This window comes from Felis catus, chromosome B2 (assembly GCF_018350175.1).
Source record: "Felis catus isolate Fca126 chromosome B2, F.catus_Fca126_mat1.0, whole genome shotgun sequence".
Classification (NCBI taxonomy): domain Eukaryota; kingdom Metazoa; phylum Chordata; class Mammalia; order Carnivora; family Felidae; genus Felis; species Felis catus.
This window is the reverse complement of record NC_058372.1, coordinates 71,661,816-71,722,763: the sequence shown is the minus strand read 5'-3', so window position 1 is coordinate 71,722,763 and position 60,948 is coordinate 71,661,816. Positions and strand designations below refer to the sequence as shown.

At 37.9% G+C, this 60,948-nt stretch overlaps 1 protein-coding gene across 1 annotated transcript; it reads left to right on the top strand.

Moving 5' to 3' along the window:
- Window positions 1-9,764: 9,764 nt before the first annotated feature.
- ELOVL4 (ELOVL fatty acid elongase 4) lies at window positions 9,765-43,540 on the top strand. Its single transcript, XM_003986334.6, has 6 exons — window positions 9,765-10,157; window positions 34,121-34,308; window positions 35,476-35,556; window positions 36,917-37,088; window positions 38,103-38,230; window positions 41,474-43,540. The coding sequence occupies exons 1-6, from the start codon at window positions 10,058-10,060 to the stop codon at window positions 41,747-41,749; spliced, it is 945 nt and encodes a 314-aa protein (XP_003986383.1). The 5' UTR covers window positions 9,765-10,057; the 3' UTR covers window positions 41,750-43,540.
- The last annotated feature ends 17,408 nt before the right edge of the window (window positions 43,541-60,948 follow it).

The following is a 60,948-nucleotide window of genomic DNA, read 5'->3' as shown; positions in this document are numbered from 1 at the left end:
GATCATGACCTGAGCTGAAATCAAGAGTCAGATGCTCAACTGACTGAGCCAACCAGGTGCCCCTGAATTTTGGTAGTTTGTGTCTTTCAAGAAATTGGTCTGTTTCATCTAAGTTATCAAATTTGTGGACATAGATTTGTTCAGAGTCTTCATTTATTATCCTTTTAGTGTCCATGGAACCAGTAGTAATGACCACTTTTTCATTTCTGTCAATAATTTGTGTCTTCTTTCCTTTTTTCCTTAACGTTGGTTTGGCTACAGGTGTATGAAGTTTAGATCTTATTTGGCTTCACTAGGTCACTGGGCCTTTATCAATTACATTTTTGTTTTCAAAGATGTAGCTTTTGGTTTTATTGTTTTTTTTTCCTCTGTTTTCTTATTTTCAATTTCATTAATTTCTCCTCTAATTTTTCTTTTCTTCTGCTTGCTTTAAATTCACATTGATAATCTCCAGCTTCCTAAATTAAAAGCTTAATGATTTTAGATTTCTTTTTCTAATATATTCATTTAATGCAATAAAAACTCTCTAAGCACTATTTTTGCCACATTATACAAGTTTTAATGTTTTATTTTTATTTTAACTTAGTTAAGAGTATTTAAAAATTTTTCTTGAAACCTCTTCTTTGACCCATGTGTTATTTAGAAATATGCTGTTTAATCTCCAAATATTTGAGGTTTTTCAAGTTATTTTTCTGTTATTGATTTCTAGTTTGATTGTGTTATGGTCTGAGGACATATTGTATGACTTCTATGCTTTTTAACTTGTTAAAGTGTGTTTATGGCCTAGAATATAGTCTATCTTGGTGAATGTTCCATATAAGCTTGAGAAGAAGACATATACTGTTAGAGTATTTTATATCAGATCAGGTGATTGATAGTGTTGTTTAGGCCAACTATAGCCTTACTGATTTTCTGCCTGCTTCACCTATCAATTACTGAAAAGGGGTGTTGAAGTCTCCAACTATAATAATGGAGCTTTCAACTTCTCCTTGCAGTTCTATTAGTTTTTGCCTCATGTATTTTGACATGCTGTTATTTGGTGCATTAAAGATGTGTTATCCTCTTTATATTTTGCTGAATTTGTTTTGATAGATTTTAAAAGGATTTTTATATCTACGTTCATGAGGAATGTTACACTGTATTTTACATTTCTTGACAAGTCTTTTTTAGATTTTAGTATAAGAGTTACATTGACATCATAAAGTAAGTTGGGAAGAGTTATCTTCTTTGTATTCTAAAAAATGTGTAAGATTGGCATTATTCCTTCCTTAAATGTTTCATAGAATTTGGCAATGATGCTATCGGTCTGGAGCTTTTTGTTGGGACATTTTTAAATTACAAACTTAATTTCTTTCATGGTTTATGGCTATTCAGACTTCACATTTCTTCATTTCTTCTTGTTTTAGTTTTGATAAGCTACATTTTCTGAGGCACTAGTCTATTTTATCCAATTTATCAAACCTTCTAGCATAAAATGGCTCATAGTATTACATTATTATCATTTTTATGCCTGCAGGTTCTGTGATAATATCCTTCTTTCATTCTCCCTTTCTTTCTTTCTTTCTTTTTTTTTTTTTTTATTATCTTACCTCAGGGTTTATCAAGTTTCTTAACCTTTTCAAAGAGTCTACTGTTGGTTCTGCTGATTTTCTCAACAGGCTATTTTCTGTTTCCTTTTACTTCTGCTCTTATCTTTATTATTTTATTTCTTTTAATTACTTTGATTTTACTTTCTTCCCAGCTCTTTAAATTAGAAGCTTATAGCACTGATTGTAAATCTTTCTTCTTGTCAAATAAAAGTGTTTTAAGTAATTTTTTTTTTCTTCTCACAGCTGCTTTAGCTACATCCCACACATTTTAGTATGTTATGTTTTAATTATTATTCAGTTTGGAGCATTTTCTAGTTTTGTTTTTGAATTTTTTTGACCCATGTGTTATTTAAGACCATGTTGCTTAATATATAAGTGGTTAGCATTTTTTTAGTATTGTTATTGATTTTTTATTTAATTCCCTTGTGGTCAGAGAACATAGGGTATATTATTTCAATATTTTGAAATTTGTTGAGAATTATTTGATGGCCCAGAAAATTCTAGATCTTTGTGAATGTTCTGTGGGCACTAAAAAAGGATGTGTATTCTTTAGTAGTTGGATTTAGTATCCCATAAGCCTCAACGAGGTCAAATGATTTACATTGTAATATAAATCTATATTTTGTCCATTTATTCTATCAAATATAAGAGATGGTATTAAATTCCCTGACAATGATTTTGAATTTGTCTAGTTTTTTCCTTAGTCTGTAAAAATTACTTTATGTATTTTGAAGTTGTATAAAAGATGATTACCTTTTATTGATCTTTTTCTCTCTACTAGTTTTGGTCAGCCTACCTCTTGACTTCAAGTAAGTCATAGAAAAAAAAAAAAGCAGGGGCACCTGGGTGGCGCAGTGGGTTAAGCGTCCGACTTCAGCCAGCTGACGATCTCGCAGTCCGTGAGTTCGAGCCCCGCATCAGGCTCTGGGCTGATGGCTGAGAGCCTGGAGCCTGTTTCCGATTCTGTGTCTCCTTCTCTCTCTGTCCCTCCCCTGTTCATGCTCTGTCTCTCTCTGTCCCGAAAATAAATAAACATTGAAAAACAACAACAACACTTCTATCATGTTTCAGGCATGCCTTAAAAAAATTTTTTTTAATGTTTATTTATTTTTGAGAGAGAGAGAGAGAGAGACAGAGCACGAGAGGGAGAGGGGCAAAGAGAGAGGGAGACACAGAGTCCAAAGCAGGCTCCAGGCTCTGAGCTATCAGCACAGAGCCTGACACGGGGCTCAAACTCACAAACCATGAGATCATGACCTGAGCCAAAGTCAGACACTTAGCTGACTGAGCCACCCAGGCGCCCCATTTTAGGCACTCTTATTTTCAGTTTTTCTGTAATATATATCCATACCTAATACTAAATGACATAAGCAGTATGATAGAAAAGTACAAGATACCATGAAGGTGTATAAAACTTAGCCATGGAAATCAGGAAGAGCTCTCCATGGAGGTGATATATTAATAGTAAGGTGGAAGTTAGCTCTAATAGCAGGTTGTGAAAGGAACATTCGAAGAAACAGAAAACTGGTGTGCATAAGCCTTGAGGCAAGGAGGAGCTTGGATCTTTGAAGAAACTCAAAGAAGTCAAGAATAGCTCCATTGCTTCATTGTAGAGTGAAGGCAGAGGTGGCAGAGGAATAGTGGGCAGGGAGGCATATGTAGAGGCTTGAAGCTTCCTGAGAACAGTGGAAGTATTAAGAGGTTTTAAGGCAAGAAGCACCATGATCTGGTGTACAATTTTTAACAAGTACTTAAACTGTTGTGAGAACAAATTGCAGAAAGGAAGAAATGGATGCAGAGAGTTAAGAGGTGATTGAGGTGAGTAAGGTGCAGGAGACGAGGGAGGCTAGGGTTAAAGTGTATATAGGAGAGCTGAGGTAAGTGGAAGAAGTCAAAGATAAATTTTGCATCTAGAATGATAGTTGGTCATGGATTGGATGTTGGTGGTAAGAGAGAATGAAGTACCAGTGATGCTTTTTGGCATGTGTGGAAATAGAGAAATATGAAAGAACAGATGGGGGGGGCGGGGAATAGGTTCTAGTACACTGCAATTCAGATGTCTAAGGTACATTAAAGAGAAAGTATTACACAAGCTGTGAGATATATGAGCCTGAAGAAGGATTTAAGCTGGAGATATACATTTTGGGAGTTATAAACAGATGGCAACTAATGCCAAGAGAATGGGTCAAATAATTTAGACAGGAAGTATAATTACAAGAAAAAGAGAAGACTATAAAACAACCAGAAAGAACTCTTAACATTCAAAGGTCAGAAAGAAGGAGCTGATGAGAAAAAAGGAGAAAAGGGGGCCAGGTATATAAAGTGATCTTATAAAAGTCAATACTTTCCTTCTGGTGATGTCCTTTTGCTTTGTCTATGGATTCTTCAGAGTCAAGGCTGTTTCTCAAAGGTCTGAAGGAAGTTACTCATTTTTGTGTAATCATTAATTTTGTGTGCATGTGGGCCCAAAACATTGCAGCTAACTACTAGAAAATGTCTTTAAATTCATACACAGTCATTTTCCTTAAGGCATTCACAGAATATCAGAATGGCTCATGAAAGATGGCTTCTGGAATTAGCTAAACATTGGCCTGGAACCAAGGGTCAGATTTTTATACTAAGTCCTTGAAATACAGTTTCTTTCCTTTATAATGATTAATTAATTTCCTCTTAGGAACCCCTTGGTCTTTTCTTACAATGAAACCAGACTGACTGTTAGTAATGGCAAGACAAAAGCATGGTGAAGAGGAACTATCCTTAACACTTTCCATTTATTATCAGATTTCTTGGTCAAGGTTTATATCACTGGTGAAGATGGAGGTATTCTAGGATATAGTAAATGAAGGAACTGGGAACCCAGACAATATTCAAGTGAGAGTGACAGAACTTTTCTCAGTGTAATCAAGCCTGGAAGAGCTGGCAGAAATACCATGGTTTGGCAGATTTATCACTACATCCTTGAGTGCTGACTTGAAGTGTGGCTACATGGCTTTAACGGATGGCTGTGTGAAGGAAGATTGAATCAGTGGCATTAACCATAAAAAGGAAAGACTGGTTGTACATACTGGATGACCCAAAAATGATGATTATTCAGTGCAAGCTATTTATACTTGAGATTCTTGGGAAGGGAGCAGCATATGCTCCTAAAAGTGTGAATCAGAACTTCCAGGGGCTATACAGTTTGAAAATGATCACAAGACATTCTGTCACACAGTTCTTTGTTTTAAGTTTATTTATTTAAGTAATTTCTACACCTGGCATGGGGCTTGAACCCATGACCTCAAGATTAAGAGTCACATACTCTGGCAACTGAGCCAGACAGGCACCCCTCTGGTACATAATTCTGGGGGAGGTGGTGGTAGGTACGCCTAACTTATTTCCAGTCTCCAATATGCCCAGTTAAAAATTATTACAACAAATCTAGTAAAAGACAAATAAACTGGGAAAATATACTGGCGACATGTATAGCAGATAAACTTATTAATTTTGTTACATAAAATCTTATATATATCCATAAGAAAAATAGACACAACTAATAGACAAAAAATAGCCAGAGAATGCAAATAGATGGTTCTCAAAATAAGCTAAAATGACAATTAACATGATAAAACATTAAGCAACAATGAAATAATATTTGCTTATCAGATTGGTAATGATTGCAAGGCATAAATTCAGTGAGGAGAATAAATTCAGGCTTGATGGTTTCCACAGTTTTTTCTATAACAATGATGGCATCCTTAATTAACTTTCATGATGTAATCCTTCCTTACTTTCATCGTGCGTTAACAACCCTTTCCACAGAGTACCATGTGTAATGAGCCTTAAAGGTCCTTATGACCCCCTAATCTAGAGGCTGAATTAGAGACATTGTGTTTGGGGGCAAGTAGACCATTTTAACACTTTTGGTGTTGAAATCACGGGGTTCTGGGTGGCCAGAGGCATTGTCCAATATCAAAAGAACTTTAAAAGGCAATCCCCAAAGGCAAGATCCTTCCTGACTTCAGGGACAAACTATTGAGGGGACCAATCCAGAAAAAGTGTTCTTGTTGTCCAGGCTGTCTTGTTGTACAACCAAAAACCTGGCAGCTGGTGTTTATCTTTTCCCTTCAAGGCTAAGGGATTAGCAGCTTTATAGATAAGAGCAGTCCTGATCATAAACCTGACCGTATTTGCATAAAACAGTACAGGTGACTTTCCCTTCTTGCCTTCAACCTGGTGCTCACTTCTCTTTCTTTCTAATAAATGTCTTTTGTGGCATTTTATTCCAGAATAGGGCACTTCTATCTGCATTAAAAACCGGTTTAGGCAGATATCCTTTCTCCTCAATGATTTCTTAATGGTGTCTGGGAACTCATATGCTGCCTCTTGATTGGCAGAAGTTGCTTCTCCTGTTAACTTGACATTAGTAGCCAAACTTCTTTTTTAAAATTATCAAACCATCCTTCACTGGCATTAAATTCTCTAGCATCACACGCTTCACCTTCCTTTTGCTTTAAGTTGTCATATAATAACTTCACTTTCTTTTCAAATATTAGAGTCTATAATTATGCCTTTTTTATAGCAATCCAGAACCCACATAAAAGCTGCATTTTCAGTATGAGATAAAAAGGGAGTTTGCAAAAAGTTCAAGGTTTCTGCACCTGCTGGCAGAACTGTAGCAACAGCTTCATGACTTGTCCTTTTATTTTTTTTTTATTTTTTTTTTTTTGACAACGGTCCTTACACTAGATTCATTTGTCTTGAAACAGCAGGCATCTGCAGCTGCAGATCTCAATCTATGGTACATATCAAGCAATTCACCTTTTTCTTGTAATGTCATGACTTTTCTCTGCTTCTTGGGAGCACTCCCAGCATCACTAGTGACACTTTGTATGGGTCCCATTCAAGGCTTACAGTATTGCACTAAACATGATGAAAACTATGTGAGATCCAGGAGAGATCACTTATTACTGTGATTCCCAGTTTACTGGAGAGACATATTATTCATACAGAGAGGATCAGTATCATACAGTGTGTATTTAAAAAATTTTATTTGAGAGACAGAGAGAGAGAGAAGCAGAGGGGGAGAGGGAGAGAATCTTAAGCAGGCTCCATGCTTAGTCCTGATGCAGGGCTCTATCCCACAACCCTGGGATTATGACCTGAGCTGAAATCAAGGGTTGGATGTGCAACCGACTGAGCCACACAGGTGCCCCTCACACAGTGTTTTAAGTGGATACTGGCAACACTTGAGCTCACCACAATAACAGGAAGGGGCTATGAAATTATCACAACAGTACAGTATGTACTACAGTTAATTTCATGCAGTTATGACTTAGTATTGTATCTTTACACTTGTTTACATTTCTCTCAACTGTGAATCGTGCCTTCTATGGTCTAAAAATGTTTGTGTGGGTAAGTTTTGATAAGTTTTAACTTTTTATAATAGATTTGCTATATTTTATGATAGCAAATGATAAAATAGATTAGTATCTACATATATTGTACACATTCATGACACACCTAATTTTATTTTTTTGATATTTCTAGATCATGTGGTTCATCTGTGAGTTTTTCATATTGTTGCAAATCTCCAAAAGTTTTTCCTAGATTCTTATGAGAAAAAATCCATGTATAAGTAGACCCACATAGTTCAAACCTGTGTTGTTCAAGGGTCAACTTTATTACCAAGGATTTTCTCCATTTTCTGTAAGTATTATCTACAATTTACTTACGTAACATTTAAGGCCTTTCTACGATTCTTCATCAAACTACATGCTTTCATTCCTGATTCAACAGATTCTTAGGTTCACTTTTTTTTTTGAAAGCACACGTTGCTAATGATATTGACAATGTGGAAAGGCAGAAACACTAGGGAAAAAATGGACAGCTTGATTTATGTTGTTAACTCTGCATGGGCTGTAAGAAATGTTAAAATATTTTGCTATTTTATATAAAATCAATTTTTATGATAATCATATCCCCTCTCAATTTTTTGTAGATAACTATATCTTATTTGTATTCAATCCACAACAAATAACTCTAGGCCTCAAAATTTTGCAGATACTATGGATGCATATATTTGATTTTGTTCTGTCACGATGCCACCAACGTCTTGGTTAGATGGTTGTCACTCTAGGTGAATGAACATGCAGGTCTCCTTCCCTTTGCGAATTGAGTATGTACTGGACTATTAGTCTCTATACTGGGTAATGGAGCTCCAGAGTGGGTAAGTTCTAGGGTACTTTTCTTGCTGTATGATTAGACAGATCATAAATGCAAATAAACATACTACTCTTCTTGGTACTGTGAAGGAAGTGTAAGTGCCACTCCTGACTTTTTGTCATCACTTGTCTAGGATTTTCTTGTATGTGACAGGCGCCCCCTAGTGAATAGAGGGGCTTAAATTGGCCTCTACTACAGAGAGGCTAGAAAAATACTTGAAGCTGTTATAACAAGTTCACACTGCATTAAACAACTAAGATGCTGAATGAAGTTTTGTGTGTGTGAATGTGGGTGAGGATGGGGATCTGTTCTCCATAAAAAGTATCCAGGATTTCACTATATAGAAGTAGTAATCAATTTTCTAGGTGAAGGTCAAACTAATCTGAACTTCACTAGATCATCAAAGTACATAGAGTAGATCACTGATCTTTATCTACTCTTCAGGTATTACAGTTTGACTGTGTGTATATAGATATCTACTAAATTCTGTATGATACACATAACTTTGGGGTTGAGACTTGAGAAACCATAATTTCAATCCAAAAACTTTAATCTGGTAAATATATTTGATAAATTACATTTTATTTGGTTAATTTCAAGAATACAGCATTAAAGAAGACTGTGGTTGCTTGATATAATAAATCAATTACATTTAATTACCTCTTCTCTCCCTAAATCTCCTGCCACTTATAATAGTCTTTATGTTCTGAAATAAGTATGTTATAATGTTGACATCATCATAAATATTCATTAGTTATTATTTATAGCACTGGGTTAGGTCCTCAATGAGGAACTAAAAATAATTCTTATCCTCTAGGATGTTGCCAAGATAAAATAAAGTCAAAGAACATATAACCAAATCAACTGGAAAACAAATAAATTATCCAAATATGCTAAAAAACAGCATTCCTATTATTTTAACAGTGCCAAAGAGCAGAAGCAATCACACACTTGACTCAGTGGTTTAAATGGAGCATCCTAAACCAACTGGAGAAAAGGTTAAACAAAAAGTAGGTGACATGTTTAAGTAACAAGTAGGTGAGAAGTTTATTCTCAAAGGTCTTGTTGACATCAGAAACTATCAAATTAAGAACTGTATGTCGATTATACTTGCTACTTTTCAGGGGTATATTATACTGTTGGCTCCCACCTTACCATCTAAACAATTTTTAAAATAAAAAATTAATATTTTCTTCTTTCCCCTAGATTGTCCTTTGTCTCCTGAGCAATTATCCTTTTACATTCACCTCAACTTCTTCAGGTCCAAGAGGACTTCTCTAACAGTAAGGGCTCTCTCTGTCCTCCCTCTTGTCTGAAGCCATAATGACCTTATTTAAGACAATTATATTGCTTTGATTATTCCAGGTATAATAAAAGAGTCTACAAAACACATGCAAGCATTCATTCAAATTATTTGTAAATTGGTTAGTGAGTAGACCCCAAAGTCCAATCACAGTGTAGCTTGGAAGACAAATATCACTTCACTAACTTAGAGGGATAACTTGTGCATTTCTCTTGTCAGGACAGGCATGTGCTAGTAGGGGTGAAAACACCGAACCTAAAGGAAATAGAAGTGAATGACAGGTAAGGACCAAAGCACCTCGCCTACCTCATCCTTGCTCACAAAACGCCCATTCTTCCCTGTCTTGTTTCCTAAGATGGATCGGGGAGGAAGCGAGGTCACCCGTGGGAAGGCGGCGTACTCTCCTCCTGACGACCGAGACTGAGAAGGAGCCTTAGGGAGACTCGCGGGGTGGGCGGTGGGAAGACAGCTCAGAAGTGCCCAGGTGTCTTGCTCCCGCACGGCGAGAGGTGCGGGGCGGCGCGCGCCTGCGCGGACCTGGCTCTCGCCACCCCACGACCGCAGCATCCCTGCGCAAGAGTCCCAGCGGCGCGGGCGGGAGGAGGGGCGGCGGCCCCTCCGCCCCGCGCGCGCGGCCACGTGACTCGGGCCGAGGGGATTGGAGCGGCGGCGGCGCGAGGCGGCAGACTGGTGCAGCGCCTGGAGCTCACGGCGGGATCTCCTCCTCCTCTTTCTCCTGGGAGCCTGGACGGTACCTTCTCCTCCGCCCGGCTAGTCGGCGCAGCCGCCGCATCCCTACCTCCGCGGCGCCCCGAGGAGGAGGAGAAGACGCAGCTGGGCCGCCGCCGTTAGAGGGGTCCCCGGCTGCCTCTCACTCCGTCGGCGTCGCCTTCGGGGTCAACCCGCCCGCGGTGTCTCCGCTTTCTCCTCCCGCTGCCGCCGGCGCCCGCTTACAGCCGCGATGGGGCTCTTGGACTCGGAGCCGGGCAGTGTCCTCAACGTGGTGTCCACGGCGTTGAACGACACCGTGGAGTTCTACCGCTGGACCTGGTCCATCACAGGTAAAGCGGCTGGCTGCCCCGTCTTCGTCCGGCCCTGCAGTCCCTCGCTCCCTGCGGCTTTTGGGATGCTGCGGATCAGAGGAGATGCGGGGCGCGGGGACCGCGGTCTGGCACTGGTTAATCTGATCCGAACGTTAAGGCCTCCCCCTCCCCCCGCGACGCTCGCAGGGTTTTCCTCTGAGCTTCCATCTCTCGTCAGCTTCTCGGATGCTGGGGCTGACATATCAGATGGAGCCTGGGCTGCTAAGAGCTCGTCGCAGGAACCACTCCACCCTGTACTCCCACATCTCCCAGTCTCGTCTGACAGTTTTAACTTATGCACAGGATTGGTTTTAACATTTACTAATAATAGTCCTTTTGTAGAGATGGCTGGGGGAAGGAGGAGGGCTTCAGTGGTAGCTGTCTTTTTTTTGCGTCTCTTCGGCCTCCCGGTTGCATTGACACAATCTGCTAAACCTGCTAATGTTTAGTCTAACTCATCCATCTATACTATAATTTGGAACAAAAAGTAAAAAGCCATTGTTTGTCCTCTTGAACCTTGCAGGATGTTAGTTTCTGAGGCTTTTCCAGCAGCAAATATGTTTGAAGTGATTGTCTATAATGGCTTTGCGCAGTGCAGTGCAGTCAGGGGGTGGGGGAGGCTAAAATACCCGGAAAGAAATAAGTCTTTAGGAAGGGGGTCTCTCTACAGCAGCACCTAGAGGTCGTCCCAGCAGCCTGCATGTATACAATTTTCTTAAATTAGCAAACTTTTTCCCCTTAGCGGTTGTAGTTTGACAGGGATCGTCTATTGGTGGATTTATGCAGCTCTTCTAGTGGGAGCAGTTGGGCTATTATGTTATTTTTACATTTTGCCATTGATTTTCTTAATTTGCTTCAGTTGCTTTTGGTTTTAAAGCACTTAAAAGTTTTTGAAATTACAAAAAAATTAGCCTAACGGGATTTTAGAAATGATCTTATGATTTATAATTTTCTAGTCCTTTTGCAGTGTGGCACTGCATCTCCAGCAGTGGAGGAGAGTAACCTTACACATTATGACTCTGCCTCCTTTCCCTAGAAATGAAAATATATTCCTGTAGTTTTGTATTTGTTGTCAGAGTAAATGGAACTGTGGTTACAGCATGATTACAGTACAATATGTGGGATACATTTTGTAGAGAAAAATGTGTGCTGGAATTATTTCTGTGAGACAAAATGATTCTTCGACATTGTTGTGGCTTTAACTTCTTCAGCTAGGAATCTCATGTTTGGCACTGGTAAATAAGCTGTTTTAATTAGCCCTTGCAGTTGGAAATGGTTAAAAGGCAGTTTTTAATGGAGTCTTTCTTTAAATCTTCTATGTGCTGTTACACTGAGGTTACCCTGTACCTACGAGAGCTGGGAAAGATGTACCCTTCCCTTCATCTCTGATTTTGGTTATTTAAGCATTGCATCAGGGTTTCCCATTACACAATTGTGCAGAGCTGAACATCAGCTTTGGCAGATAATTGTACTTTGCATACTTTAGAGTACAGACATCGTCAAGGTCCTCCAATCTCAATTCAGCCAGAGCCACACCCAGAAGTTCTCATTCCTGTCTATTATTCCCTTCCTATCTCAGAGCTTTCTTACTTCTCGAGTCTCAGAAACAAAAACTGAGTGCAAAGGTAGAATACACTTTTCTGTGTTGGTTAATTCCTTCCTAATGATGCTGCTGTCAAAAAATATGAAAAAGATAGGAAATTTTGTGCAGTTGCCTCATGTGAAAACTTGCTACTAGCCTGTGAAGGGCATATAAGATAATATTGTAGACCAAGTCTGAGAAGTGAGAGTAGCCACTGGAACACAAGTGACCTCTCACTAGCAAGTTAGAGGGAAGGTATTCACCCATGCCCTGGCTATCCACTTACGAAACCTGAGACTGCTTCATTGCTTTCTGTAATGAGCTACCTGCTGTAAGTAGATGGTATTTCTTAAACCAACTTAGAGGCTTAGTGGGATATAGTTTGTTCTGCCTTTCTGCTGTGAGGCTGTGAGGAGAAATATTTTTTTAGATGCAGGCAGGACAGACCTGAACCCCATGGTGTCCCATTTCCTTTCACCCCCTATCCTATGCTCTCCATGCTACCTTTCTTTCACAACTTCACACTGCTCTCCACAAGGATCTCCTCTTGCTATAATTTCATGAAAATCTGAGTGAAGGAGTTTCAAAGTAGAAGAGTAGCTTATTAGATGAAGCTGAATAAAAGTTGATGAGTCAGATGTTTGGAAAGAGGGAGAAATAAAAATGGGTGGAGAGAAAAGATGGTCTTGAGAAATAGAGGTGAGTGATGAAAGGACACAGATTATTCAGAGAGCAAGATATGAACTAGGCTCTGTGCCCTTGAGTGCTTTCATTCCCAGACTGTAGTTACATGCTTCTATCTCCGTTTTATTAGTCCATTAAATATTTCTCTCCACTGAAGTTTCTACCTAAGTGCAAATGAGTGTATCTGCTTTGGACTGTCATAACAAGAATAGTTACAGATTTGTAGAGTATATTTGGTGATGCAAGAGATCTTTGCCCTAGGGCAAACGGTTTCTGGAAAAATATCATTTTGTGCTATTATATCAAATGGTACTATTTAATAAAACATACGGTGGTGCTCAAAGCAATGTATAAAAACTGGGCTTTTCAAAGGCACATGTCTAGCAAATACAGAATATGACCCATAGAGTATTAACACAGATAATGTTACTTTTACTATAATTGTTAGCACTGAAGATTTTTTTTAATGTTTGTTTATTTTTGAGAGAGACAGAGACAGAATGTGAGTGGGTTAGGGACAGAGAGGGAGCCCGATGCGGGGCTCAAACTCATGAGCTGTGAGATCATGACCTAAGCTGAAGTCTGATGCCCAACCAACTGAGCCACCCAAGAGCCCCAGCTGTTAACACTTTATACATTAGTATTGAAACTTTGAAAAAGCTGTACTTTAGGAAAAACAACAAAAATAATTCTCTACTTCCCTATATTATATTTTTAGAGATTTCGAACAATGAGTTAATCTCGGTGTATATTACACAGGAAAGTATAGACTGCTGTAGAACTTTATACTAGTTGGTGGCATGGGAGTAGGTATTCTGATGTTATTGAACTTTTTTTCTTCTGTTCTTTTACTTTATGAGTACATTAAAATTATTAGGACTGGGATACTAGGCTCAAAGTATATAAAATCAAAGTTGTATGTAAAATTTTAAACCTGGTGAATCTTAGTATTCTCCAACTTATAAATACCCCAATTATCTACAATATCTATTGTATTTGTTTATTAAAATAAATGCATTAGTAGCCTTTTGTGTAACTGAATTTAGCATAGAAATATCCTACAGAGTTAATAGCCAGCATCCCTGCAATAAGGCCAGCTGTCTCCTGAACTGCCATATTTCTTTTTGGCAGCATGTTTTTAAACAGCCATTGTTCATGGAGTACGTATTGGTAGTGGTGGGGAGGGGGGCGGGGAGTGGAGGTGGTTGGCATTGCTCTCTGTTTACAGATAATAGTAGCGCATATTTTGATGCAAAATTTGTGTTTACTTGGGAGTTAAACTTAGAGCATAAAGGGCCTGCTTGTTTTTGGAGGGGCAGAAGGGAGAGGAGGATGAGTGGTACAGGAGGAAGGAGGACTCTTGTAGGATGATGATGAAATTTGGAAGCAAGGCTTGTATAAGGATTTATTCTTTTCTCCTTACCATGTGTAGGCATAGTTCTGGGCTCTGGAGAAAGAATGAGGACACTTGGTCACTGCACCCATGCAGCTTATGAAGTCATGGCTGTTCCACCTTGGGAATCCAAAGGGTCCTTTGAAGGCATGATCTGTGGTTCTGTGATCTGTCAGAATTAGGCCTAGCTGGTGCCTAGGAAAGTCAGAAAAGTCCTTCTTCACTATTCTTATCTTTACTTCTTTTACCTGCAGTACGGTCTTGAGTTGTAAGAAGAATATACAAGCCCTATTTTTAGAATATTTCAGCTGTCACCATGTGGAGTTGATGTGAATATTGTCAGAGAGTATTTGTATAGGTAGACTAAGGAGAAGGGCTTCAAAGACTAAAAATTCATGGAACTGAGAATGTGTTTTAGGGTCAGTGAGTCATCCTGATTTGCTGAAACTGGGGGTGTGTGAGAGGGGACATTTAACTCAGCTCATATAAGCTGGGGTAAAAGGTCTGTCCCTGGGAGTGCTAGGCCCACATGCTAGCATGTGTTTTAAACATGTTACAATATATTTATATTAGTTTTATTATTTGTCACAGTTAATGTGTAGTCTTTAATCTTTGTTATTGTCTAAAGTATATTTTGTTTGTTTGTTTGGCCTAGCCTGGAAGCCTAGTTACCATTTTTGATGTTTCTTTGAGAAAAGACATTCTAAATTCCAGGCAGCTAATTAAAGATAAATATGTGGGACATCACCAGCTCCTAACATGAGATCTCCCTTAGCTAATGTTTTCAGTGAGGTCCTAGAGTTATCCTTCTCTCTCATAACCTCCCTGAAGCCTCTAAAAGGTCCATACCATTTAAGGATTTTTTTTGTTTTTGTTCTTGTTTTGGTGGTAGACTCTTAGACTTTAATGTCTGCTACTCTTGTCCATTCCCCAACAGCCTCATAGCAGAACATCCAATCACAGATGAAATTACAGGAGGGTAAAACAATGCAAATTCTAAAACTGGTGTCGGGATAGTTTTATACAGTTAGATTTTTTGGCTTAGATAGATGAGGTTTTACGAATTACATAGGTAATTATGTCAGACAGTGCTTTTGTGAGCCACAAAAAAGTTGGTTATCCTTTTAAAATTGAATTTGTTAGATTTTTTTTTCTCAAGTCGTATGATAATGTCATTAGTGAGTGATTTAATATTACTAACCTAAGTATTATTTCGGATTTATTGAGTCATTTATTATTTCAAATTAGACATATAAGCACATAGAGAAGGATTCTATAACAGAGCAGACTCTTTTCTCACTTTAGATGGCTCTTTTTTCCTTTTCATGATTTGGGCATTTTTCCTTTTAAAAATCAAGGCACTAGGGCACCTGGGTGGCTCAGTCAGTTAAGCTTTCGACTTCAACTCAGGTCACCATCTCGTGGTCTGTGAGTTGGAGCCCGCGTTGGGCTCTGCATTGATGGCTCGGAGCCTGGAGCCTGCTTCCGATTCTGTGTCTCCCTCTCTCTCTGCCCCTCCCCCGTTCATGCTCTGTCTCTCTCTGTCTCAAAATTAAATAAACGTTAAAAAAAAATTTTTTTTAAATAAAAAAATAAAAAAAATCAAGGTGCTATTGTTTTATTTTCCCTTAGAATGAGAATGAATTCTAATATATTTTTAAAACTCACCAGAGTTTTGACTTTTAGAAAAGAGAAGGGAGGAAATACAACGGACTTTCAAAATCAGATTTCCAAGTTTCCTTTTCATTCTTGTCAGCCTGTAGTATTTCCTTAGCCACAGACCTGTAGCTCTAGCCAACTTGGATAACTCCCTCTTGAGTAAATCATGCCCATGTCTGTCTTTGTTTCTCAGTACACTGTTCCCTTTGCCTTTGCTGCCCTTTCTCCTCTCTACCTCTCCAGGAGCACTGCAGTAGAACCCAGCTCAACTGCCCTCTTTCACAAAGCCTTTCTGGGCCTTGGTACCCTTGGAGCAGTTCATTCCTTCATCTGATCCCATTCCTGTTAGCAATTGCTCATGCATTTCCTTGAGCCATTCCTTCTGTAACTTTATTTTCTTGAACCATCTTAACCTTCATTATTATTTACCCTTTCACCTCTTTGTATTTTTCTCCCCAACACTAGGGAATATCCTTGTATTTGTTGATTTGATATGTGTCAAGAGATGGCCCCTTTAATCTAGCGTATTTTCAAATAGTGATATATTCTGTTGCTAATACTAATAATATTTGGTGCCACAGTAAATTATATAAAGTTTTTTTAATGACCTTTATCATAAATTAGCCATATTCAATTGATGTTGACTAAATTTAGTGAAGGAATCAAACCATTAAATCATTTATTAGCACAAAACCGTTACTTTTGAGAGATAAGAAATCAGATGTAATTCTTTCTTCCTATCTATGTGGAAGTATGATGAATGTGGAAGTGAGGAGGGCAGCGTGGACTGGACTGGGATTTAGATGACCAATGCTTTAGTTTCACTAATTAGTTGGGAGACTTTGGACAGGTCCCTCTTTCCAATCTCAACTTTTTTCATCGGTAAATTGAGAGAGTTGAATCAGGTCATCTCTAAGGTCTCACCCAGCTCTTAAATTCTGGATATATATGCAATTAAAAAAAATTCTTTAAATAGGTCAAGCAATTTCCTATAAACATACATTGATCGGTAATTTAAAAACCTCACTCTATGCAATAATTTTAATCTTTTCCAACAAACCTGTTATTAGTGTTGCTAAGATAGTAAAAATAACAATAGATTCATATTTAATCTTTTTTACTTTCTTATCTGCTCCATAAGAAGTAGGTAAAGGAATAGAAAAACAAAGGGATACAGATATTTAAGTACCTGCTTTGACATAGCACTGTTTGTTGCCATTATACTGTACCTATTTAATCATCTAGATATTTCTTGAATAATCAAGAGTTGCCTATATTGTCAAAGCTAATAGCAATAACATTAAATAATTAGTTGATTGTACATTATATACAATATATACAATTATGCATTACAATTATTATGTAATATATGACTTCTGAGGATGGCTTGTTATGTGGTTTGGGGCAAGTTCATGATTCTTTGTGTTTCATATTTCTACCTGTACCATGAGATGGTTGAAACAGTATCATCTCTTAAGGCCACTTTATTGAATTCTCATAATAGCTCCTAAAGTGATGGCTTAAATAGTCTAAACTTAATCTTACTTTACATTCTTTCCTACAGAAAATGCAAAATTTTATCATATGTCGTTACAAAAGATTTTCAGTTATAGGCACTTTATGAGCATTTCTTTTTTTTTTTTTTTTTTTTTTTTTTTTTTTTTTTTAATTTTTTTTTCAACGTTTATTTATTTTTGGGACAGAGAGAGACAGAGCATGAACGGGGGAGGGGCAGAGAGAGAGGGAGACACAGAATCGGAAACAGGCTCCAGGCTCTGAGCCATCAGCCCAGAGCCCGACGCGGGGCTCGAACTCACGGACCGCGAGATCGTGACCTGGCTGAAGTCGGACGCTCAACCGACTGCGCCACCCAGGCGCCCCTTTATGAGCATTTCTAAAATTTGAAAGTATGGCTTAAAATTTTTGTAAAATTGCTACAAATATGCAGGTCTTAGTATATGGGGTAAACAAAAAAATTAAATAATTTTGTTGTAAATATGTCCTTAACCAAATGTGAATTTTAAAAACTCTTAATTTTGTCATTTTTTTCCCATGGAATATTGTCATTTTTAAATACCTGTCAATATATTTTGATTACATTTAAATTAGACTACAAATCTTGGAATTTGAAAGGCAAATGCGTTAATCCACTGAAGGAATCAGTTACTCACTGTTTGGTGTAATCACAGATAGGCATTATGATTTTGAACTGGAGCATTCAAAGGAATAAGCTTTCTTTTCATTTTTATTTATTAAACAAAAACTAAGGCACAGATATGTATTGTTAAACAAGTTCATATAGTTTTGCACACCTATGTTCATGGCAGCATTATTCACAATAGCCAAGAGGTGGAAGATGTCCATTGGTGAATGAATGGATAAACAAAATGTAGTGTGTACATACAAGGGAATGTTATTTAGCCTTAAAAGAGAAGGAAATCCGATGTATGCTATAAAAGGGTGAGCTCTGAAGACATTATGCTAAGTGAAAAAAGCCAGTCACAAAAACAAATATTGATGATTCCACTTATATAAGCTCTCTGAAGTGGTCTAATTCATAGAAACAGAAAGTACAGTGTTGATTGCCATGGCCTAAGAGGAGGGAAAGATGGGGAGTTGTTTAATAGGTAGAGAGTTTCAGTTGCAAGATGAGAAAGTTCTGGAGGTTGCTTGTACAACACTGTGAATATACTTAATATCATTAAACTGTACACTTAAAAACAATTAAGTCAATTTTGTTATGTGTTTTCACCACAATTAAAAAAATTCATATATTATAAAAATTAATATAGCACCTGTAGAAATGATCTTTCTTCAGTGTTCAGTGGTACAACAGTTGATTCTGTGAAAATGTGTAAAGGAAAACCTCATTAAAAATGGAATTGGGAAGTCGTGAAGGGAGAACTCTCAGGCATGTACCATTTGTCACAACCTACTTTATATACTCCCACAGACCAGAAGAGGCTTACTTTAATACCCTAGCAGGAGGAAGATTTTCTCCTTGGCCAGCAGCAACCCAGCCAGTGAGAAGTTGCCACAGCCCTGAACTCTCACCCTCTTCCCATGGACCATTCTTAACAACCTCTGCCAACTTGTTTTTTTCCCCTCTATTAAAAGGATGCTCTCGGGGCGCCTGGCTGGCTCAGTCCGATTTCGGCTCAGGTCATGAGCTTGCAGTTTGTGAGTTCGAACCCACGTCGGGCTCTGTGCTGACAGCTTGGAGCCTGGAGCCTGCTTTGGATTCTGTGTCTCTCCAGCTCTTGGCCCCTCCCCTGCTCATGCTCTGTGTCTCTCTGTCTCTCAATAATAAATAAACGTTAGAAAAAACAAATTAAAAAAAAAAAAGGATGCTCTCCTCCTTTGTTCTTAGGACTTTCCTGTGGTTCACCATGGTTTGCATGTTCAAAATTGCAATTTCTCTGCTCTCCTCACATAAATTCATTTTGTTGTTAAACTAAATATCTATTTTATTCGGGGCACCTGGGTGGCTCAGTTGGTTGGGCGACCGACTTCGACTCAGGTCATGATCTCGCAGTCCGTGAGTTCGAGCCCCGCATCGGGCTCTGTGCTGACAGCTCAGAGCCTGGAGCCTGTTTCAGATTCTGTGTCTCCCTCTCTCTCTGACCCTCCCCCGTTCATGCTCTCTGTCTCAAAAATAAATAAACGTAAAAAAAAATTAAAAAAAAATAAATATCTATTTTATTCTTTAAGTTTTTATTGTTTTATTTTTTCAGCTTATAATAAAATGGCTTTATAAAGGGAATGCATAGGTGTTGCCTAAAGAGCAGTACCCAAATGGCTAGAAAGTAGCAAATAACGAGAAAGACAACCTTGCCTTTGTATTTTATTTTACAATTTTAGCAAGAACTTTACAACCTTGGAAGATGGGACTGGTAGGCATTATTATTTTCATATGTTTAGAAAGTCTCTGAGAGTCATAGAAGTTAAATCACTTGTGGATGAACGCTGTAGCGAAAATGGGTATTAATAGCATGTTTTGTTTCTTAGCCCAGTGCTCTTGTCTCCCATCACACTAGCCAAGCAGGAAAGCAATAATCAAACCTCTGACCTACTTTACTTGATCTTATACTGCTATCTATCTTATCTATGTACTGTCACTACTTAGAATACTAAATCTGAACAAAGTTGTAATACCGCCAGAGGCAATCTAAAACGTTTGAAATACTCAAAAGTACTGTAAGGCTGTTGTATGAGATTAAACTAAAAACTGATATTTATATAGATTTATATATTTAAATTGTATATATATGTAAAATATAAACAAAAGTATTTAGCCTGAGAAGATAAAGTTGACTTCTATATGGTGGAGTGGCTAGAACTATAAAAAAGTATATTCAGGGGCTTCTGGGTGGCTCAGTTGGTTGAGCATCCAACTCTTGGTTTCGGCTCAGCTTGTGATGTCATGGTGGGATGGCGGGGGTGGGGGGGCAGCCAGGAGGCAGGAGGCGGGTCCAGGCATGGAGCCTGCTTGGGATTCTCTCTTCCTCTACCACACGTGCTCTCTTTAAAAATAAAAAAAAATAGGGGCGCCTGGGTGGCGCAGTCGGTTAAGCATCCGACTTCAGCCAGGTCATGATCTCGCGGTCCGGGAGTTCGAGCCCCGCGTCAGGCTCTGGGCTGATGGCTCGGAGCCTGGAGCCTGCTTCCGATTCTGTGTCTCCCTCTCTCTCTGCCCCTCCCCCATTCATGCTCTGTCTCTCTCTGTCCCAAAAATAAATAAAAAACGTTGAAAAAAAAATTAAAAAAAAATAAAAATAAAAATAAAAAAATATATTCAAAGTGAATTATGAAAATGTTTGCTAAATTTCATAGTCTAAGTGTGAAACTATTGGTAATTAGTGAAAAGAAATAAATTCAGGACCATCAGTAAATTACCCATTGGATATTCAGCATATAGACATGTTAGCAAGAGAAGATTATGGTCACAGTTCCCATTAAAACATACACACACTTCAATGGTATTTTCACTGTTTTTGTTTGTTTTGTTTTGTTTTTTTGCTAAAAGGAAATACCATTTCAGTTTCCTTAAATCCTTAAGATCATTAGTGGCACTAAGGGGGATGTTTGGACTTTGAACTTCCAGATTAGCACAGGGAGGAAGTTTTATGACTGCTTTTCTGAGAAGTCAAGCAAAATGTGAAAATGCAGCAAGAAGGAAACCACTTAGCTGCATTTTATCTTGGCTTCCAGGATGTGAGGCGTCATTCTTTCATATCAAATACATATATATGAAGACATATTCATAAGAGCCAGTTTGTAGGGAAAGGGAAACAATGCCAAAAGGTGGGGGGATTTTAGGCAATTAAGAGGTCTGGGGGAAAAATACACAACTGACTTAAATAATTCAGGGGTTAAGAAATGCTGCCCCCTGCACAGTCAAAAATCCATGTATAACCTTTGATTCTCCAAAAACTTAACTTCTTATAGCCTACTATTGACCAGAAACCTCACCATAACATAAATAGTTGATTAATGTACTTTGTGTTATATGTATTATATATTGTATTCTTAATTATAAAGAAAGTTAGAGAAAAGAAATGTTATTAAGAAGGTCATAAAGAAAATACATTTACAGTTCTGTACTGTATTTATTGAAAATAACTTACGAATTGAAGTGGACTCATGTGGTTTAAACCTATGATGTTCGAGGGTCAAATATATACATAAGTATATGTAAATATGTGTGTGTATATATATATATATATACACATACATGTGTGTATATGTATTTATATATGTATATTTCAACCATGGATTTAGATGTCATCTGCACATAGTGAAACTTACTGCTATTTATTGAGCTTCTAGAATAAAACCCTTATGGACTTGTAAAATGCTGTAGTATGTGTTTTATACACCTTATTTAATGTTCATAGCATCCCTATAAGGTAGGTATTATTTAATCATTATATGATGAAGAAACAGACTTAAAACTACACAGCTTGGGGTCACCTGGGTGGCTCAGCAGTTGAACATATGACTTCGACTCAGGTCATGATCTTGTGGTTTGTGAGTTTGAGCCCCACATCGGGCTCACTGATGTCAGTGCAGAGCCCACTTCAATCCTCTGTCCTCCTCTCCCGCTTGTGCTCTCTCTCTCTTTCTCAAAACTCAATTAACATTTTTTTTGAAAAGCTAAATTCTTAAAACAACACCAGCAAAACAGCTGGAAAGTAATGGAGCTGGGACCTAATCAAGCTGGGACCTTTCACCTTCCTACACGAGCGACTTTTTCGTAAGGCAGTATAAGCTTCCTATTCATCCAACAAATACTGTTTTACTGTCTACTAATAATAGCAAACATTTATTGGATGCTTACTAAGTTCCAGGCAGTATGTCTAATGCTTTATATGTATTATCACATTTAATCCTCATATTCCTTTGGGCTGTATTTATTGAAAAGAATAAATTATTATTATTCCCTTTTCCCAAGTGAGTGAACTGACTTTCCTTGGATCTTCTCCTTCTAGTACTAATCCTTTGAAGTTAAACCTCAAAGGAATCAGTCTTCCAGGTTGCAACACACAATGATTCACTTACCTCATCTGTGTTATTGTCTTTTCTCCTTTGCAGTGTCTGAATCCCCCCCCATGTGCATCTGCTCTCTGTGGGAGATTTTATCATTTGTCTCACTTTCTACCTTTTTCATGATCTCTGCTCAGGCAGACTTAGAACCAAATTTCTTCTTTCCTTTTTTCTCTATTTTTTAACTCCTTTATCCATGCTTTCAGGCTCTTTGGTGACTGTTCTACAACTCAGTTACAGAAAACATTTTTGCCCTCCTGTTGTAACTACTTTCAGGCCATTTGCCCCCTCGTCCCCTCAGATGCTGCAGCTTACCCTTGCCTTGCTGGTGGAGACCTCCATTTCCTCCTGTCTGCCCATCACACGCCGACCTCTTCGTCGTTTTTTAGCCGAACCTCTGCCTGCACCACCTCTATATTCTGCAAGGTCTGCCCTTTCCTTACATTCATCCAGGCACTCTTCCTAACTCAAACCATCACCTTTTTTCCTGAGGATGTAAGGGGAGGCTAAAGCAGAAATTTTCCCTGCTCATCACTCTGACTCAATGGGAACGTACTACACTTTCCTTCATGCAGTGCCTTCAGAATCTGTGTTTTACTTCCAGAGTATATCTTGGATTGTTACCTGTCCATTGTATCCAGCTGTATAAACACCCTTTCTCCTCTAGTTCTGCCTTCTTCATCTCACTGATACCCAAAATCTTACTTGGCTTGGAGAATATATTAAGCATCACATGTTAGACTAGAATCCAGAAAAGACCTTATGCTGTTATTTGGTTTACCCCTATCATAGAGATAAAATCCTTCTCAAACTCTTCTTGACAACAGTTACCTACACTTTTCATTAAAAATTTTCTTTTTAACAAATGTTTGAGGGCGCTTGTATCCTAGGCATTGTTATATGGATACATCAAGGAATAAAGACTGTGGCCCTGGCCCTCATGACCTTTATAATTAATGGAGGAAGACATTGACTACCTCATTAAGAAAAAGTCTGCGGTTTCCCTCTGGGGTTCCTCTAGTGTACGGTGTGACATTGACTATTATTTTTGTGTAGTCAGTAAAGGCAAATGGATTTTTAACAATATTTCTTGTATATTAGTGGTTAGTATACAGGTGTAAAAAATGGTATTGATTCGCAGCTGTTGGTTCTAACTTATTAAAGAAGGATGATGGGGCGCCTGGGTGGCGCAGTCAGTGAAGCGTCCGACTTCAGCCAGGTCACGATCTCGCGGTCCGTGAGTTCGAGCCCCGCGTCGGGCTCTGGGCTGATGGCTCAGAGCCTGGAGCCTGTTTCCGATTCTGTGTCTCCCTCTCTCTCTGCCCCTCCCCCGTTCATGCTCTGTCTCTCTCTGTCCCAAAAATAAATAAATGTTGAAAAAAAATTAAAAAAAAAATAAAGAAGGATGAATAGTCTTGGAAAATATATAGTACATACTTCTCAATGTCTTGAATATACTCCCAAAGCTACTCAGTATCTCTAGTTGGTTGTTAGGCGTGTGTTTTTGTGTATGGCAGGTTAAATAGATGTAGATGTTGTTAAAAGGAAAATAAAGTGATTCAGGTAGACTCTAGGAACAAATAAATAAACCAAGCTTTTATGACTGGATTTTAATATAAAATAGGCCCACGTTTATGAGTAAACTAGAGCAGTTCTTCTTAGATTTTAATGTGTAAATCACCTGCGAATCTTATTAAAATACACATTCTGGTTTAGTAGTCCTGGAATGAGGCCTGAAATGCTGTATTTCTTTAAAATCTTGTTAAACATGTATTTATTTTCAAGAGACACAGAGAGACAGAGTGCAAGTGGGGGAGGGGCAGAGAGAGAGGGAGACACAGAATCCGAAGCAGGCTCCAGGCTCTGAACTGTCAGCACAGAGCCCGACACGGGGCTTGAACCCACCAACAGTGAGATCATGACCTGAGCTGAAGTCGGACACTTAACCTACTGAACCACTCAGGTGCCCCTGAAATGCTGCATTTCTATTAGCTCCCAGGAGATACTTTTCTGCTGGTGTACCACACTTGGAATAGCAAGGGAATGGAGGACTCTTAATTTCTTTGATAATCTGCTACTTTGTACTAATATTGAAAAAGAAGACTTACAAATGTTCCTAAGCGATTGCTTTAAAAATATATTTAAGAAAAACAAACAATGGCATGGATTTTTATAGAATATTTAGTTGTTTTTTTACCCCAGCAGGGACTTTGTATACCTTTTAGAACCATATTGATCAATAACTCTTGCTCATTTTAACTGAATCAAAAGGGCAGTTGAGAAATGTCTTGAATGTCTATTCTCACAATAGCAGTAGCTATAATAATAATATTTATTTTGCAGACACTTTGCGGCCTTCATCCAGTCCACTAGTCTTCAGCCATTTGCTGGGTACATCCACTGTTAACAAGCCTTTATGGCTATAGAAATAACAATACTGCCCCTGCCCAGTCTGTGTGGGATGTGCTTAAACAGACTAAACGGACAGTTGCATGGTATAATAGAGGTAATCACAGTGTACTTTAAAGGTTTCAAAAGAAATACATATTTAATACTTTTAAAATAAAAAATGAGTTAATGTTGGAGGGGCTTCTTACAGAGGGTTATCAATTTGAGCCTCAAAGCAACTCTGTGATTTGGGTAATTTTATTATTACCCCTCTTTTACATAAGAGGAAAGTGTGCTCCAACAGTTTCAGGTGTTCAGTCATGGGGCTAGCACATAGATAGACCTGGGATCCAGGTGTTCTTAACTCAAGTCCTGTCCCTTGTCCCTGTACCACACTCCCTCTGTTCCATGTGTGTTCCTAAGTCATCACCTGCCTAGAATTATTTCCTAGTCTTGTGCTCACTTTTGTTAATTCTAGAAATTTGTATGTCCTAAAAATTAAAAATTTTACTGCTTTTTATTTTGGAAGATGATAACTAGCTTAGACTACTTGGGAAATAAAGTTCATTTTGATTGGTAGAAACCTGAATTCTAAGAAGCTTTAAGAAAAATCAATTACAAGAATTAATTACAGTTGTTTGTGTATAAGTAGAGGTTTATAAAGGACTTGGATTACTTCAAAACTATTGGATTATGAATATTTTGTTATTTATGAAAATTAAATCCATATTATTATTTACATTTTGTTTTTTTTTCTTTCTTTCATTTTTAATATTTTTAACATTTATTCATTTTTGAGAGGCAAAGAGAGACAAAGTACGAGCGGGGGCGGGGCAGAGAGAGAGGGAGACACAGAACCCGAAGCAGGCTCCAGGCTCTGAGCTATAAGTACAGATCCTGATGCGGGGCTCCAGCCCATGAACTGTGAGATCATGACCTGAGCCGAAGTCAGAGGCTTAGCCAACTGAGCCACCCACGCACCTCTGGTTTACACTTTATTAAAAAAGAGGTTTTGTTCTTTTAAGTAGCCTCTAAATAATTCAAAATGCAAAGTTAGACTTGTTATGTATTTGTTCTCCTGAATAAATTATAGAATGTGCTGTCTTCTCAGTATATAAGTTATAAAAATGTTCTGTTTTCTCAGTTTAAACTCTTATACAATTTATTATTGATGGTATTTTCCCTTTCATTTGGTTAAGCCCTTCTCTTGGAAAAGAGGATTTAGTGGTTTAATTATTATCAATAATAATGACAGTGCCAACACTTATTGAACTCTTATTCTGTGTCAGGCACCATACATATAGCAATATCTTATTCCTGCCAACAACGCTGTTATCATCCATAAAGCCAGAGAGACTTAAGTGACTTGCTCAATGTATTTACCTAGTAAATTAGAGAGCTAGGATTCCAATGTTGGTAGGCTGACTTGAGAGTCAATATTTGCAATCTAGAGAACTTTAGAGCAGGAAGAAAAGGCATAGAAGACATCGCAGGACTTGACTTTAAAAAAAACCCTTTTTTTTTAATGTTTATTTTTGAGAGAGAGACAGAGTGCAGGTGTGGGAGGGGCAGAAAGAGAGGATGACACAGAATCCAATGCAGGCTCCAGGCTCTGAGCTGTCGGCACAGAGTCCGACGTGGGACTCAAACTCACAAACTGTGAGATCATGACCTGAACTGAAGTCAGAAACTTAACTGACTGAGCCACCCAGGCACCTCAGGACTTGACTTTTAATGGGAGGGACTCAGCTTATTCCTGAAATAAGACACACCTGTGTGAAGATGTGGCATGGATAGGGAATAGGATACAGCAGAAGGAACAACAATTGTATTCATGTGTGCTACAGCTTTTACATTTAATCATCACACATCAACCTGTGAAGTAGTTACTATTTCCTGATTGAAAAGAAAAGAACAGTTGATTCTCCATCTGTAAGTGTCTGTTGCTTACCCCATCCTTTTGGAAACATCTTACTCTCCTTTCCTTTTTCTCTGGTTGCTTCACTTCCATTTCTCCCACTCTTCCCTTAAGTGTTCCCCAGGCTTCATTACTTGTTCATTTTATTCTCTCATTCCACATGCTCTTTCCCTTGTGACCTCAAACTCGATGTGAGTGAGTCACATTGCCAGTGACTCTTCCATGTGTCTGTAACCCTGGTAGTTCTCTGCAGCCACAAGGCCTACTAGATACGTCCACCCAGGTACTTCAGACACACACAAGTACTTCAGACACAGGATGTTTAAAAAGTCACCTGGTCATTTCCTTCCAGATTCATTTCTCTTCCTTTATGCTCTGTCCTGGATCTCCTTCCAGATCTGTTCCTCTCCTTTTATGCTCTGGCCAGGATCATGGTTTCACCACTTCTGCCACCAGACATGCCAGAAATCTGGGAGTACTTTTGAATTTTCTTTCACCCTTAGCTCTTACATCTGCATCAGTCACCACGTCTGTAGAGATTACTTTCATGTCTGCCTATGTTCATCACCAGTGCAGCCCTCTTAATTCAGGTTTCCGTCATTTCTTGCATTATAGTGGTGTCCAAGTCTGACTGCCCACCAGAATCACCAGAGGAACTTTGAGATCACAGTCCTGGCCCTATCCATGGAGATTTTGATTCAGTAGATCTAGGGTGGGGCCCAACAATCTATACTTTTAACAAGCAGATGGTTCTTATGTGGGTGGCCTGGCAACAGAGATGTTTGAGAACCACTGATCCAACTGGTTTCCTTGCCTCTTGATGTATCCTCTTCCCCTTCAGTCCATCTCCCACTGCTTCTGCCATTATTTTTTATAAGCTAAACGTGATCCCCTATTTTTAACCAATTAAGCATCTCTCCATTATCTACCAGACAGATTCTAGCCTCTTCAGCATAGCTTGTAAGACTCTCCTAGGTCTGATCTGACCCATAAGTCTCCAGTCATTTCCTGCCATCTTCCTTTGTAAATATCCTCTACCTCAGGCCTGCTTAGTTTTCAGAATAAATTCTGAAATTATTTCTTGATTTGGGGCTTTTTATACATATGTTTCTGTCTGTAAGAAGGCCTTCGTTCTCTCTGTTTGGCAAATTCCTCTTCTTTCCTTCAAGAAACAATTCAGATGTCTATCCCTGCAGTCCATCTTGTCCCCTGTCCTACCACTGTTCTTAACTGTCTTCTCTTATATTGTGCTCATTGTCCTGCAAAGCAATAGATTTTTTATGTCTGTCTCCTTTTCTAGTAAATGAGTTTTGACAGGTCAGGAACTAGACTACCTGCCCCAAATCACTTAGCTCAGAAGGGGTGGAGAGTCTCACTTCAAAGTCTATTCTATGTATCCATCATGCTGTGTGATTTTAAGATACAGATCAGGTTAAGAATAAAAACCTGTTGGTGTAGCATGTTTGAAGGAAGCTCCACTTCAGATAGACCATTTTACCTCCCATTTGTAAAGGTATAATCTACACATAATAAAACTAACTCTTTTTATTTAACAGTGTGTGAGTTTTGACACATACAGTTCTGTAACTATTACATGACCTTTTAATACAAATAAAATTTTATGATTACTGACTGAACGAATGTTTGTAAATAAATCATTCTCGGGACGCCTGGATGGCGCAGTCGGTTAAGCGTCCGACTTCAGCCAGGTCACGATCTCGCGGTCCGGGAGTTCGAGCCCCGCGTCAGGCTCTGGGCTGATGGCTCAGAGCCTGGAGCCTGTTTCCGATTCTGTGTCTCCCTCTCTCTCTGCCCCTCCCCCGTTCAAGCTCTGTCTCTCTCTGTCCCAAAAATAAATAAACGTTAAAAAAAAATTTAAAATAAATAAATAAATAAATAAAAATAAATCATTCTCACTTGGTATGAGCTTTATGAAACAATCAAAATGTTTTAAATGGAAACTATTTCTTGAGGAAAAAAATTAACTCTTAAGGGTCTGGAAGAGTTAAGATAATGTATCTTTGTAATTCTTATTGTTAAAATAGTCTCTTGCTCCTGAACTTGATGTGCTACAATGTTTAGCTCTAGGTTTGCTTAAATTTAATTTAAAACTAGGATAAGGAACTCATTGCCAAAGAAGACAGCTCTTTCTTCTTACAAAAAGAAAGACCAAGTTCTTAGAAATTTTCTGAATTTAGGTGTAATTCAGCTTCCTAAAACTTCTTTTCATTGGTTCTAATTCTATGGAATTAGAGAATAAATCTGGGCTCTCTTTAGGTCTTTTAGTATTTGATGAGTCCTCTTTCTTTTCTCCAGGCTGGACATCCTTAGTTTTTTCCCCACCTTTCTTTGTGTTATGGCTTCCAAAGCATTCATGATCCTAGACCAGGTGTGTTAGATGTAGCACCTAAAAAAGTATGAAACTTAGTATGAGTATCTCTTGTCCTTCTTTCTACTAAGGGAACTTTTGTAGGTCTCTCTTATTTTCTTTCCCTTAAAGAAACATGATTGATAGTCACAATTCTATCTTAACATACCATTTGTACCCAAAATTTGGTATTGGTATCAAATTGATGGAAATCATCTCTCTTAAAATTAATGGACGTGAAAACTGAGTGGTATTCGAATACCTGCTAGGCCACATGAGGCTCTTGACTTCTCTGAATTTCATTTTTAATATAAAGAGATCATATCTAAATCTAAAATTGTACAGCCCTCCTTTAGGTAAAGGTTTACATGTAACACAAATGGCTTAAAATTGTTGATAAGCTCAAAATAAGAGCAAAATCACTAAGACATGGAGGCATAAACATGTTAATAAACTTAGATATAAAATATAAAAATAGGACAATTTGACAGGTCAACTAGAGTCAGTTTATATTTGTGCCATATTGATCCCCTCCCCCCAAACTGTACAAATAGAGAATTTCTAAGAATGTTATATAAAACCCATTTGAATCTTGGGTATTCCTTGATGACAGTTTGACTTCAGTGGTGGCAGGAGGAATAAGATTTCAGTTGAATTGTTTTCTCTCTTGTTTTTTTCCTAATAAATTCATGGTGTGAATTCCTGTCCACAACTGTGTAGAATTAGGATATTGACAGCATATTGGAAATATGTCATCATTTACTCTAATGTGTGTAATCTACATTTAGATTCAGTGTAACTCAAATGAATAGAAGATTTAATTTACCCTTAAAATATGCTGTTTATAACAAATAAATAAAACTCAGAAAAAGAGATCAGATTTGTCCTTACCAAGGGAAGGGGGAAGGGGGTGTTAGAAGAAGGTGGTCAAAAGGCACAAACTTCCAGTTATAAAATAAATAAGCACTAGGGGTGTAATGTACAACATGATGACTGTAGCAAACACTGCTGTATGATACACATGGAAGTTGTTGTGAGAGTAAATCCTAGGTGTTTTCATCACAAGGAAACCATTTTTTCCCTTTATTGTTTTCTTTCTGTTTTATCTATGAAAAGATAGATGTTAGCTGAACCTATTGTGGTAATCATTTAACAATACATGTAAATCAGACCATCATGCTGTATGCCTTATACTTACATAGTGAAGTATGTCAATTATGTCTCAATAGAACTGGAAAAAACAAAGAATCTAAGCAGATGTACACATCTTTCTTAGAAGAGAGGCAACATGTAAAAATGTTATTGAAACATTTGAGTTAATGACAGGCTGGATAATTCATTATTTTAAGATTATATAAAATAAATAAAAGCTTTAGTATTCATGATCTTCTTTTACTGTTCTAACTCTACATCTTTTTTCTTTCTTTTCTTTTTGTTTCTTTTTTTTTTTTTCTTGCTCAAGACTTGTGTGGGGGACCTGTTAGTAATCGTGAATTTTCATATTATTGTATGACACTATTGTGACTCACTTCATTCTTTTTAGCGGAAAAGGGAACAAGTAAAAGAAGTATTGGGTATACGCATCTTGTCAGAAGTACTAAAGGAAATATTTATGCAGATAAATTTAGAAAGACACAAGTAACTGCAGAGACATGGAGAGATATGCAAATATCACCATAGGATGGGGGTTGTGATGCTGTGTTCAGATTGCTGACAGTTACTACAACTTCCATAATGCTTATTGCAGGTGGAATTCTTGAGGGCTTTCTGACCCTGGTGAACTGGTGGGCTATTTTGAGAAAGATATGGTGTGAACTATGGACTTTTATAGTCTGAAGATGGTTTTGTTAAGTGGTTGCTAAATGAACACATGACTTGCAATGTTGGATATAGAAATGGGAGGCATTGCCTTTTTTCCCTGGAGAAAGCAATGAAGTAAAGACACTGAGGCAGAGAGAGAGAGCACACATTTACCCCTAAATACTGGGTTGAAGTGCTGACTTGGGTTCAAGTTATATGTCCCATAGAGGAGGATCTGGGAGGAGCTGTAGAAAGGGTTGCTGGGCACTGAAGAAACCTGGAATATCAGTAAATGCACTGTTGGATTTCATTTGAAGGTATCAAGAATAAAGGACTAAAATGGAAAAACAAATCAACCACTCATAATTTATGCATCAAATAAATGTTGTTTAGGCACCCTCATGAGCATTGCAGTACACGAATGAAAGACACAGCCCCTGCCTTCAGGGACATTGCATTTTAAAAGAAGGTACAGGACAGTGTGATGAGTGCCGCAGTGGAATAGAAATGTCGGGTACTCTGGCATGCAAAATGTGTTCCCTGACCAGTGAAAATTGCCCATTTTTTGGACCCAGTTTTCCTCACCTTAAGTTTCATTCTCCTTCCTAATTATCATTTTTTAAAAGTAACAACTTTCAGAAATTAAAATTAAAAAACCCTAAGAGATTATGTAGCTTCTTGCTACTCAGAGGATGGGCCATGGAATATTGACATAGCATCCATTGGAGCTTCCTAGAAAATGCAGAATCTTCCTAATAAGTGGACTATATCCAAGACCTACTGAGTCAGAACCTGCATTTAAGCTATGCTTTCCCTCCCCGTGATTGTTTTTCTCATTAAAGTTGGGGAAATACTAATCTAGTTCCCTTTCTCTCCAATAGGTTTTATAGATGAACAGGATGAAGACAGATGGTGCCCTTAAATGGTAGCAGAGCTGATATTAAAACTCAGCCTATCTGTTTGCTGATAGAGTCTCAAATGCCTTTTCTAGTATCTCTGTTATTTCTTACCTACTACACTCCACCTTTTTACTCTTATGTTGGCCTCTGTTGTTTCATATTGTCAGATCTCCAGCTTCTTACTTGTGTCCCTTCCTCTCGGTGTCTTTCTTAGTTCTCTCTTTAAACTTCTCTGTTGAATAAGAGAATGGTACAGGCTACCCACACTGTATATCAAAAAGAATGAACATTTTTATTCATTCTTGATTTGGGGAAAATTTTTGGACCTTTTTCTTTAATTGCTTTCTACTTGTTCAGAACTTAACTTTGAAATCAGCAGGAATTTGGTGTGTGATAAGAGTGTGATATAATCTGTGATGTTAGAAATAAGAATCTCCTTTCGGATGAATTTATCTTCCTTTCTTTGCTATGTGGATTATCTCATAACAGACACCTTTTGCTCTTTGTTTCAAACACTTGGAAAAACAATGTCTGCCCTCTAGTTTCTAGAAAGGAATGGGACACCACAAGCTACTAGGATTTAGGGATTTGTATTAAGTTTTTTTCCTATAGGAAATAAATATCTAAGTGGATAAATATGCCATGTTTTAAGGGGGGACTTTGGCATAGAAAGATATGGTCATAGCAGGATAATATGACAATATTAAAGAAAAGCAGACAATCAGTGATAAGAACATTGTGGCACGATGCCTTCAACAAAAGTCAGCCACTCATCTTTTAAGCCACCCTCTTTATAAGAGGACTATTTTCTCCTGTCTTGTGTTTTAGTTTATTTTTTTTTTTAATTTTTTCAACGTTTATTTATTTTTGGGACAGAGAGAGACAGAGCATGAATGGGGGAAGGGCAGAGAGAGAGGGAGACACAGAATCGGAAACAGGCTCCAGGCTCTGAGCCATCAGCCCAGAGCCTGACGCGGGGCTCGAACTCCCGGACCGCGAGATCGTGACCTGGCTGAAGTCGGACGCTTAACCGACTGCGCCACCCAGGCGCCCCAAGTTTTAGTTTATTTTTAACGCTGGAATATGTTTTGATTTGAGTGGCAGAACCATAATTTCCATTAGTAGATAGTAAGCCTCTCCTGTAAACTCTGAAATAAAGTCAGTTTTTGTTTTTTCTTGTTTTCATATGTGTTTTTCTTTCAAGTCACTAGCCCATCTTTCTAACAACTCTTATTTCGTAGAAACCATAGTTATTATGTCACTTCCTGACTTGGGAGACTATGTTATTAAACATTGTTCTACTTCCATTTCCTTCCTTTTATCTTATTTTGTATCAATAGTGTATAGAAACAGACTAATTTTAAGTAAGTTATTTTGAAACCTAATTATCTAATCCAGAACTCTTCTGCATATATAGTCTCAGTAAAACTGACATTTTAAATGGTGGGATATTGTAATGAGTAATTAAGTTAAATTTATTCAGGCTAGATTTTAGGAATGGATTGAAAGACAGGATTTTTTTGTTGTTGCTATTTTAAAAGTACATCCTGTTCTTCAGCATGGAACAAGGAAATGTTTTGCATTACCAAGCATAAACTAGACATTAGATTCACAACCTGTAAAATACTGGTTAGCCTTTAGAAATATAAATTTCACTATCTTTTTATAATTTATTAGAATATTAATCTTTGTTAGCCCTGTATTTCATTATCATGCTTCTCTTAGAAATGTTACTTGTGGCAGAGCTCTATTGTAAAATTGATTCAAGGTTTCATATCTGAATATTAAGGACAATTGACTCATTTTAAATGAAATACTTGCACATATGTGAAGTGAATGCTTATAGCTTTAGAGAAGAGCTCATAAGTTGGTTACATTCAATGTCTTGAATATAATGGAAATGTCTTGGATATGGTGATTTCCATTTAAATAAATTAGAGAACTGTAGTCCCCCCTAATTTAATCACACAAATATAACTATACTCTTGTCTTAGTGTCCAAAAATATGCCAGGCAATTGCTTGCATTGCTCCACCTCTTCAGTTTGCTATTTTTTCCTGCTTTGCTTTAGTTAGGGAGGGAGCAGCTTCCAAACTGCTCTGATAAATCTCATATGTTTGATATGAATGACAAGTTTCTCCTTAAAGTATTTATTTTCTGGGACGCCTGGGTGGCTCAGTCTGTTAGGCGTCTGACTTTAGCTCAGGTCATGATTCCAACGATTCGTGAGTTTGAGCCCCGCATCGTTGCTTTGTGCTGACAGCTCGGAGCCTGGAGCCTGCTTCAGAGTCTGTGTCTCCCTCTTTCTCTGTTCTTCCTCCACTCGCACTCTGTCTGTCTCTCAAAAATAATAAATAAACGTTTAAAAAAATTTATTTTCTGTCTATGAAGTCTTTCATTAACTTTTCACCCCCAGCTTGTTCTGTGTTTTTAGCAAGGTTGATTTCTTGTCTTTGTTCTCTAGGTTCTCTATAAAACTTAATGTGTGCCATAGGAGTGAAACATAATTTTCAAAAGCTACTCACAGGAATTGGTCTCATTTCTTTGGCTTTAATGCCATGTATTTTTGTTGTGACTCAGAGAAAAATGACTTGCATTTGGTCAAATTAGGAAAAAAGCTAAGTTGAAATATTATAATTCCTGAGAAATTCATTTCAAAAGAATGTATTGTTTAATGAATTTAATATCACTTTGTTCTTTCTGTAGATAAACGTGTGGAGAACTGGCCTCTGATGCAGTCTCCATGGCCTACACTTTGTATAAGTACTTTTTATCTCTTGTTCGTGTGGCTGGGTCCAAAATGGATGAAGGACCGAGAACCTTTCCAGATGCGCTTAGTACTCATTATCTATAATTTTGGGATGGTTTTGCTTAACCTTTTTATCTTCAGAGAGGTAGGTTTACTAAAGTCACCTTGTAATTCCCCAGGGTTATTGGAAATTAAGAAATTAGAATGTGTAAAACCATCATGTAATATTGTACCCCAAGATAACCGTTAGCTACTCTAAAAGGTAAATTTTGTAGTATTGACATTTTTCATGTTTGGATAACAAAAATATGAAATATACAGAAAGTATGGAACAGTTGTTTTAAAATGGAATTTTGAAGCAGACACACTAGATTCCAAGATAACCCTTAGTAACTGTTCTGACACTAAAAGTTATTTAACTTTTCTGAGACTCATTTTCTCCATCTGTAAAATGGGAATAATACCTGCCTTCTAGGTCAGAAATAAGTGAAATAATTTTTGATAGTGTTGGCACATATTAAATAGTCAGTAAATAGTTGCTGTTGTTTATTTATAATTCTTATTCAGCAGTTTCAGATTTGGTAACAGACTAAAATATGCAGGTGTAAAATACTGATTTCAAGTGAAATCCTATTACATTATGTCATTATATTTTGGGTTGCAACTAAAATGAGTTAACTGTTACACACTGCTAATCATCATGTACTTTTCTGGTCACCAGCAAATGCTCCCTGACATTCTGGAAAGAAATCCTAAAGGCTAGATCGACACAGGCATTTTTTTAAGTTGCAAGAGTGGAAGGATTTTGTTTCCAAAGAGACTCCTTATTAAAAGTCTGTATGAACCCAGAGAATGGGAGTGGTGAGGCTAGGAAAATAAACAGTACTCTCTTTTAAAGAAATCTTTGACAACTTAGCCTATAGAATCTCAACTTCATAACAATTTTTATTTAACTTAGTTAGATACTTTGACCTCATTTGTTAGATAAAAACCACTCTGGAGCAAGAAATCAGTGTCACGCTTAGATCTGAGTCATAGTTAATCAAAAATTCTCTTAATATTATAAAGTAGATAGATTTGAAGCCTCAGTCAATGAGTTACTGGTGATTTTTAATTTAGATTTCAATTTGAGAGTAACTTGACACACAGCAAATTTTAGAAATTCTAATACATTAAATGTTTAATGCATTTGAATTTTTTAGACAATATTGCTTTTTAAAATAATTTGAAAGGTTGCATATTGTATTTAGAGTTTTTAAAATTCTGTATCTACTAAAACTTTACTTTAAATATTATTCCCCTTTTTTTCCAGTTATTCATGGGATCATATAATGCAGGATATAGCTATATTTGCCAGAGTGTGGATTATTCTGATAATGTTCATGAAGTTAGGGTAAGTACATTAAAAATACCATTCGTCAGTAGAAGTGGGTTTAATTTTATAATCTCCACTCTGAAAATGTACTTTTGTAGAGTGGCAAAAGTGGATAGGATTGTGGTGTGTCAGTAAAGCTGTGCGTTTCTTTAAAAGCATATAACTGAAAATATTTTCATGGCCATAATGTCCCATTTGGCTGTGGGAGAGTGCATTTGTTCTGGATTACCAGAATGCAGTACTTAGAAAATTCCATGTTTAGTGTAAAGATGACATTTTGGAGTTTTGTTGGTTCTAGTCAAGAATAGAAACTTATAAAGAGAGTCTAATTCATTTGTTAAGAGCCTGAGGGAAAACAAATGTTTTATAAACTATGTAATGTTTAGTAAATTAAGCATAGCACAATCTGTATAGGCATAAACTCAGTTTTTATTATATTTGCAGAAAAATAAAGCATTGATAATATAATGTTCCCATATTTTACTTTCCAGTCACCTTTGACACACAAAAGATTTATAAACAGTTCAGTTATGTACTGTCTTCTTTGTTGTTGGTACATAGGATACATATCAGAGAAAATACTTAATATAAAAAAAGTTGAGTCTAGGTTACTATTATAGTAGGGTTCTTGCAAAATATTTTAAAACATTTACAGAGGTCACCTCTCACTGGATCCTTGGATCCTTAATCTCAGCATGTAACATAATCTTTCTGCACCATCTGGTGTCTTAATTAGAGCCCAGGAAAAGAAAAGACTTATTCATGTAAGTAGGATTATATTTATGACCTAGGAAATATTTGTTACTTTTGTTCGTTTGTTTGTTTCAACTCACTACTTTAAAGATTTTACTGCCTAATACTAAATGCTATGATTAGGTATTTACTTTGTTGCACATGTTAAAGTGCCAGACAGACACTAACAGAGACAGGAGCTACCCAAACATACTTGCAAGAATATCTGAAGTTTAATATAGGCTAAGCATGAACATCTGAAATAACCTTTACAAAGTAACTATCTCTGTTTCTCTACCATATTGAAAAACAGTAGTGTGAAGGTGTTTACAGCTCTGTGTTCAGCAGTTTGGTACTTCAGGTCATCTCGCTATGTAGCAGACTAGAAATTTTCCCTAAACTGTTGCCACTGTGTAGATATAGCCTTGGACCCTTTCTTTCTCATCTCCCCCCCCCCCCCCCCCCCTTACGGAGAGATGCCTAGGTTTCACACCTACTTAGGCAAAAATGATTCTATGCCTCATACATTTTGTGCAATGAAGATTGTTTAGGACTAAGAACGAATAGAAAGCCATATAATACAGTGTCACTCTGGTGTTTATAACATGCTCCCCCCCCCCCCCCCTTTTTTTTTTTTTTTGTACAGATAGCTGCTGCTCTGTGGTGGTACTTTGTATCTAAAGGGGTTGAGTATTTGGACACCGTATTTTTTATCCTGAGGAAGAAAAACAACCAAGTCTCTTTCCTTCATGTATATCATCACTGTACAATGTTTACACTGTGGTGGATTGGAATTAAGTGGGTCGCCGGGGGACAAGGTGAGCATTTTCAGGAACATATCTGCATATATTAAGTTATATAAATATGTTGTGTGGAAAAGTAATTATAAGCTGGAAATTTGACTTGGTCTTTAACTTACTTTCATGGTTAATTATTTCTGTGTTAATTTCATTTTAAAGAAATTTGAACAAAGTGAAGCTTTAGCTTTTTATCTGTCGCTACTTAAATTCCTAAAGATTTGTCTCAGAGATAAGCATAAACTAATCTTAAATGTGGCAAATGATATTTTGATAAGCAATTGTAGTTGTTCTGATTCAAAGGGTACTAAGCTGTAACTCCTGAGTTTGAAGGTTCCGTCTCCAGTCCAAGCCCAGAGCCCATTCCTGCTCTAAAACAGGCCTTAAATGAACCTGTTGGATCTTACTCAAAGGAAATCATATATAGCCTTGTTAAAGAGGATCTGGATTCACAGTTTGTCCAAGATCTGTCTTCAGCTTTTCAGATGTAGATTGAAGATGATTTACATTACTGAGCTGGAAACAGACTATTGCTGTGTTGGAGACCCAGGGTACAGGTTATTACAGTAGTACAGTTCACCTTCTATTTTCATTTAAAACTGTTAGGAAAGTAAAAAATAAGTACGATTTTTTTGTAGATATATTTATGGGCACATCTAAAGGCAATAATGAGGCTTTAAAAATCTACTTATACAATTACATGTACCATGACTTTTTTCCCCAAGCATGAAAAATAATATAGGTAGTAGTTCTATATTAGGGCATACTGAAGCCATTGGGGTGCTCCATTTGGAACCTTGCCACTTTGAAAATCCTTTGCATTTGAAGAACACTCATTTTTTTAATATGCTAAAAGCCTGAGTCTAAACTTTAAAAATACCTAGCATGATCTGAAGAGAAATGTTTTCTGTTTTTTATTCCTAATCTGTACCCAAGATTAAATGTTAAAAAATAATGTGGATTCATTTATTTTATGTACAGATGGTTTATTGCCTACTAAAGTTTTCTGTATCTTGTGATTCTGTTTTTCTGAAGCATTTTTTGGAGCACAGCTGAATTCCTTCATCCATGTGATTATGTACTCATACTATGGGTTAACTGCATTTGGCCCATGGATTCAGAAATATCTTTGGTGGAAAAGATACTTGACCATGTTGCAGCTGGTGAGTGAAATGCTTCTAAAGTTTCTTGTGGTGAAACACTGAAAATGTTTGAATTTACTAATTTTAAATGCAGTTTTTTTTAATGTTTATTTTAGAGAGAGACAGAGTGTGAGTGGGGGAGGGGCAGAGAGAGGTTAGACACAGAATCTGAAGCAGGCTCCAAGCTCTGAGCTGTCAGCACAGAGTCCAAACACGGGGCTTGAACTCATGAACTGCGAGATCATGACCTGAGCTGAAGTTGAATCTTAAATGACTGAGCCACCCAGGCACCGCTGAATTTACTAATTTTAAAGGGCTAAGTTATCCTCGACAACTTCCTGTTACAAAGTCGACTTTCTCTGTGCTCTAGATGTGGGAGTTGAGGCTGCTTAGCTCTGAGCTTCTTGTTCATAGACCTAGTTGTCACTGCCACTAACTTTTAAGATACTCTTAAAAGGCTAAACACAACTCTGGTCTCTCTAAGAGAAATGTTTGAAGTACACCATAAAGTACATAAACTCATATATGACAGAAAAATAGTGTAACTTCTTTCTCAGGTGATTTTTTTCTAATTTAAAATGTTACTATTACTTCTCTTCATCCTGCCCTTGCTTGAATTTTGTTTTCTGTTCCATTTTTCATTCCTTGTTAACAGAGCCCATACGTTTAGAGAATGAAAGTTGAGGAGAAGGTACAGAACCAAGGAAGGGGTGGGGTAAAGGAAAGAAATAAGGACAAGAGAACTCCTCTTAATTCCCTAACACATAGTCCTTAGAGAGCAAAGCTAGGTTTTTTCAAATGCTAGCCTTTAGAGGCGACAATTTTCAGCACATATGCCTAGTGGGACTTCTTGCAGCATCTGGATATATCAGTGAAACATTCAGAGAGAGGCGCTAGCCCAGTAATCAAACTGGAAATCCAACACCAACCTGATAGCTATTCTTCAAGCCTTGGAATTTATTATAATTTGCTGTAATCATAGCATGTACACAATTTATCAGTGGAATCACATTTGGAAATATTATTCATCTCTGCTTTAAGTTGCTAAACAGTTGGCTGGCCGAACAGGAAACACAACTTTTGGGGAATGCTGGGTGTGAAAGATTCATTTGTAACTAAAATGCTGCAGGAGGCTTCCTCCAGTTTATGTTTAAGCTGTTTATATAGTTTGTGTAATTCATTTTTCTCAGTCATCAGTAAATGGTCACAAGAAAATGAAGAGATGACAGAAGTCGTCTGAACTTTGTATCTATTTTGTTGGGAGTCTTCACCACAGTCTCCTTGAGTGATGCCACACTTGATCACACCTATATACATACATACTCTTTTGGTGACTTAGGTTCTAAGAACCAGTGTGAAATCAAAACTTCTGAAAATCTGGATTTTGTCCTAGAAAATTTAAAGTTGTTTAGTCTGATATAAATTTAGGGCTTACATGGAATAAATTATTTTAGTAATATTTATATAATAATTAACTTAGATAGTGCTGTGCTTAAAAGAGAAACCACAATTGCCCATTCCAAATAGGATGTTAATTTTGTGAAGAGCACAGTATTTTCAAGCCAGAAGTTCTCATAACAGTCAATCATATCAGTTAATCTTATAAAAAGCTAACCCTTGTTAACACTATGGAATTCATAATTCTTCTACTGAGAGTCATTCATTTATTGATATATTGGAATTTAAACTGATTTGCCTTATCTGAATTAAAAAGCTTCTTAATTTTTGGCTTTTCTTTTATTTTTATTCATTTATTTTATTTTAAAAATTTCTTTTTTTTTTTTTTTAACATTTATTTTTGAGAGACAGAGACAGAACATGAGCAGGGGAGGGGGACAGAGGGAGAGGGTGACACAGAATCCAAAGCAGCCTCCAGGCTCTGAGCAGTTTGTCAGCACAGAGCCCAACACGGGGCTCAAACTCACGAGCTGCAAGACCACGATCTGAGCCGAAGTTGGACGCTTAACCAACTGAGCCACCCAGGCGCCCCTGGCTTTTCTTTCAAAGTTGGGGGTGCCTGGGTGGCTCAGTCGGTTGAGTGTCTGACTTCAGCTCAGGTCATGATCTCGTGGTTTGTGATGTTCGAGACTCACATCGGGCTCTGTGCTAATAGCTCAGAGCCTGGAGCCTGCTTTGGATTCTGTGTTTCCCTCTCTATCTGCCCCTCCTCCACTCACACTCTGTCTCTCTCTCTCTCTCACTGTCTATCAAAAATAAATAAACATTAAAAAAAATTTAAAAACTTTTAAAGTTGAAAGTGATTCTCTCTTTTTGCACTTATTCTCAAATATCTACTAAATTTTACTAAAAATCTTAGTTTGTAAAGGATAGTGTTAATTCAAATGCAGTTTTACCTGTGTGCTATTTTGTAAGAAATAAAAAACCCTTTTGGTAGTTTCAATTTTAAAAGGATTTGTACCAGCTTACAGTTTTGTGGAAAGAAATTGGTTAAAATGTGAGAGGAAAACAAATATCAAAAAGGGCATACGGTACCATTTACTTTATTCTGTTAGGCCATTGATATTCCCTCTCATTAATAACATTATTCAGCATTATCCAGCAAATACTCATTGAATCCAGACCCTGTGCCAAGGACTCAGGAATCCTCAGGGAGCAACACATAGCCTTACCCTCTGGAGTTATATACTAGTGGAAAGATGGACAACCAAGAAGTTAAGAATTCCAGATAGGTTTAATTGTTTTAAAGAAAAAAGTGCACACAAAACAAAAACCCTGATGAATGGGATAGAGAGGGCCAGCTGGATGGAGGTACTTTGTACCAGCAGGAAAAACAACAAAAAAAGTCAGGAAAAGAAAAAGAAAAAAAACAAAAAGGCAGGAAGCCCTTCCTGAGGGAAGGAGAGGGAGCTGGAGTTGGGTGTGGGAGCCCGAGAGCTATTAAACTTGAACAGTGTGGCAAGATTAGACCCTATCTTAGCCAGGCAGAGGATTCTGGTGTTGTTAAAAGTTATTTACTATTGGGGCGCCTGGGTGGCTTGGTCGGTTAAGCGTCTGACTTCGGCTCAGGTCATGATCTCACGGTCCGTGAGTTCGAGCCCCGAGTCGGGCTCTGTGCTGACAGCTCAGAGCCTGGAGCCTGTTTCAGATTCTGTGTCTCCCTCTCTCTCTGCTCCTCCCCTGTTCATGCTCTGTCTCTCTCTGTCTCAAAAAGAAATAAACGTTAAAAAAAAAAATTAAAAAAAAAAAGTTATTTACTATTTGCAGTAAATGTATGCTGCATCGTGGTTTTGTTTTGTTTTTCAGGTTCAGTTCCACGTGACCATCGGGCACACAGCGCTGTCTCTGTACACTGATTGCCCCTTCCCCAAATGGATGCACTGGGCTCTCATTGCCTACGCAATCAGCTTCATATTTCTCTTTCTTAACTTCTATGTTCGGACATACAAAGAGCCTAAGAAAGCAAAAGCTGGAAAAACGGCTGTGAATGGTATTTCAGCAAATGGTGTGAGCAAATCAGAGAAACAACTAGTAATAGAAAACGGAAAAAAGCAGAAAAATGGAAAAGCAAAAGGAGAGTAAATTGAACTGGGCCTTAACTGTTGTTGACAGTGAGGAAGCTCCCATTTCATATAAAATTTCAGGGAAAAAGAAGCAAATGAGGGTTTGGGGTGGGGAGAAAAAGACAAATGTGCTCTATGTATTAGTAACCTTTAGATAGAGTAAAGTGTTAACTACAATATCCGGATGTTTTATTTATGAAGTTTTATTTTAAACATTTTTTTTATTAGCCTTGATGTTGTCCAGACCAAAGCAATCATTATGTGACTTGGGAGCCTCTCCCTGTGTTCACATCTGTTGTCTAATGCATGAGATTTTTCATGTATCTTATATACAGTCATTCTTCAGTCTGATGATCACAGAAACACAGTATGAATTTTTTGGCTAAATTATTATCGCCTACTGATGAAAATCAGTTATCTAACATTTTCTGGTCCAAAGCTGGAACTGTAGATACTTTAAAATTTGCACATTTGGATTCATTTGCTGACTGGAATGGTCGAATCTCTCCACCTCTAGTCTGAATATACCCTTTTGGTTGTAATTAAATTTAAAAAACCTGATGATCTCTGTAGACTCTTAGAGGCTTGATGATGATGGTGTTGGTGAAAATAAGAAAGAATTACAGTAAAAGCCTGTCTAGCGACCCAAAGGTCACCATGACTTGCGGCACAAATCACTGTGGGAAACAATTTTTGTGATGAAAAGGCAGCCTTTTAATACTCTTGTTACTATCAGAAATATATTATGAAAATTAAGATTATTGTCTGATTGGAACATGAAACAACTCATGTCTTTATTAGTAACATCACAAAAGAGTTACACTTATGTGCTGTTAGAAGAGAGTATGTTGATTTTTATCAGGCTTTCCTTGTTTTGATTTGTGGCTGTTACCGATTTTTCATATGTGGAAATATACCTACCTCTTATGTTGGAAAGAACATTTAAAATTAAATAAATTTTAATTAAAAAATCAAGGAGTCCTCTAATGTAAATTTTAATAACTTTCGAATCCGCTAGTATTTTTTTTGCGTTTTTTACAAATAGCATACACCCAATTTTTCGTGAAACGATCCTTCTCTTTCAATGTGTTTAATTTTGGAGTGATATTTTCCTTGTGACAAAGTTGCAAGATCTTATTTATTAACTAGATATGAAGTGTATACCCATCTTGGGGCAATATTCTTGACTCCTTGGTGCTAAAGATCATTAAATTTAGTGTGTGATTGTTATAAGGTGTTAATTGTTAAGACACAAAATGAATAAAAGTAAGAGTAGTCAGAACCAGAAAATTAAATTTGCTGTTGACAAATAAAGTGTTTTATGTAATATAAATGAGCAACTGGAAATAGACTAGGAAAGAGACTTGTACATTGTCTTATTGCATAGGTTGAATTGGTAGGGGATGTTGACCAGGGATCATTATTGAAAGAGAAAATGTGACAAAAGAAAAAAAAAAAGCATGAATATTTTAATTATCTCAACATGTCAAAACTGCATGGTGCAGGATGTATGCTGTTTGTGCAGACAAACTATTTCAGAATATTTTGTAAACTATAACATATTTATTGTGCATTAAAGTTACCCACTTTTTCCCCCAAAGGCATGCAGTCATGAGAAATACAGAATATTTGCAAAACTTATAACAGTTTGGCCTGAGAGGATTCAACACCTTTGTCTTTGCTGCTTGGTGTGGAATGACTGGAGACTTGTAAATCTTTGTGAACATTCTGTACTGCTTCCCCAGACCTATTCATTCCCCGCTACCTGATTTCAGCACAATAAATATACTACTGCTGTGGGAAAAAATGATTTTTTTTCTGTTAATCAGTTTATTACGTAAATTATCGGCTAAATATTTATTTGATTCAGTTGTTAGTATTCTGAATTCTCTTCCACTGCCAATTACTAATGTAGAAAAGAAGTGAAATTAGAACTTGGGTGCCTAAAACTTCTGGTGAAAAGCTTCTTTTTTTATTGTGGCATTTTTTACTGTAAAAATTAGTTGCCTTTGGAAGAGCTTTTGGATCCAGACATAAAACATACCATTTTCTTCTAAATGATCCTTCCATTTGTTGCTTCAAATGTTAGCTTAACACTCTTCCATGCTGCGGGGTTTTTTGGTTCCAAAAATAAAGTGGAGGAGCTCTTGTGTTCTTACATTAGATCATTCAGCTCTTTCTACACTTTATAAGATTCCTTATCTATGACTTTAAGATGTGATGTGCAGCCGTTCTGGTAGCTTTCCTAATTTCTCAGTCATCACACTGAGTTGCATGCCTCATACCTAAAATCAGGGGAGGAGGATTGCATCCTCTTCTGGGTAAAACTTTGTCACTAACGAAAGAAATGTTTTCTTACGCAGAAAACAGAAGTTTTTAATGTTCGCAGTGGCTAGCAATACCTTAGGCATGTGACAGTGCATTTTCCTAGTATAATCAGTGACTGCATCTCTTCTTTTTTCTCTTTTCTGTGATACTCTTGACTCTGTTTTTCTGATGGACACTGATGACTAGTTTCAGTTGTAGCACCATTAATTTAGTCATTCTCTGTTTCTCCCCACACGCTTCCTAGGTATTCAAAAATATTTTCATATGGATTTTTACATTCACATTTTAGAACATTAGGAACATCTTAACTTACAGATTTATTCCATGTATGCAATTCATATGTGAAATGAAAGAGAACATAGAGGTGGAAGTGATTTTTGCTGCCCGGTCCATCTGATAATACAACAATCCAGGCATTACATATTGACAGTTGGGACCCGACTTTTGAATCTCACCTTGATGAGAATGTGACAGCATGCCGAACTGTCCCGCTCTCTCAGCTCTTGCCTTGTTGTAGCCTGAAGTTCAGCCAGCTGAAGTCCTGGCACTGTCCTTATCGAGAAAAAGACGGCTACAGACTGTGTAGGAGGGCAAGTGCTTACTACAGACCTGCGTGACAGACTGGGATCCTGCTGGATGGTGGCTAAGGCTGCAGAGCTGAGGTGCTGAGCTACTCCCCCAGGAACATAACACCCGCCTAATAGATGGTTCACCTGCCCCTCAGCATGCAAGCGGTTTTGGCAAATCACCTTGGAAAGCAAGTTCTTAATAATGTATTTTAGAACCCATGCTTAAGCTTTGGTATTTTAGGCTGATGCTATCTGAACCAGAAAAATAGTTACGAAAAGGCAGAGAAGTGTAAGCAAATTCATTGTTTTAAAACACTACAGATCATGTAAGTGTTAGAAGTTAGTTTTCCTAATTCTCTCTGGAATTTCCTAATTTCCCTCCTAAATTATAGAGGGAAGGCACACCTGTTAAGTTTAAAAATAGGAGGCTATAACACAACTCAGTTCCTGAAGGGGATTCAAAGGGATATGTTAAAAATTATAACTGACATATAGAACTATTACCAGATGAAGACTAAGATTCTAAGATTCCAGAATATATCACTAAAAGAGTATGTGAGTTATGAAGAAGGTGGTCAACAGCTGTCTTTAGATGGCGATTCGTGAATAGGAGTTTTAGGTTTGTAAAGGATGATATGAGATACAACTTGGTATTCTTTTGCACTTATAACTCTAGGTTTTCCTTTGAGAAAATAAGCCTTTTTCTACCTGTTAAAAAAAAAAAAGGCCTAGAACTTAGGTCTTTTCTCTTTGTCTTTTTCATTTTACCACATGAAAGCATGTTTACATGTCCACACGTGAACAAATTTCCTTCATACTTTTATTCCTTCAAGATCCATCTGGTCTTAAATAGAAATCCAACAGAAGCTTTTTCTCTTTTTCTCCTTCTCACAGGTGAGGTTCTCCAAAGGATTGTGTCCTTAAAGTAGTATCTCCTTTGAGAATAAATACATGCTGAAACACATCACTTGATAACTATCTACCTAATTATAATAATCTCATGCAGCTATCAGAAGGTCACATTGTAATCAAACATCTACACAGGACATACACAGAGAATATGTCCAAATTAAAAGCCATTCTAAAACTAAAAAATCTTGGAAGGTTTAAATAATCTAGCCATTTCTAAAAAGATAGGGTCTGGATATTATTGGATATTTCCCAATTTAAATACAAGACTATGAGTTGTAAAGAGAATTTGTCAGTCCTCATGCATATTCTGTATACTCTAGCAGTCTCCAGGAACCCCTGGATCCCTTTTCTGCAATTTTAGAGAAGCCAGTTAGGTTACTCCTTTCCTCAGTTTTAAAATTTTTCTTTGAATTTGCCTTTGGGAAAAAGCATACAATTGAAATTCCTTCTTTGTCATCCCTGATGCATCATATTTAAACTGAGTTTCTCCTCCCTGTGAGGAAGCTATCCTAAGAACCAGTCTTTCAAGAATAATGATTAGTTAGCTATTTGGTAATGAGAGGGTGGTAGGTTACAAGTCTTGCACAGGAGGTAGCATTATGTTAGTGACACTCATACCTCACCTTTGAAAGTGGCTTGTGTTCTAATTTTTTAATAAATCTGGGAATCAAATACAACATTTACATTTTTATAAGCATATTATATAGTTAGGGTATATCAGTTGTACATATACGGTTAGATTTTAAATATTTTTTGAGGTCAGTCCTCACAGTGAAAATGTAATAAAGATGTCATATGGTCACAAAAGAACAAATAGCTGTGCTTCAAAGCTGTATTTATTCACCAACATTTAAGTGTTTTCGTTATGTTTGAATTACTACTGTCAGCCCTTATGAAAGTGGGGTCTGGTCTTTTTTTCAGAAAGAAAAAGAGTATGGGAACACATTTCTAATTTCTAATTGTATTTGAGATTTTGAGTTTATATCTTAGAATCTACCCTAAATACTACTTGAGAAATCCAGCAACCATCTTTAGATTAGTGTGCTAGATATTTATTGGTTCTATGAATCCATTTCTATCCCCTCAATACATCTCCCTCCTTCCCTCCCCCGGTCTAAAGAACTAAAAATTACGCTTCTCAGATTCCCTCACAAATTTAGGTTTTATCAACATGCAGCACTCGTGAAATTTTTGGAAGGTAGAAGGGAGGTGGATGTCATCCTTCTGGAGAACATAATTATATAAATGGGCTCCTTACAGATACAAGTGTTGGCCACAGCTGAATTACATGTTCCACTATCTTGACACCATTTTTGTAAATGCAGGCAGTGGTAATAGTGATAATGATCATGGCAGATGTGGTCTTACAAATTTGAAGTTAAAGACTAGGGGTGGCCTCCTGACTCATTCCTCCAAGTTACCAATAATCTTATAAGCATCTAATCCTTTGAATTAAAGCACTCTGCTTGAAATACCTAGTGGTATCTATTTCATGCAGTGAACCTTGCCTAATTTAGTATTCAGCACCAAAATTTGATCAGGAAATAGACTGCCAAAGATAATAATATGAAATTGGTTATCTGACCTGTTTGAGTTTACAGGCAGTGATAACTTAATGACCACTGGAAAATGCAATACAGTTTTCCATGTAGTGAATAGCTGAATTTTCACCTATGGCCACCTACAATGAAATAGTTATTGCAAGACAAGATATTGGCCGAATAAGTGGTAGCTACATTGTAGTATTGTGATGGAAATGAGAAATATAAATAAAGATTTAAGTGAGATAGTTGCCTCTGATTGCCCTGCAGAGTTTATAGGAAAAAAAAATTAGCTTGTGTCTTAAATTCTTGGCTGCCCTACAAGGACCTGTTATATCTTATAGGTACAGATCTGAAACATCTTAAAATAAGATCCAAAGGTTGATCCAAAGTGGGCTGCAAAATTACAACTTCAGTTCACAGCCGCAATAGTTTTCTAAGTGAAAATTGTGGCATTAATTGAAAACAGGGCCAGGAGGGGGAGGGACCCAAAGAATTGAAATGGGGACACATAGATAGATTTGGATGAAACTGCAAACCTGAATCTCTCAATCCTATTAAATATCCCTGGCCAAGAAAAGCAGTCCCTCCTCCATTGTCAGATGACCTTAGTTTTTCATTGCTTGAGATCCTGTAATGACTTGAACCAAGGTAGTTACCTTCCAAGAGGATGCTGATCTTCCTTAGGGCTGCCTCTTATTCTCTCAGTGCCATCAGATCTGTAAAGATAATTTTAACACAGGATGCCTCAGGGGGAAAGTTCACAATCTACCCTGGGAGGAGATAGTTTAGAATGATAGGATTTGGCTAATTTCCACCTGCAGAAATGTGTAGGAATAGAAAGAGTGCCAAGTAAAGTAGAAAGAAACATACTTTTGGATTGGACTGAAATTATTCATACAGGTGCATTTACCAGACATTGTTAATTTAAGGATATAGCTCAACAGTGAGAAGCAGCTTTTAACTAAAGCCTGAAATCACTGGTGGCCTACACTAAAATGAGATATATGTTAGAAATTCACTGGAATAATGTGAAGGAATGAATCCAAAGGCTTAAGGCATAAGGAATGTTGCAGGTGATTTATCATATGCAACCCACTTGACAACCCCCACCCCCCCCACTGTGTATGAGAAATACATAGGTAAATGTACATTGGTAATAGGTCTTTGAAAAAATCCTGTAGTGGCTGTTTTCCGTAAGCTGAGGACTATAGAGAGGAAAACTTTTCCCCCACCTTCTTAGGTTAGTGACTGAGACTTGTGAATTATTGACAAAAGACAAATTAATAAGGGGAAACGTTTGTAACTTCTATTGATACTAGTATTTTTTTTAATGTTTATTTATTCTTGAGAGAGATAGAGACAGAGCATGAGTGGGGGAAGGACAGAGAGAGAGGGGGAGACACAGAATCCGAAGCAGGCTCCAGTCTCTGAGCTGTCAGCACAGAGTGCAATGCAGGGCTCGAACCTCATGAACCATGAGATCTTGACCTGAGCTGAAGTCAGAAGCTTAACCAATGGAGCCATCCAGGTGCCCCGATACTAGTGTTTTTAATTTTATGTGCATGGAGCTTCATGGAAAAGAAGTGAAAAACTCAAAGAAGTGGTTAGTTAGCCTTATAGACTTGTATACCATTTTAACAAAAGGCAGTAAGTTGTGGAAAAGTGACTAGACAAGGAAAGGGAGTCTGATAAATTGTGGGAAAGTGAGTAGGTAACATATGGGGGAAACTAATGGTAGATAAGGGTTATTCCAAAAACATTGTTTATGCAGACTCATCTCAGTGCCATCACTGTTTGCAGTGATAAGGGTTGTTCTCCATCTCTTGATACAGTTTCACACATTTATGCCCTGCTGTTAGGCAGGTAGAGGGAGGACAAAGAGCTGTTCTGGTGCTTGCTTTTTCTCAATTGCCTTCAGCTCAAAAGAATCTTTATGTCACGGTTGTATATTTTCAAGTGACATATTCTGATCTCCTTCAGAATAACAAGGAAGGGGGATGCTGTCTCTGAAATGGGATCCCTGAGTTCAGTAGGAATGAAGGCATTATTCATTGCTAGAGGCCAAATGGCAGTACTTAAATGCCAGAGATGAAGTGGACTTGGTTACAGTACTGGGCAGAAAAGTCAGAGTGGTTATTAGAATGGCTTAGTAGCATGAGTATCTATGATGGTGGCTAATTTATTATGATGCCTTTAGGACTGAAATAGGCAACCTACTAAAGTCCTACTTGATCTGTATACCTGACTCTTAAGTTACTGAACACAGTTTGAGTCAACACAATAGCACAGCCCCTCCTGAGTCACTTCCTAGACCCAAAGGTCCTTAAGTGAAGGAAATGTTGGGTTCCTTTGAGGAAATTTTCTGTGATGATATCACAAGGATATACTATAAATCCTCATCCTAGCTTTCACCAAAAAGGAAGGGAAATAATCAGACTTTGGGAGCATTACTGGTACATTGAGCTGATGCTGATTATTAGGTGTCCAAATTTCTGCTGTGGTCACCAATCAAAATGGAGGCTTATGGAGGCCAGGTGATAAGTGCAGTTTGGGCCAGAGTCCTTGTCACAATAGACCCAGTGGGTCCCTAAACTTACTCTCTCCAGTTTCTGAATGTACTTTTAGATTAGACATACTTAGCTTCTAGCTAAATATCCACATTATTTCCCTGTCTCATAGATAGGGCTAGTATGATATGAAGACCCAAGTCAAAGCTCAAAAAATGTAACCACCTTCTTAAAACAGTGGACCGAAAGTAGTGTCACATTTCTGGGTGAAAGTCAGAGGTTCATGCCAACATCAAAGTCATGGAAGATTCAAGGGTGACGATTACTTATCAGGCACCCATTTAACTTTCCTGTTTGACTTGAGTAGAAATTGGAGAGTCTTGGAGAATAACAGTGGATTATCATCAACTTAATCATGTAATTCCAAGTTCAATAGCTGTTCTAGATATACTCAAATAACTGAAGCAAATCAATGTAATTTTGGCATTTGATATTCTGCAACCAAGCTATTAAATGTTTTCTTCTCCTTTCCAATAAAGATATTACAGAAGAAGCTTCTTTCACCTGTATTCCCTCATGGTCCTGCCTCAGGGCAATATTAACTATTCAGTATTCTTTAATAATCTAGGAACCTTGTTTGTCTCATCATGTGATAAGACACTGCTTTGACCCATCATGTGACTGCATTTGGTGAGTAGGAGGTAACAAGTGGCATAGATTCTTTGGTAAGGAACATGTACGCCAGAGGGTGGGAGGGGAAAATAACCATAAACTCAAGGGCCATGACATCAGTAAAGTCTTCAGTGGTCCTGTGGTCTATAACAGATTGAGACGTTTCCTCCTCAGGGAAAGACAATTGCTACATCCATCACTGTTAAAGAAGTGAATTTCTTAGGCTGGTAAATCTCACTGGGCTTTGGAAACAACATATACACATTTCAGGGTACTGCTTTGACTCTCTTATCAAGTAACCCATAAGGCTGCCAGTTCTGAATAAGGCCAGAGTAAGAGAAGGCTTTGTTACTACTATGGACTACAGTGCAAGTTATTTTGCTATGTGAGCCTTAAGATCCAATAGATCAAATGGTGCTTGAAGTGCCTGGCAGAAAGCAATCCTCTAGAGGCCTCTGCCAAGACTTGATTTAAAATTACAGTTTAGAGCAAAGCCATGGCCTATTCTCCATATAACTACTCTTTTAAGAAACATATCCTGGGTTGCTTCTGGACCACAGTAGAAGTTTGTGTATCTGACCATGGAATATCAAATTATCATGTAAGCTAAGCTGCTTACATGGATTGGGTGTTATCTGATCCACCATGTAATAAACTAGGGCATGAACAGCAGCACTCTTTCATCAAGTAGAAGGTTATGAAGACACAGGTAAATGGCAAGATCAGTGCCTAAGACTACCATTGCATCACTCCTGAAGCATTGTCACTTCTCCCTCAACCCACATGTTTGACCTCTTGAAAGTTGCTATGAAATGTTGGCTGATTGTATTTGCACACCTCTGATTCATTTTGCCTTGTTTTGTGTCCTAGGATATTGATCCATATAGGCACTGAATCACCTTGTCCTCCTTGCCAGCTGACTTCCAGTTGGGTGCAATGAGTAGAAGATCAACAGGTAGATGTATAGAGTGGCTAGGACATCCATTCTGTGCTCTCTCCCTACTTAGGTGTTGTATCTCTAGCTCTAGCTACTTCCTTCCATAATCATAGCCCCTACCATAGTTTTAGTTCTCGTTGAGCTCCAGGATCATCATTTCTTCTCTTGTTTCTTCAGTTCTGAGGATGATAATAACATCACACTCTTGCTAGCATCTAAGTACCTCACTATCCTTTGTTCCTTTAACCTTGCCTATACGTCTGCAAGCAATTCTTTATTAAAGGATATTTATTTAAACCACATGGGATAAATTTTAATTTATGCTGAAACCCTGATTGAGACACTGGAAAAGAAAATAATTGATCCTGGTTTACAAACTATTCCATATAATATGCAAACACAAGCTGGAAATGGACCATGGCAGCATTACAGCTTTACTTAGGAGTGGCCCTGAGGGATATATTGAGGGAAAATATTACCAATGAAAGGACTTTGGGCAGTACATCTGGTCGCCCACTTTTCCTAGAAGGAAAAATAACCAATGTTATAAACATAAATTGGCTTTTGGATAATTGATAATGGTTTGGCCAGACTTTCAAAAGCTTGGAAGGGATAAAATTGAGGATTGGTGACAAGAAGTTCTGAGAAGCTCTGGGTATGACATTATTTGTGTTTCATATAAATGCTTACCAAAGGCACCCACCATAGAAGAGTTTCTCAACAGAGGGACAGAGTGACTGGTTCTATGGTTATTTGTTAGCCTTTTTTCCTAACAACCTCATGTTTGCTCAACGGGTTCATAAACAAAATGAGCAAGGTGCAATGTAATGGGCTGAACGGTGGCCCCCAAAATATCAAGGCCTATCCCTAAAATCTATAAAGGTTTGGGGCAAAAAAGTCTTTTTATGTGTGATTAAGTTGAAGATCTTGAGGTGAGGCAATAACCTTAGATTATCTAGGTGGTCCCTAAATGCCATTGTCAGTGTTCTTATAATAGATACGATACACAAAACAGAGAAGTGATGTGAAGATGGAGGCAGAGATCGGAGTGATGCAGGTCAGGAATGTTGGCAGCTACTAGAAACTGGAAGAGACAGGGGCGCCTGGGTGGTGCAGTCGGTTAAGCATCCGACTTCAGCCAGGTCATGATCTCGCGGTCTGGGAGTTCGAGCCCCGCGTCAGGCTCTGGGCTGATGGCTCGGAGCCTGGAGCCTGCTTCCGATTCTGTGTCTCCCTCTCTCTCTGCGCCTCCCCCATTCATGCTCTGTCTCTCTCTGTCCCAAAAATAAATAAACGTTGAAAAAATAAAATAAAATTTAAAAAAAAAAAAAAAAAAAAAGAAACTGGAAGAGACAAGGAACAGTTGCTCCTCTAGAGCCTCCAGAAGAGATATGGCCCTGCTGACACCTTGATTTCAGACTTATGTCCTCTAGAACTGTGAGAAAATAAATTTCTGTTGCTTAACCAATTGTAATGCAATAATTTGTTGCAGAAGCCACAGGAAGCTAATGCATACAGGGAAGGAGGTTATATCAGAGCTTGAACAGCATGGGCTTCTTAGCAAGGCTGATGTGACTAGGACCACTGCTGAGTGCCCAACCTGCCAACAGCAGAGACCAATGCAACCCTTGGGATATGGAACCGTACTTAGAATAGCCAGCCACTTGGTGGCTTCCCATTATGCACATGGCATCAGTTAATTCCTACTAGAGTAACACTCATTCTGAAATGTACTTTCCAGGAACACCATCCATCTGTGGATTTATTAAATGCTTTATTCAACACAATGGTATACCACATAACATTGCTTCTTATCTGGAAAATCATTTTATAATAAAAGAAATATGACAATGGGCTTAACCCATGGGATTCCAATTATGTTTCCATTTATTATTCTGGATAGGCTAACTACTGAAATAAGCAAACTCCGATGAAGGGGTATTAAATAAATACAATAAATTGATAATTAAACAAATTCTATTTCACAAGCCTGTAGAACTCATCAGAGCGGGCCTGTAGAGGTGGAAGGCTCTGCTCCGTGCAGTCATTCAGGGATCCCGAGCCTCCTTCTCTCAACTGGCCTTCTTCATTCAGTCACAGAGATGGGGTTAGAGCGAGATCGCTCAGAGGATTTTATGAAAGGAGTGGCCAAGTTTGGCGGTGACAGTCATCAAATACAACTTAGACTCCATTGGCAAGAGCTTACTCAATTACAGCACTTAAGAGCAAGGGATACTGAGAAATGTCATCGAAATGTGTTTCCAGGAGGAACTGTGTTTGTGAGAGTCTACCCATTATCTCCAACATACCATATACTCAGACTCTATTTCCCCAGAGCATGTGACCTTTAAACCAGTAAAGTGTTCTATTGAAGACTATTATGACTATAGCGTGAAGACAAGAGTTTGAGAAGCTGGAGTGCTTTCCTACCAGTATATGCTCTGAACCGGTCACAAATGTATGGTACTATTTCCCCCTTAGCCAGAATACTTGGGTTTGGGAAACAAGGGATACATTTGAAAATGGATCTTTTCACTATTACACTTACATGCAACATTAAATGTGTTTTTTTTGCTTTTTCAACTTCGTGCTGTGTTAGTTTAAAGAGCTGAGTTTCTAAAGAAGGAAAGTCTTTACTAAGGGATACTAAGTTGTGATTTCACTTAACCTGAAGTTGAAACCACCACCTGGAATTTAGGGATTCTTATGCCATTGGGCAAATAGGCAAAGAAGGGAAGACAGTACCAGCTGGGGTAATTGCTGCTGCAAAATGGAGGAAAAGAGGAATATTTTTGCAACCCAGACCTTCTTTGGTGCTTCCAAGTATTCATGTGACCAGTGACAAAATTGACTGAATGCCTTTAGTGATCCCAAGAGACAGGAATATCAAGCGCTCCAACTTTTCAGCTGTAAAGGCACAGGTTACTCTACCATGTGAAGAACCCTGTACAAATCAAGTTATGACTGAGGCAAAACATAACTGGAATGAACCATGGAAAAATTAAGTTAACTGTACTGTTTATGGTTTTATGACCAGTTCTTGCAGAAACACGACCTCGGATAGTTTTGCATATTTTTCTTGCTTTATGTATATGTTTGTATATCTTAGCCAAAAATTTCCCCCTCTCTCTCTTTCTCTTCATACTTGATATAAGGCATATTAATGGTGATAAAATTTACAATGTACTCTTTAATATAAAGGATATCAAGGGGCGCCTTGGTGGCTAAGGCGTCCAACTCTTGATTTCAGTTCAGGTCATGATCTCATGGTTCGTGGGTTTGAGCCCCACGACCGGGTCCGTGCTGGCAGTGCAGAGCCTGCTTGGGATTTTCTCTCTCTCACTCCCTTCCTGCCCCTCCTTTGCTCTCTCTCTCTCTCTCTCTCTCTCTCTCTCTCTGAAAATAAGTAAATAAACTTAAAAAAAAATAGAGGATATCAACATGGTTTATAACTGACCAAGAAGAGAAATGAACAAGATTACATTGTTGGGTACAGTGACTAGCCTTTGGATCTTTTCTTTTAGGAGACAGTGAGCAAATTTTTGTTTTATATGCAGGCCAATTGTACTTTGCAAGATTGGGAACATGTTGGTTTTGCTCTTGTGCTTGTTTGGAAGTTAAACGTGGGTAAAAGATTGTGGATGCTGGGTAGCTACACAGTGGATCGTGCCCAATACTGCCTGTTGGTACGTGGCATTCATTCCCTTCCCCCATATCATACACTGCAAGAGCTGGAGCACTAAAATCCACATTTGCAGACATCCCTGATGTTAGAGCTCTGGAGCTAGTTTATAATATGCTGATGAAATGCACTTGAGTGACTGAATTTTTTGGAGAGAGGAGACGGTCCAAACAGCTCAGATGGACTTAACATTGATAGCAGCTGGATCCCATGTTCCAACATTATCATCAGCTTCATTAGTGTGGAAGAGCTGTGAAGTCATCAGTGGTGGTAGCAATGGCAGAAGCAGTTTCCTGACTCTGAATCCCAGTCAAAGGAATGGTTCCTTGGGTTACAAAATATAATGGTGGTCTCTTGATTTCTCTTCTCTGGATTCACATCATTACGTAAGCACATAATTTCCTCTGTTAAAACCCTTTCTGCTTCGGGGCACCTGGGTGGCTCAGTCAGTTGAGTTTCTGACTCTTGATTTTGGCTCAGGCCATGATCCCAGGGTCGTGGAATTGAGCCTACGTCATGGAGCATGCACACTGCTTAAGATTCTCTCTTTCCTTCTGCCCCCCTCCCCTGCTCATGTTCTCTCTCTCTATAAAACCAACAAACATACAAACAAACAAACAAAAACAGAAACAAATACTTTTTGCTTGAAAACACGAGTTTCTGTTTCCTGCACAGAACCCTAAATAGCACAGATGATTGTTAAGAAATCTCACAGGCACTTAAATTTTTAAGTATGATATGATAATGAAATATTTTAAGAATGCAATGGCAATACAATTACATATGGCTTTAGCATTCCAACATGGTCATTCTTATCTTTGGCACGTCTTTTTCTCTTGCTGTGCCCAGGCTTTCTGGTAAATATAAGCATTGAAGTGTTTTTCTACATTTGAAGAGGTACCAAATAATTGGCCTAACTTGGGCACCCACATGTCTCAGCACAGCCTTGATTCCTAGACCTCTTGTGTCTTATTGAGAAGGTTTCCTAAAGAGCCTAAGGCAAGGTCTTTGATACAGGTAATTTGAGAGTTGATTCTGGGAAGCTGGAGTGAGTGTGTAAAGAAAGTAAGATCGGCACAGAGGAAAAGCCAGTAAAGGGTATGTGTTAGCTTAGTTAGCACTGTGGGTAGCTGGGATACAGCTCTGCTGGTAACTCTCTGACAAACCATAGAGAAATCTTAGAATTCTGTATCTGGAGGATGGGAGACTGAGGCATCTAACTCTGCATTTCTGTCTCTCATTGGTTACACTGGGGAGTATGCACTGTATCTGCACCTTCCCCCTTAATTCTGGAATATACCGGTTAGCCTAAGCAGCCCTGAGGCAGAAAACAAAGAATAGCAGCAAAAATGAGGTTGAAATGGGACACTGCCCGTTTTCATGGAACTGTCTATTATAGCACTGAAATGAGAGAGAGATTTGAGGAAATGTGGTTCTAGAAACAAATGTTCCTTCTACATCTATCTGACTTGACTCTTAATAAGTCTTTCTTTTTTTTAAAGATTACTCTCACTCTGTTTATAGTATAATTTCTAATATGTACAGTTGTTTATAATATTGTCTGTGGTTGTTTACAAAATTGTCTATTACAATCTTGTCTAGGCACAAAATTCATTGCGTAGCACATAGTGCTTTTTAAGAGTCATACAGGTGGTGTGATGGTTAGCTAATCACTTAAAGAATTTGTATAACTCTGCTTAAAAAATTTTAAGATATAAATGTACACATATAAAAAGTAAAAAGTATACACAGTTTTGTAATTTTAAATCAATAGTTTCTCACCTCATTCCTCTCCATCCTCAGTTCTGTTCCCCAGAAGCAACTCTTTTTAACTTTTCAGTTTGATTTCTTCTGGTGGTGTTTTATTTGTTTCTAAACATCCCCTATCTTCTGGTGGTCTCATAGTCATATTTCTAAATAATAAACATGTGTTTCCTGCTATTCCTAGATTTGCCAACTTGAGGAGATTATATACCGAGCTCTGCTATCATAGACAAGGGTTCAGCTCTGTTACACCCCCACCCACCTTGTTTAAGTCTAAATGATATACTTGCACCTCTACTTCTCTTCCCATGAGCTATAGAAAGTGTCCTTGATCTCACATTTTGTAAGATGTAAGTATAAATGCCCCTAGGTCCTTTCTCTCCACTCTTCCCCAATTTGTACTCTGCATCTGTATTTTTTAGCTTATATTGTCAATGGTGATAATATTTACATTCTGTTCTATTATCGAAATTAAGTCTCTTCATTATGTGTTTTGTCTTCAAGATTATTCTAAAAGTTGAAAAATCAATAAAATCCATTTACATTATTTAGACCATGTAAATTCTGTGATCTTCAGAACCGAGTACTGTGTCCTGATCCCATTTCCTTTCTTATATAGCTTTATGTTTTTCTTCGACTTTTGCATTACCTTTCTGTTTTCTTGAATTTTCTCTTCATTTTCCAATGTCTCGTAGAATCTCCTTTTGTTCCTAGTGGACTATCTCACACTGTGAGGTATGCAGAATGTGTCTTCTGTAGGTCTTTTGTACAGCCATCATTCCAGTAGTTCCCTTCACTGTTTACACGTGTTGGAACTGCTGCTTCTTGGGCCACTATCTTCCTCTACCTTGGTTTATTCTCTCATTTTTCTGGATTATATCCTTTCCTAAGACAAGCTATGTGGGTGATATATTTTCTGAGTGCTTACATCAGTCAAATCGTCTATTTATATGCTTACTAATTCATCTGGGTGCAGAATTCTCAGGTTGAATACCAATAGCTTTTCCTCAGAAATTTGGGGGGAATATATCCATTGTCTTCATGTGACTAATATTGTTTGGGAAAAATCGAATGCCAGTCTGAATTTTATTCCTTTGTTAGTGACATGTTTTCCCTTGCCTCACAGCATTTCTTTACCCTTAATTTTCTGAAATTTCGCAGTGATTTGTCTAGCTGCATTTTTTTTCATCTATTCTGCTACATACTTGGATGTCTCTTTTAATTTGGCAAATATATATTTTTCCAATAAAGGAAAATTTTCTTCCATTATTTCTACAATTCCTTCCTCTTTCATCTTTTTTCTGGTCCTTCTGAAAATACTATTATTTGGGTGTTATAGCACCTGAATTGATCCTCTGAATGCCTTATGTTTTCACCAATATTTTTTGTCTTTTATTTCTTCTCCATTCTGAGAGACTTCCTTAACTGTATATTTCAATCCCTCTATTGCACTATTGTTTGATAAATCACATTTAAAATTTCTAAAACCATTCATATTCTCTCATTATTTATTTTCCCCATAGCATTTATTTTTGTTTTATGGGTGCAGCATATTCTTTTTAAAAAAAGATATTTATTTATTTATTTATTTTTGAGAGATAGCAAGAGAGAGTGAGTCATGGAGGGGCAGAGAGAGAGGGAGACAGAGAATTTCAAGCAGGCTCTGCACTGTCAGCTCAGAGCCCAAGGTGGGTCTCGAACCCGTGAACCATGAGAACATAACCGAAGCTGAAATCAAGAGTCGGACGCTTAACCGACTGAGCCACCCCAGTGGTCCTGGGCACAGCACATTCTTGAAGATTTCTAACATTCATAAAGAATTTTTCAAAATAATCCTTGTTCCTTGAATCACCTCTGTTTCTTCTAGGGGCAAATTTTCAGTGTGTCTTCTATCTCAGAGCTATGTAATCCACGCTTGCCATTCGTATTTGAGCCTGACCCAAAGGCTGATTCAGAGTTGTGTGCTCATGGCAGGGTGTGTTGTCTGTTAGGCTATACTTCACTGTGAGCTGGCAAGGACCTAACCTTACACTGGGGGCCTCTCAATGCCAAAATGAGGAGGACTGTAATTTAAAACACCAACACCTGTACTACCTGCCTTAGTTCTCCCCATAATTTTTTAAGACAAGAACTTTGGTGTGTTTTTTTCCTGTGAGGGAGAAAGAAGTGAAGATTGATAGTGTAATGCTATAAATTTTGTGGATGAGAGTGCTAGAAGGGAAGGAGAGTTTTGACTATTCCATATATAGGCTTTCCAACCCCCTTTTCTCAACTCAAATTCTCATGCCCAATCTCCATCAGGGTGGCATGTTCCAGATGTTATGGAGGGAATGTTGGTTCTCTTCTTCATTATAGCCACCTCTACATGGGATTCCTAAACAGTCTCCTCTACTCTACCTCGTGTTTCAATAATTTAAACACCTGCTTTCCATCTTCCAGAAAATTACTAAGATCTCTCACCTGCTGTGGTGCCTTCAACTTCTCCCCATTGTGGGTTTAGACATTTTACTACTCTTTTATTATCTTTAAAATGTTTTTAATCTTCATTTATTTTTGAGAGACAGAGTACAAATGGGGGGGGGGGACAGAGAGAGAGGGAGACACAGAATCTGAAGCAGGCTCCAGGCTCTGAGCTGTCAGCACAGTGCCTGATGCAGGGCTTGAACTCACAAACGGTGAGATCATGACCTGAGCCGAAGTCAGAGGTCCAACCAACTGAGCCAGACAGGCGCCCCTCTTTTATTATCTTTTAAATAGATCTTTGAGAGGGATAGGAAATAGGTATTAATAATAAAATAGATAAACAGGTAAAAAATATAGGTAAATTAAAGATGCAAGCTTTTTCTACTGTCTTGAGTCAGAGGACTCTTTACTATTTCTGAAGGAGAAAACATTCTTTTTTATTTAATTTTTTAATGTTTTTATTTATTTTTGAAAGAGAGAGAGAGCAAGCAGGGGACGGGCAGAGAGAGAGGGAGACACAGAAACGGAAGTAGGGTGCAGGCTCCCAGCTGTCAGCACAGAGCCTGAGGCAGGGCTCCAACCCATGAGCTGTGAGATCATGACCTGAGTTGAAGTTGGATGCTTAACCGACTGAGCCACCCAGGTGCCCCTGAAGGAGAAAACATTCTTAAAGACATTCTTTGTAAAAAAAAAAAATTAACACTTATTTACTTTTGAGAGACAGAGTGAGAGTGGGGAGGGGGCAGAGGAGAGGGAGACACAGAATCCAAGGCAGGCTCCAGGCTCTGAGCTGTCAGCACAGAGCCTGATGAGGGGCTTGAACCCATGAACCATGAGATCATGGCCTGAGCCGAAGTCAGACACTTAACCTACTGAGCTACCCAGGTACTCCACCCCACCCTGCCCCTTAAAGACGCTCTTAAAGCAAATGAGAATTTCAGCTCTGAGCTTGGTCACTGATATAACCTGAACAAGTTATTTAATCTTCCTGGAAGATAATAATATCTAATTCAAATAGGTAATATATAAGAATTAAATGGAAAGATGTATATAAAGTATTTAGTACAGTGTGCTGCTCATAGAACTTGCTTAATGTGAATTCCTTGCATATTTCTTGGCATCTTCTTGAAAGTTCATTCATCCTCCAATTTGGTAGAATTGTTTTATTTTTATGTTTTGATTTATTCTGTGGCAATAATTCTTTCCAGAGTCATAAAAAGAGAAAGAACTACTGCCCTAGGCTTTTTTCTAATTGGAAGTGATCCACATCTATTTTTATATTCACCTCTAAAAGAGGTTATTTTTCCCTTCAAAGAAACAAACTGGGCACTTTTTTTTTTTCAACGTTTATTTATTTTGGGGACAGAGAGAGACAGAGCATGAATGGGGGAGGGACAGAGAGAGAGGGAGACACAGAATCGGAAACAGGCTCCAGGCTCCGAGCCATCAGCCCAGAGCCTGACGCGGGGCTCGACCTCACGGCCCGCGAGATCGTGACCTGGCTGAAGTCGGACGGTTAACCGACTGCGCCACCCAGGCGCCCCATGTAGGCACTTTTTAAGACAACTTATTAGTTTCTTCTTGTGTTCTATTTACAGCTTAAAACCTACTTCCAAAATGGCTTTGCTATAGTTGGAAAATTATAGAGCCTTTCTTATGGGTTGATTGTATTAAACCTTTTTAAGATAACATAATACACTGTATGTATTAACTGCTTAGTAAAGGATTCAGTGCACTGTTATTTGCATAGCATAGCTAGTGTATTATGATTTATCACAAACTAGCTACAGTGATGCTCTGAATTTAGGGCCCCCTAGGAAAATATTTGTAATGAGATGCA

Bases quoted from the DNA above. Each gene is read 5' to 3' on its own strand.
- ELOVL4 (XM_003986334.6), top strand. From the start codon at position 10,058: ATGGGGCTCTTGGACTCGGAGCCGGGCAGTGTCCTCAACGTGGTGTCC. The intron at 10,158-34,120 runs GTAAAGCGGCTG...TTCTTTCTGTAG, and splicing joins CTGGACCTGGTCCATCACAG to ATAAACGTGTGGAGAACTGG. The intron at 34,309-35,475 runs GTAGGTTTACTA...CTTTTTTTCCAG, and splicing joins ACCTTTTTATCTTCAGAGAG to TTATTCATGGGATCATATAA.